Source organism: Chiloscyllium punctatum, chromosome 7 (genome assembly GCF_047496795.1).
Source record: "Chiloscyllium punctatum isolate Juve2018m chromosome 7, sChiPun1.3, whole genome shotgun sequence".
Taxonomy (NCBI): Eukaryota; Metazoa; Chordata; class Chondrichthyes; order Orectolobiformes; family Hemiscylliidae; genus Chiloscyllium; species Chiloscyllium punctatum.
Window position 1 is genome coordinate 29,574,493 of NC_092745.1, and position 72,089 is coordinate 29,646,581.

Genomic DNA, 72,089 nt, shown 5'->3' on the forward strand with positions numbered 1-72,089 from the left:
TTCCTGATGGCCACCTTTGTGCATGGCTGCACCAAGCTGTACATAGATGGTCAGTATACAAATACCAAGTGTCACTAAATACTGAGGTTCTATCTGTCCCGTGTTGCGAATGATGGGACTGGCCTCAATGCCACGAAACACTCCAAGTAGTTGAATCGTTCTACATCATCTGTCCTTCATGAAGAAATTTATAAAGTAAAACACGTTTGACTCCAAGTCTATCAGGAAGTGGTCAGCATGTAGTGTCCTTGAGACTCTTCGGGAAAAGGATAGGGTGGGTCCTGTTGTGTAGTTTCCTGAACAAATTGTCAAATTCATTTGGCGGGATGCTGCATCACCAGAACTTTCCAACAAGCACTGAGGCATCACTTGGCTGGTGACGCGAGGGGCATACCTGTGAGATCCTTCATGTATACCTGGTCAGTCTGAACGCTGCCCGTGAGGCAGCTGAGACTGTCACACATCTCCTTTCAGAATGTGCCTTTGCAAAGGATGTCTGGAGGGAGATGCAGTGGTTTTCGTCAAGGTTCATTCCGAGCAGCTTTGTGATGCAGGACTCTGTGCGCTATGTTCCCCAAGACTCAGACCAAGACAAACATTGACTGCGCCTACAGGACCATCAGTTCAGTGAACAACATTCTTTGGTCTACCCAAAACTTGTTGGTTTTCCAGAACAAGGAATTGACTTCGACCAAGTGTCCAAGGTGCGGGACTATATGCTGAGGGACACTCTAAAGGTTGGGAACTGGCACCAAGGCATAGTGGGGAAAGACCACTGTCTGGAATGGTGTTGAAGTTCAATAGGGGTCCATTCAGGAAGTGGGCCCTCCTGGTGTCACAAATGCAAGTAAATATTGCCTTGTGTAGTTTAGAGATGTCTTTGATTTGTTTGGATTGAGTGCCAATTCTCCAAATTTTTGATACGAGGCTTTACCTCTCATTGGTAGAATGGTAGAAATTGGTTGATTATCATTGGTACCAATGTGTCACTCTGTCTTATAACCTTCGTCATCCCTCTCTGCAGCCACTCAGCGATATCCCTGACCTCGGTTCCAGAGAGGAAGCTCATCATCCTGGAGCCACATCTGGCGACACTTGTCTGTTCCCATAGCTAATGAGGCCCCTAACACTATCAATCCTGCTTCCTTCTTCTTCCCCTCCTGTACAATGAGGTCAATTGTGGTGCCAGAAATCTAGCACGGAGTGCACTTCCTTGAGGTACCAGTGTTCTCAAGCATTCACTATTCTTCCATTCATTGACTCCATCTATACTTTCCACTGCCTCCGGAAAGTAACCAACATAATCAAAGACCCCACTCACACTGGTTATACTCTCTATCCATTGAGGTTATACTCTCCATCCATTGACTCCATCCATACTTTCCACTGCTTTGGGAAAGTAACCAATATAATCAAAGACCCCTCCCACACCCTTATACTGTCTTGCACCCTCTTCTGTCTGGAGAAGATGTAAAAGTTTGAATACGCGTGAAAAAAGATTCAAGAACACCTTCTTCCCTGCTGTTATCAGACTTTTTAATGGACCTCTCAAATGTTAATGTTGATCTTTCTCTCTTTGCACATTCTCTGTGGCTGTAACACTGCATGTTGCTCTCTGTCTTAGAATGTAGAAAATTACAGTGCAGTACAGGCCCTTCAGCCCTCGATGTTGCACTGATTGTGGAACCAACCTGAAGCCCAACTAACCTACACTATTTCATTCTCGCTCATATAGGAGAAAGTGAGGACTGCAGATGCTGGAGATCAGTAGCTAAAAAATGTGTTGCTGGAAAAGTGCAGCAGGTCAGGCAGCATCCAAGGAGCAGGAGAATCGACGTCTCGGGCATAAGCCCTTCTTCAGGAATGAGGAAGGTGTGCCAAGCAGGCTAAGATAAAAGGTAGGGAGGAAGGACTTGGGGGAGGGGTGTTGGGAATGCGATAGGTGGAAGGAGGTTCAGGTGAGGACAATAGGCCGGAGAGGGGGTGGGGGTGGAGAGGTCGGGAAGAAGATTGCAGGTCAAGAAGGCGGTGCTGAGTCCGAGGGTTGGGACTGAGATAAGGTGGGTGGAGGGGAAATGAGGAAGCTGGAGAAATCTGCATTCATACCTTGTGGTTGGAGGGTTCCTAGGTGGAAGATGAGGTGCTCTTCCTCCAGGCGTTGTGCTGCCTTGGTCTGGCGATGGAGGAGGCCAAGGACCTGCATGTCCTTGGCGGAGTGGGAGGGGGAGTTAAAGTGTTCTGCCACGGGGCCGTTGGGTTGGTTGGTGCGGGTGTCCCAGAGGTGTTCTCTAAAACGTTCCGCAAGTAGGCGGCCTGTCTCCCCAATGTAGAGGAGGCCACATTGAGTGCAGTGGATGCAGTAAATGATGTGTATGGAGGTGCAGGTGAATTTGTGACGGATATGGAAGGATCCCTTGGGGTCTTGGAGGGAAGTGAGGGGGGGAGGTGTGGGCGCAAGTTTTGCATTTCTTGCAATTGCAGGAGAGGTGCCGGATGTGGAGGTTGGGTTGGTGGGGGATGTGCACCTGACGAGGGAGTCGCGAAGGGAGTGGTCTTTCCGGAACGCTGATAGGGGAGGGGAGGGAAATATATCCTTGGTGGTGGGGTCTGTTTGGAGGTGGCGGAAATGACGAAGGATGATACGATGTATCTGGAGGTTGGTGGGGTGGTAGGTGAGGACCAGTGGGGTTCTGTCCTGGTGGCGGTTGGAGGGGCGGGGCTCAAGGGCAGAGGAGCGGAAAGTGGAGGAGATGCGGTGGAGGGCATCGTCAACCATGTCTGAGGGGAAATTGCAGTCTTTGAAGAAGGAGGCCATCTGGGTTGTTCGGTATTGGAATTGGTCCTCCTGGGAGCAGATGCAGTGGAGGTGAAGGAATTGGGAATATGGGATGGTGTTTTTACAGGGGTCAGGGTGGGAGGGGGTGTAGTCTAGGTAGCTGTGGGAGTCGGTCGGTTTATAGTAAATGTCCGTGTTGATTCGGTCGCCCAAGATAGAAATGGAAAGGTCTAGGAAGGGGAAGGGGAGGGAGGAGTCTGAGACGGTCTAGGTAAATTTGAGGTCGGGGTGGAAGGTGTTAGTAAAATGGATGAACTGTTCAACCTCCTCGTGGGAGCATGAGGTAGCGCCGATACAGTCATCGATGTAGTGGAGGAAAAGGTGGCGGGGGTGGTGCCAGTGTAGCTGCGGAAGATGGACTGTTCCACATATTCGATGAAGAGCCAGGCATAGCTGGGGCCCATGTAGGTGCCCATGGCTACTCCTTTGGTTTGGAGGAAGTGGGAGGATTGGAAAGAGACGTTGTTCAGAGTGAGGACCAGTTCAGTCAGTCAAAGGAGGGTGTCAGTGGAAGGGTACTAGTTGGGTCGGCGGGAAAGGAAGAAAGGGAGGGTTTTGAGGTCTTCGTGATGGGGGATGGAGGTGTACAGGGACTGGATGTCCATGGTGAAGATAAGGCGTTGGGGGCCAGGGAAGCGAAAATCATGGAGGAGGTGGAGGGCGTGGGTGGTGTCCCGAACATAGGTGGGGAGTTCTTGGACTAAGGGGATTGTGTCGAGGTATGCAGAGATGAGTTCGGTGGGGCAGGAGCAGGCTGAGACAATGGGTCGGCCGGGGCAGTCAGGTTTGTGGATTTTGGGCAGGAGGTAGAAACGGGCGGTGTGGGGTTGTGGGACTATGAGGTTGGAGGCAGTGGGTGGCAGATCCCCTGAGGTGATGAGGTTATGGATGGTCTGGGAGATGATGGTTTGGTGGTGGGAGGTGGGGTCATGGTCAAGGGGGCAGTAGGAAGAGGTGTCCGCGAGCTGGCATTTAGCCTCAGCAATGTAAAGATCGGTGCGCCAAACTACCACCGCGCCTCCCTTGTCTGCCGGTTTGATAGTGAGGTTGGGGTTGGAGCGGAGGCAGTGGAGGGCTGCACGTTCCGAGGGTGAGTGGTTGGAGTGGGTGAGAGGGGTGGAGAGGTTGAGGCGGTTAATGTCGCGGCGGCAGTTGGCTATGAAGAGATCGAGGGCAGGTAAGAGGCCAGCACGGGGTGTCCAGGTGGATGGGGTGTGTTGGAGGCGGGAGAAGGGGTCGTCAGAGGGTGGGCGAGAATCCTGGTTGAAGAAGTAGGTGCGGAGGTGAAGGCGGCGGAAGAATTGTTCGATGTCTCGCTGCATGTTGAACTCGTTAATCCGGGATCGTAGGGGGATGAAGGTGAGGCCTCTGCTGAGGACTAATCTTTCATCCTCAGAGAGGGGGAGGTCTGGAGGGATCATCCATATGCCTATCCAATGACCAATTAAATGCCCTTAAAGTTGGCGAGTCTACTACTGTTGCAGGCAGTGCGTTCCACTCCCCTACAACTCTCTGAGTAAAGAAACTCTCTGACATCTATCCTATATCTATCACCCTTCAATTTAAAGCTATGTCTTGCTACCCTGATGCAGGTTTTATGGTATGATCTGCCTGTATTGCATTAAAAAAAAACACTTTTCACTATATCTCGGTACGTGTGACAACAATAAATCAAATCAAATCAGTCCTCAGCTTCCGGAACAGAAAACTGATTTGTGAGTGGGACTCCTACCTGACCTGCCTGTTTCTCCTTGTCTACCTGATGGTAACCTCTTCACCCTCATTTCTCCAGACACTTGATCAGTTGTATGACCATCTCTCTAAATGTGCCACCCACATAACCGTCAGCCTTATAAAGTGTCTCCTGTCACATAGCTGCACTTCTTAGAACCATTCACTGAAATAATGTTGTTTGTTGTGAGCTAGGAACTATTTTCTACCATTAATTCTTTCTTACTGTGACCAAATGGTCACTACCTTTGTCTGTCTTCCTCCTTTTTAAAGTGCCATTGTTTTGATCTTTATACCCCCAAAGTTCCAAAACAATACAACAGTATATAAAATTGCTGCTCCTGGATCTCAAGGAAATCACCTCCAGTTGCTATAAAATAAAAACCTCAAAAAAAGGAGCAGCTCTTACAGCCACAAGTTTTGGTCAGGTCCTGGGGAGTGTTGCTGAACAGAGACCTTGGAGTGCAGGTTCATAATTCCTTGAAAGTGGAGTCTCAGGTAGATAGTATAGTGAAGATGGTGTTTGGTATGCTTTCCTTTATTGGACAGAGTATTGAGTACAGGAGTTGGGAGGTCATGTTGCGGCTGTACAGGACATTGGTTAGGCCACTGTTGGAATATTGTGTGCCATTCTAGTCTCCCTCTTATTAGAAGCTGTTGTGAAACTTGAAAAGGTTTCAGAAAAGAGTTACAAGGGTGTTGCCAGGGTTGGAGGATTTGAACTACAGGGAGAGGCTGAATAGGTTGGGGCTGTTTTCCCTGGAGTGTTGGAGGCTGAGGAATGACCTTATAGAGGTTTATAAAATCATGAGGGGCATGGATAGGGTAAATAGACAAAGTCTTTTCCCTGGAGTGGGGGAATCCAGAACTAGAGGGCATAGGGTTGGGTGAGAGGTGAAAAATTTAAAAGGGACCTAAGGGGCAACTTTTTCATACAGAAAGTGATGCATATATGAAATGAGTTGCCAGAGGAAGTCGTGAGGCTAGTATAATTACAACATTTAAAAGGCATTGGATGGGTATACAAATAGGAGGGGTTTAGAAGGATATGGGCCAAATGCTGGCAAATGGGACTAGATTAGGTTAGGATATCTGGTTGGCATGGATGGGTTGGACCGATTTCAGATCGTCAACATGGTTTCGTCAAGGACAGGTCGTGTCTCACAAACCTTACTGATGTAGATGAGGGTAGGGCAGTTGATGTGGTATACATGGACTTCAGTAATGCCTTTGATAAGGTTCCATGTGGTAGGCTGTTGGAGCAAGTGCAGAGGCATGGGATCAAGGGTGCTTTAGCAGTTTGGATTAGAAACTGGCTTTCTGAAAGAAGGCAGCGAGTGGTGGTTGATGGAAAACATTCAGCCTTGAGTCCGATTAATAGAGGTGTGCCACAAGGATTTGTTTTGGGACCACTGCTGTTTGTCATTTTTATAAATGACTTAGACGCTGGCATAGGTGGATGGATTAGTAAATTTGTACACGTCACTAAAGTCGGTGGAGTAGTGGACAGTTTGGAAGAATGTTACAGGTTGCAGGGCAACTTGGATGAACTGCAGAATTGGGCTGAGAGGTGGCACATGGAGTACAGTGCAGTAAATGTGAGGTGATTCACTTTGGGAAGAATAACAGGAAGGCAGAGTGCTGGGTCAATGAAATGATTCTTGGTAGTGTGGATCTGCAGAGGGAGTCCATGTGCATCGATCGCTGAAAGTTGCCACCCAGGTTGATAGTGCTGTTCAGAAGGCATACGGTGTGTTAAGTTTCATTGGTAGAGGGATTGAGTTCTGGAGCCGTAATGTCGTGCTGCAACTATACAAAACACTGGTGCGGCCACACTTGGAATATTGTGTCCAGTTCTGGTCACCATATTTTGTGAAGGATGTGGAAGCATTGGAAAAGGTGCAGAGGAGATTTACCAGGATGTTGCCTGGTCTGGAGGAAAGGTCTTATGAAGAAAGGCTGAGAGACTTGGGTCTGTTCTCATTGGAAAGAAGAAGGCTAAGAGGAGATTTGATAGAGACATACAAGATGATCAGAGGATTAGATAGGGTAGACAGTGAAAGTCTTTTTCCTCAGATGATGACATCAGCTTGTACGAGGAGGCATAACTACAAATTGAGGGGTGACAGATTTAAGACAGATGTCAGAGGCAGGTTCTTTACTCAGAGAGCAATAAGGGCATGGAATGCCCTACCTACCAACATTAGGGAGATTTAAACAATCCTTGGATAAGCACATGGATGGTGATGGGATAGTGTAGGGGACAAGCTGAGAATAGTTCACGGGTTGGCACAACATCGAGGGCCGAAGGGCCTGTTCTGTGCTGTATTGTTCTATGTTCTAAGGGTCTGTTTCTGTGCTATACATGTCTATGATTCTGACTCTAATTGGGCCACATTTGGAGTATAATTTGCAGATCTGTTCGCCAGAGTATAGGAGGGGTGTGGAGGTTCTGGAGAGAGTCAAAAAAAGAGGGTTTACCAAGATGAAAAAAGAAAGTACCACAAATGTTGAAAATCTGAAGGACAAAGAGAAATTGCTGAAAAACCCAACAGGTCTGGCGGTATCTGCAGAGAGAAAATAGAATTAATGTTTCTAGTCCGGTGACCCTTCTTTAGAACTGATTGTGGATAGGAAAAGATAGTATACATGCTAGAGGAGGAGTCGTGGGAGGAGAAGGAGAAACCAATAGTGCAATTGGAACCCAGGAAGATAGAAAAACAGTTAGTCAGACAAACGGATGGGTAAAGGTCAGCCTGGAAGAATGATTGGCTGCTAATGCGGACGATTAGTAGCTGACAATGGGTTGGTTGTGGTAGCAGTTGGAGTAAGGACGTGATATAGGTGCTCAGGCCTTCGAATTATTGAACACAATATTGAGTCCAGAAGGCTGCAGGGTCCCCAGGTGCTAAATGAGATGTTGGCCAGGGATCACGGTAGTGTGTTGAGATGGCAGGCAACTGGAAGCTTGGGGTCACTTTTATGAACAGAACGTGGGTGAACTGGTCACCCAGTCTGTGTTTCATCTCCACAGTATAGAGGAGACCACATTGTGAGCAGCGAATACAGTAGACTAGATTGAGTGAAGAGCAGGTAAATCCACTGCTTCACCTGGAAATGTGTCTCGGTCCTTGGCTAGTAAGGTGGTAAACAGGCAGGACTTACATTTTCTGCATGGGAAGGTGCAGTGGGATGTAGGGAAATATTGGGAATGAAGGAGGAGTTGACCAGGGTCTCCTGGAGGGAAGAGTCTCTGCAGAATGTTGACAAGATAGGGGAGGGGAATATGTGTCTGGGTGGTGGTGGCATCCTCCTGGAGGTGACAGAAATTGTGACTTATAATCCTTTGGATGTGGATGCTGGTAGTTTGGAAATTGAGGATCTAGGGAACCAATCACTGTTGTGGGAGGGAAGATGGTGAAGGTAGAGATGGGTTGGTCAGGATAAAGGGCCCTTACAAACACGGTGGTGGGGAATCTTTGGTTGAGGAAGAAGGTGGAAATTTCAGAGATCCCCTTGTAGAAGCTTGCATCATTGGAACAGACGTGTCGGAGGTGGAGAATTCCTCTGGGTAGACACCTCGAGCAGGACATCTTTTAACATGAGAATGCTGTCACACATCAGCAGACATGTGATCCACCACAGAGGTAGATCCAGTTCCAGTGGCAAGGAAATCTGATACTGTCCCGGAGGCAATGCCATAAGGAGTTGTCAACTCCTGGCAGGGTCAGCCATGATGAGAAAGTCCGAAGGGAGATCCTCAGTCATCAAGATTTCCTTGAACTCAATCTACCTCTGTCAAGGACTGTGCATCTGCTGATGTGTCACACCATTCTCATGTTAAATGCGTCCTGCACATGGTGTCTAATGTAGAGGAATTCAACACTGCTTCTCAAAGACATTCAATATATTGGTCTCAACCATTCCCTGTGGCAGAGAATTCCACACGCTTACCACTCTCTGGGTGAAGAAATGTCTTCTCATGTTCATCCTAAATGGTCTACTTCTGTGACTTTCCTCTGGGTACTCACGTTTCCTTCCACAGTCCAAAGTTGTGTACATTAGGTGGATTGGCCGTGCTAAATTGCCCATGGTGTCCAGGGATGCACGGGCTAGGTGGATTAGCCAGGGGAAATGTAGGGTTACAGGCAAAGGTGGGGGAGGTGAGTGTATGTGGGTTGTTCTTTGGTGTGGATTTGATGGACTGAATGGCCTGCTTCTTCCTCTAGGGATTTTAAATTCAATGATTAATATCCTTAAACCTTCACCCCTGGTTCTGGACTCCCTGGCCATTGGGAACATCTTTGCTGTTGGAATCTGAAAGGTTTCTGTGAGATCCTTTTAATCTCCAATGCATATAGTCCTAACTGACCTAATTTGGCATCATATATCAGTCCTGCCATCCCATGAATCAATCTGGTAAATTTTCGTCACACTCCCTCCATAGCCACAGTATCCTTCCTGAGATAAAAGAGGAAAACAGCATACAATGCATCAGGTGTGGTCTCACCAAGACTCTGTTCAATTGCAGCATTATATCCCCACTCTTGTACCCAAATCCTCTTCCTGTCAAGGCCGAAATACAAACATTCTTTTGAAAGTGAGAGGAGATGCCAGCCCTTGACATCAAGGCCACATTTGACTGAGTGTGGCATCAAAAAGCCTGAGCAAAAACTAGAATCAATGGGTACGAAGAACAAAGAACATTACAGTACAGGAGCAGGCCCTTCAGTCATCCAAGCCTGCGCCAATCCATATCCTCTATCTAAACCTGTCGCCTTATTTATAAGGTTCTGTATTCCTTTGCTCACTGCCCATTCATGTATCTGTCCAGATACATCTTATATGACTCTATCGTTCCCGCCCCTTCCACAGTGCAGCACTTCCTCACTAATGACCCTCCGACAGTGCAGCACTCCCTCAGCACTGACCCTCTGACAGTGCAGCACTCCCTCAGCACTGACCCTCTGACAGTGCAGCACTCCCTCAGTACTGACCCTCTGACAGTGCAGCACTCCCTCAGCACTGACCCTCTGACAGTGCAGCACTCCCTCAGTACTGACCCTCCGACAGTGCAGCACTCCCTCAGTACTGACCTTCTAAAAGTGCAGCATTCTGTCAGCACTGACCCTTATTGACAATGATGATGTTCTGACCTGGAAGAAACAGTCCCTTCACACCTTCTGAAAGGAACGCTGGGGCCCCTCACTTTCTCATAGATTGTAGCCTGGTCTTAGGAAGGTGGATAGAGTGGACAATTGCCTGTGAGAGGCCAGACTATCCCAATTTCGACCAGTCGTGTGCCTACACAGTAGAGGTAGAAAGCTCTCAGTTTCCCCTAACAGAGAGAACGAAGAACAAAAAACATTACAGCACAAGAACAGGCCCTTCGGCCCTCCAAGCCTATGCCAATCCAGATCCTCTATCTAAACCTGTCGCCTATTTTCTACGGATCTGTATCCCTTTGCTTCCTGCCCATTCATGTATCTGTCTACATGCATCTTAAATGACACCATCGTTCCCGCCCCTACAACCTCTGCTGGCAACGTATTCCCAGCCCCCACCACCCTCTGCGTAAAGAACTTTCCCCATATATCTCTCTAAAACTTTTCCCCTCTCAGTTTGAACTCGTGACCCCTAATAATTGAGTCCCCCACTCTGGGAAAAAGTTTCTTGCTATCCAACCTGTCTACACCACTCATAATTTTGTAGGCCTCAATCAGGTTCACCCTTTAACCTCTGTCTTTGTAATGAAGATAATCCTAATCTCCTCAACCTCACTTCATAGCTAGTGCCATCCATACCAGGCAACATCCTGGTGAACCTCCTCTGCTCCGTCTCCAAAGCATCCACATCCTTTTGGTAATGTGGCGACGAGAACTGTACGCAGATTTCCAAATGTGGCCGAACCAAACTCTTATGCAACTGTAACATGACCTGCCAACTCTTGTACTCAGTATCCTGTCTGATGAAGGAAAGCATGTCATTTGCCTTCTTGATCACTCTACTGACCTGCGTTGCCACCTTCAGGCAACAATGGACCTGAACACCCAGACATCAATTTTCCCCATCAATTTACTGTATGGTTCGCTCTGGAATTGCATCTTCCCAAATACATCACCTCACATTTGTCCAGATTGAACTCCATTTGCCATTTCTCTGCCAACTAGAACATTGAACAGAGAAAAGTACAGCACAGCACAAGCCCTTTGGCCCATGGTGTTGTGCCGAGGATTATTCCTAATCTAAAATAAAACAACCTAACCTACGCAGTCCATGTTCAATCAGCTCTCCAATATATCTATTTTCTGCTATATTCTCTGACAGTCTCCTTCACTATCTGCTACTCCACCAATCTGAGTGTCATCTGCAAACTTGCTAATCAGACCATCTACACCTTCCTCCAGATCATTTATGTATATCACAAACAACAGTGGTCCCAGCACGATCCCTGTGGGACACCACTGGTCACAGGTCTCCATTCTGAGAAACTCCCTTCCACTACTACTCTCTGTCTCCTGTTACCCAGCCAGTTCTCTATTCATCTAGCGAGAACACCCTGGACCCTATGCGACGTCACCTTGTTCATCAACCTACCATGGGGAACCTTATCAAACATCTTACTGAAGTCCATGTATGTCATTTACATCCCTTCCCTCATCAATCAACTTTGTCACCTCTTCATAGAATTCTATTATGTTTGTAATAGGAGCAAACTCTCCGCTGATTGGAATCATACCTGGCATATTGGAAGATGGTTGTGGTTATTGGAGGTCAGTCATCTCATCTGCCAGAGTTACTCAGAGTAGTGTCCTTGGCCAAACCCTCTTCAGCTGTTTCATCATTAGGTCAGAAGTAAGGATGTTTGTCAATGATTGCACAATGTTCAGCACCATGTGTGGCTCCTCAGATGCTAAAGCATGTTCAAATGCAACACGACCCAGACAATTTCCAGGCTTGGGCTAACAAGTGGCAAGTAACATTTGCACCACAAATGCCAGGCAATGACTATCCCCAATAAGAGACAATTTAAATACCATCTCTTGATGTTCAATGGTGTTCTTATCACTAAATTCTCCCACTATCAACTCCCAGAGGTTACCATTGACTAGAAACACAACTGAATTCACCACAAACGTCACGGTGGCACAGTGGTTAGCACTGCTGCTCACAGCGCCAGAGACATGGGTTCAATTCCCGCCTCAGGCGACTGACTGTGTGGAGTTTGCACATTCTCCCCGTGTCTGCGCGGGTTTCCTCCAGGTGCTCCGGTTTCCAAAAATGTGCAGGTTAGGTGAATTGGCCATGCTAAATTGCCCGTAGTGTTAGGTGAAGGGGTAAGTGTAGGGGTATAGGTGGGTTGCGCTTCGGCGGGTCAGTGTGGACTTGTTGGGCTGAAGGGCCTGTTTCCACACTGTAAGTAATCTAAACTTATAATCACAGTGGCTACAAGAGCAGGACAGAGTCCAGAAATGCTGCGTGAGTAACTCACCTCCTGGCTCTCCAAACATTTGTTCAACATCTACAAGGTTCAAGTCAGGAGTGTGATGGAATTTTCCCCACTTGCTGGAATGTCACAGCTCCAACAACACATGAGAAGCTTGACACCATTCAGGACAAAGCAGCCCGCTTGACTGGTACCACATCCACTAACATCCACTCTCTCCACCATTCGTTTTCATGAGCAGTGTGCACTATCTACAAGGTGCACTGCAGAAATTCAGCAAAGCCTTCCAAACCCACAATCACTTCCTTATAGAAGGACAAAAGCAGCAGATACTCTTAATGCTTAACTCAGAACGTTAATAAGGAATTAGGGCGCTAAAAGGGAGCTGTGAAATGACCTTGGCAAAGAGGGTTAAGGAAAATCTCAAGGCTTTTCATACATATATAAGGAGCAAAATTGTACCTAGGGAAAGGGTAGGTCCACTCAAGGATAAAGCAGTAAAGTGTTTGGAACATTTGGAAGTGGGGAAGGCCCTAAAGACATGGTGGTTGGTGAATCTAAAGAGGGGCGTGGTGATATCCTAGGGCCTGATGATATACAAAAGGAAGAGGCACCAGGTGTTTTGAAAAGCATTAAGGTAGACAAGCCTCCAGGACCTAATGAGATCTATCCCAGAATACTGAGAAAGGAGAGGGAGGAAATTGCTTGTGCCTTGTATTAAATCTTTATATCCTCTTTAGTCACAGGAGAGAACCAGGGGACTGGAGAATAGCCAACGTTGTTCCTTCCTTTAAGATGGATGAAAGGGATAATCCAGAAAATTAAAAGGCAATGAGCCTAACGTCAATGGTAGGGAAATTATCAGGGAAGATTCCCCAGATTTATTCATGATGGAATAATATGGACTCATTAATAGTAAGCAGCAATGCTTTGTGCAGGGGAGGTAGTTGAGTTTTTGTGGAAGTAATGATGATGATTGATGAGGGTATCGTGGTAGATATAGTCTGTATGGGCTTTAGCAAGGCCTTTGACAAGGTCTGTCATGGCAGGCTGATCCAGAAAGTGAAGTCACATGGTGCGCTGGGTACCGAACCGCCTTAGTCATAGAAGACAGAGAGTAACAGAGCAGGGTATTTTCTGTCTGGAGATGTGTGACCAGCAGTGTTCTTCAGGGATCGGTGGTGGGACACGTTTGTCTGTAATCCGATTAGTAAATTTGCTGACAGCATAAAGATTGAGAGAGCTAGCGATAGTGAGGATTGCCAGAGGATACAGCAGAATACATGAAGACTTAGGCGGAGAAATTTTAGATGGAAATTTAATCCATCCAAAATGCAAGGTTATGCAACTTTGAAGGTCTGATGCAGGAAGGAAGTACCTCTATATAGGCGGAACCCTCAATAGCATCAAGGTACAGAGGAACGTAAATGTACAGTTGGCAACAGAAGTGAGTAAGGTGATCAAGAAAACCTATGGCATGCTTGCCTTCATCAGTTGGGGCATAAAGTACAAAAAATTGGCAAGTCATGTTGCAGCCATAAAGCTCATATTAGTTAGGAGAAAGCGAGGACTGCAGATGCTGGAGATCAGAGAGAGTTGAGTGTGTGGTGCTGGAAAAGCACAGCAGGTCAGGCAGCATTCGAGGAGCAGGAGAATCAACGTTCAGGCGTAAGCCCTTCGTCATTCTCCTGCTCCTCACATTGCTTAGCCAACATTCGGAATATTGTGGACAGTTCTGGTCGCCACACCACCAGAGGGATGTGGAGGCTTTAGACAGGGTACAAAAAATGGTTCAGTACAATGTTACTTGGTTCAGAAGATATTGGCTAGGAGAAGAGTTTGGACAAATTTGATTTGTTTTCACAAAGGACGAGGAGCGACCTGATAGATTTTTACAAAACTATGAAAGGCATGGATAGAATGAATCATTGGAATCTTTTTCCCAGGTGGAAATGTCATTTACTAGGGGACATAGGTTTAAGGTAAATGGGAGAAAGAGGCAATTTTATGTTTAAAACACAGTGCCTGGAATGTGCTGCTAGAGGTGGTGGTAAAAGCAGAAACAACAGCAGGTTTTAAGAGGGATCTGGACAGATACATTAATAGGCAGGGAACAGAGGGATACAGACTACATGGAGGCAAAGTGTTTTTAATTTAGGAAGGCATCATGTGTTGGTGCAGGCTTGGTAGGTAATAGGGCCTGTTCCTGTGCTTTGCTTTGTCTTCTTTGCACATGGGAACACCATGTGCAAGTTCCCCTCCATTCTCCATCCTGACATGGAAATATATCATTGTTCCTTTTACTGTTGTTGGGTCAAAATTCTAAAATTCCCTCCCTAAGAGCATTGTGGGTCTACCTGCAGCACAGGGACTGCAGCGGTTCAAGATGGTAGTTTACAACTGCCTTCTCAAGGGTAACTAGGGACAGTCAATGAATACTGCCCTAACCAGTGATACCCATGTCTTGCGAGTGAATTGGAAAAATGCCATTTGCCTTCTTCACCACCTGCTGCACCTGCACACTTACTTTCAGTGACCTGTGTACAGGGACACCCAGGTCTTATTGCACCTCCCCCTTTCCCAACCTATTCATGCCCTATATACTCGAGTAATAGTTAAATTTTTTTGACTACTTTTTAAGGTTAAATTTATGCGCTTGACTATTTCATGGATACTACTTTTGAGGGGCTGAAGTTCATGCCTGCCAAAATTCATATACCTTATCATTAGCAGAAGCCCAATTGATGTCTAAACAAATAAAAGAAACTAAAACACGAACTACGGTAATTCTGAAAACCCAGAGTGGAATAAAACAGTCAGTGGACTGGGAGCAGAGCAGAACAACCCAACAGATTGGAAAGCTGGAGTGGGACATGACGGCCAGCACACTGACTCAGAAATGCTAATCTGTTATCTGTGAAGTTCTAGGGTCGACCTTTACATGAGATATATGGAAAATTCCAAGTTATTTGGCCAAAAAATAAGTGGTCGATCTTTACATGAGATCGACTGTTACTCGAGTATATTCGGTACTTGATAATAATCCACCGACCTGTATGTCTACTTTGCTACTAAAATGGATAATCTCACACAGATCCACATTTGCCCACTCACGCAGCCAGTTTAAAATCACACTGAAGCATCTCTGCATCGTCCTCACAGCTCACCCTCCCAACCAGCTTTGTGTCATCTGCAAACTTGGAGATATTACAGAGAGTGGTTGTAGACGGGAAATATTCTGCCTGGAGGTCAGTGTTGAGTGGGGTCCCACAGGGCTCTGTACTTGTGCCTCTGCTCTTTGTAGTTTTTATAAATGATTTGGATGAGGAGATTGAGGGGTGGGTTAGTAAATTTGCAGATGACACTAAGGTTGGAGGTGTCGTTGATAGTATAGAGGGCTACTGCAGGCTGCAGCGTGACATAGGCAGGATACAGAGCTGAGCTGAGAAATGGCAGATGGAGTTCAACCTGAATAAATGCGAAGTGATGCATTTTGGAAGGTCGACCTCAAATGCTGAATACAGGATTAAAGACAGGATTCTTGGCAGTGTGGAGGAACAGAGGGATCTGGGTGTGCAAGTACATAGATCTCTCAAAGTTGCCACCCAAGTGGATAGGGTTGTTAAGAAAGCATATGGTGTTTTGGCTTTCATTAACAGGGGGATCGAGTTTAAGAGCCACGAGGTTTTGCTGCAGCTCTACAAGTCCCTGGTGAGACCACACTTGGAATATTGTGTCCAGTTCTGGCTGCCCTACTATAGGAAAGATACCAAGGCTTTGAAGGGTGCAAAGAAGGTTTACCAGGATGCTGCTTGGACTGGAGGGCTTGCCTTATGAAGAAAGGTTGACTAAGCTCAGACTTTTCTCTCTGGAGCGAAGGAGGAAGAGGCCTGATCAAGGTGTACAAAATAATGAGAGGAATAATGTCAATCCTGTCCCCAGGGCAGGATTGACTGGTCATAGTTTGAAGATATTCGGAGGAAGGTATAAAGGAGATGTCAGAGATAGGTTCTTTACGCAGCGAGTTGTGAATGCATGGAATGTGTTGCCAGCAGTTGTGGGGGAAGCAGAGTCATTAGGGACATTTAAGTGACTGCTGGACATGCACATGGAGAGCAGTGAGTTGGGGGGTGCGTAAGTTAAATCACATTTTACATTAGGATTAAATCTCGACACAACATCGTGGGCCAAGGGCCGGTTCTGTGCTGTACTTTTCTATATTTTATGTACTTCCCTCATTCATATATTATGAATGGCTGGAATCCAAGCACAGATCCCTGCAGTACCCCACTGCCATTCAGTAGAAGAAATACACATTGGTCTAGTCAGCAAAGCCCACATCCCATGATACCCTATTCCCCCCACGTAGTTACCAGATCCAGGAACAGATGGCATGGTGGCTCAGTGGTTAGCACTTGCTGCCTCATATCACCTAGGGCCTGGGTTCGATTTCAGTTTTGGGTAACTGTATACGTGGGGTTTGCACATGGTGTCTGCATTTGGGTTTCCTCCCACAGTCCAAAGACAGTCCAAATTTGCCAAGGTAAATGCAGGGTTGCTGGTGTGGGCTCAATGGCATCTTTCTGCACTGTTAGGGGTCCTATGATTTTAAAGAGTTATAGTTCTTAAGCTGAAGAGATCAAAGGCTGTGGAGGAAGAGGGTACAGAGTTGAATGTTCAGTCATGATCGTATTGAATGGTGAAGCAGGCTAAAAAAAAAGGGTGAATGGCCTACTATTTTCTCATGAAAATTCCAAACCACAGATAGAGACAACAACAGACCCCGGACAGAGGGAGAATCCTAGACGCTGACTGGAGAGAAACCCAGACTTTAGGTATGTGGAATTCCAGACACTGGGTGTAGATAACCCTGGATAAAGGGAACCCCGAGTTCTGGAAAGAGAGAATCCCAGATCCTTGATGGAGAGAACGTCAAATTCTGGATATCAGAAACTCCAACCTTTGGATTCAGAGACCCCTCAGGCGCTGGGTATAAAGAACCCAGGATATAGTTGTTGGGGTGGGGGGGTACAGCTGGCAGTAAATGGGTGAAGGGATGGGAATGTCATTGTAGCTCAGCTCTATGGCTGGTGGAGTTCAGGTGTCTGAGGTTGGGATGTTGGAGTCCAGGGCAGGGGAGAGTGGTGTGGTTGGGTATGTCTGTCTGGGACGGTTCATGGTGAATTGGGAGGAAATGTGGACAGTTTTATATTCACCAGGAGTTGCAGACCATGTCACTCCCTGTAGTGTTCCCAGGTTAGTGACCGGAACATTTTATAAATCTCTGACTTTTAACTCTGAAAAAGATACCAAGAGGGTTTCAGGTGCCAGACAATTGGTCACTAGAAGTTTTACCATCTTAAGAAATTCCCTTTGGCAGTGCACTGGGAGTCCAAGGGTCTGGAAGCCTAGCTTTCAGGGTATGCCTGGTCTCAGAGTACCTGGAAACAGTACGAGCAGGGTCTATGTCCCATGAGTGGTGTTATATTTAATTGTGACTGTATAGAAGAATAAGATTTAGAAGACAGAGATTTCTCCTGTATTCAATTGATCCATATGCAATTTATTCAATAATATTTTTGTAGAAATGGGCTTTTTACAAAGGTGAGTTACAACTTCATTAATGTAACAGTTAATCCTATCCTTCAAAATATTTACTTTGTCATAATATTCAGTATCAATCTGAAGAAAATAGAAGATATCTTTATATATAACATCTAAACACAAAATACATTGCCTCAATATCAATACATGCAGAGTGCCAACTGCAGACACACGTTGGGGCACATGAATCAGGGAATGAATCTACATCAGCTAGATCTCACCTGAACGGTGCACCACTACCGGGTGCACGTTAAAGACCGACATGTACCAGCTCAGCGTGCCTGTTACAGACCGACACGTACCAGCTCAAAGTGCCCATTGCAGAACAGCATGTACCAGCTTGGAATGCCCATTACAGACTGGCATGTACCAGCTCAGAGAGGCCATTACAGAACCAGTGTGTACCAGCTTGGAATGCCCATTACAGACTGGCATGTACCAGCTCAGAGTGCCCATTACAGGCCAGTGTGTACCAGGTCAGTGCCCACTACAGATGGGTATATACCAGCTCAGAGTGCCCATTACAGACCTGCATATACCAGGTCAGAGTGCATGTTTCTAACCGGCATGTATAAACTTGGAGTGCATGTTACAGACCAGTGTATACCAGCTAGGAGTGCACATTACAGTCCAACGTGCACCAACTCAGATTGCACATTACAGACTGTGTGTAACAGCATAATAAGGCGATAGGATGTAGAAGTAGAAGCAGAAGCAGATGCCTGATGTGTCGGCTTGACACTGTACAGTGACAGATGCAACACACATTATTTGGTTACTATTGGATGTGACTGATAGATTATTCACACAGCCATTCCAAAATAATTCAAATAGAACTATTTGAACTTCACTGGATCTAGGCATCCAAATCAAGAACTTTTAAAATATCAAACAGTGTGACAGGTCTAAAGCTGAAAAGCACAAAATCGGAGAGCTTTCTAGCTTGTCAGTAACTTTACTGTGCATCAGTGCAATATTCAAGTGAACAGTCACAAGCCCAGTGAATGGTCGATTTGAGAAGCTGCCTGGTTCTGGAAGAACATGGATTGTTTTTGTAAGTTGACAATTTGGAGCTCAGGCACATTTCTCAGAAAGAAGCGGTGCATTTAAAAACACCTTGGAAATTGTGCCTCCCCTGCCTTCAGCACTGGCACTGTGACATATCTCATACTTTACAGCAATTGTATTATACACAATCCAGCCACACTGTAAAGGTGGCCAGTATGGATGAATTGTATATACTGACTAGGTTGTATGCTTGATCACTGTACTGTACATTACAGACACACAGTCACATTTCCATATATGTACTGGTCACAGTATATATAACATGACAGCAAACATCATATGTAATTGTACAAACTGCAGTCAGAGTATGACTGACATTCCGGTGTAATTGCAAGCAGACAGTGTACACTGACACAAAACCATCTATCTTTAAATTGATAGCAGAGGACTAACCACAGTAGGTAGACACGAAGAGAAGGGCTGGGCTGAGACAGGGACAGCAGAATGGGACCGTTTTGGGATCCAGTGCAGTTGTGGTGATGGGTGGGAGCTTGGATGCTATTGCGAAGTGACCCACTTGCGCCAACAGTCAGACAATAACCAGCAGCTCAGGCTGGAAGACGGCAAACTCAATAAGCAACTTCATCCTTCAGCAATCAGCACAGCAGAGGTCAATATTCGGAAAAGTGTCCGTGCTGTCAGCTGCCAGGTCTCCAGATGATGCAGCGGTGCCTACTCTACGTTGCTCTGAACTCCTACTTTGATTTGAGGGGAGGAGCTGGGAGGAGCTGAGCGACAGCATAGAGTGTTACACTGGCACTGAGAGATTGTCCATCATGATGGGCTGTGGCTGCCTTTGGATCCAGAGGTCATCAGGGTTTTTCTTCTTGGTCGGGCCTTTTTGCCGCCGACAGCACTTGCAGCAAGTGTCCCGCCCACAACAACAGCCATAGCAGCAGAGACACACAATGAGAATCAAGAGCAGGATGGGCAGAAGCAGCAGAACCACCAGGCAGATCGAGTTATACAGCCCCTCATTGTGCTTTGCACAGATCAGCTCCCACACCGACTCAAAGAACATGCGCACATCCTCCAGCATTGCTACGCTGGCTTGCTCTGTCAGTCGCAGAGGTGGAGAGAATACTTACATACACACACACAGCGCACAGAGTGAATGTCCACACTCTCACACTATACAAGCAGAGAGAATGCTCAATATTTACAAGCTGGATATAAGCATGGAGGCTCCTGACACACAGAGTATAGGCAGATGGAGTGGGCTGGCCGATTGAACCGTTAGGCTGGAGAGAGGTCTTCAGGAGTTTATGCTTTACCTCACCTTCTTTACCACATGGACACTGAGAGAAGGAAAGAGAAAAAAACAATGAGAGACAAAAGGGAAATGGTCACATCTGACCCCAACCCAAAGAACACCAGAAACACCCTCCCCACTCCTTCCCATCCCACATCACCCCTCTTCTCATACATTCCTCTCCCAACATCCCCCTAGTCTCATCGATCCCCTCCCTACGTTCTGCACTCTGAAAGACTCAAGTTTGCCCAAGCTTCCTCAAACCCATCTGTCATAATTTTCACCCAACACAGGACCAAGTCAAACCCTACAGATAAAATAACCACAAAGCTGAACAGTGAGGGACAATGGTTCACATCTCCAACTCTGTACAGGAAGTCCAATTTCCAACCCTGATCAAAAAAAAAACATGTTTCGCTTCCTGAAAATCTCTGGGTGATCTTCTGACACCAGACTCGCCTGATAACCGACACATGGAGGTATTCTCAGAGGGCACAATGGGGAGGGTCAGCACAGATAATTCAGTTTAAAAAAAAAAGTATGAGCTGCTGTATTCGATAGATAATTTTTTTTTTTAAAAGATTACCTACAGTGTGGAAACAGGCCCTTCGGCCCAACAAGTCCACACCGCCCCGCCGAAGCGTAACCCACCCATACCCCTACATCTACGTCGAGATCTACATCTACCCCTTACCTAACACTACGGGCAATTTAGCATGATAAAGAGGTTAAATGCCCCAAAGCTGCGTTGAAAAGCTGACGAGAACTATCTGGGTTAGAATTAGTAGCCACATAGTAAAAGTAGAGTTGATTCGAAAGAGTCAGCATGGGTTTCTGAATGGGGAAAACCATGTCTAAATAACTTGGAGTGTTTCAAAGAGGTAATGCAAAGGGTTGGTGAAGGTGATGCCTCTGACATGATACACATAGGTTTCCAGAAGGCACTGATACAATGCCACATAAACTGAAGGAAAGTTATAGGCCATGGTATAAAAAAGGGACTGCAGCAATGTGGATACACATTGGCTGAGTGATAGGAAACAGAGTAACAGTCAGTGGAGATTTTTTAGGCTAGGGGTTGGTTCGTAGTGGAGTTCCCCAGGGGTCAGCACTGGGACCCTTGCTTTTCCTGATAAATATCAAATGTACTAGAACTTGCTGTGCAGGGGACAATTTCAAAGTCTGCAGGTGACACTAACTTCGGAATTGTAAACGGTAAGGAGGACAGCGTGGAAAGGACATTGACAAGTTGGTCAAGGTTCATTGCAGAGATGTGAGAGATTCTTTGTTCAGAAGAATGTTGAAAGAGGATATAAAATGAGGTACTATTCCACAGGGGTGGAGGAGCAGAGAGACCTGGGTATACCAGCTTGGGACACATGGAGAACACAGTTAATAAAATAGACAGTGTCCTTGGCTTTATTAGTAGGGGCATAGTGTACAAGAGCAATAAGTGAATGTTGAACATGTACAAAACACTTATTCGACCTCAGCTGGAGTTTTCTGTCTAGTTGTAGGTGTGCCACATTAATCAGAAAGATGCAAATGGACTGGTGAGATTGCAGAAGGAATTGGGAAGTTATGTTGAGGTTGTGCTGGGAATCGGTGAAGCCTCCTCTGGAGTATTTTGTTCAGTTCTGGTCACCCTGTTACAGGAAGGACATTAATCTAGAGAGGGTTCAGAAGAGGTTTACCAAGATGCTGCTGGGTATGGAAAGTTTGAATTATAAAGAAAGGCTGGGACATTTTCACTGGAGCATAGGAGGCTGAGAGGTGACCTTGTAGAGGTTTTTAATAGGGAAAAAGACACGTGCCATTTGCCCTTGTATGGGATTTCAAGACTAGGAGCATATTTTTAAGGTGAGAGGAGAGAGATTTAAAAAAGACATGAGGGGTAAATATTTTTACACAGACGGTGGTTCGTGTGTGGAATGAACTTCCTGAGGAAGTGGTGGTGTAGACACAGTTACATCGTTTAAAAGAAAGATACTTAGATTAGATTCCCTACAGTATGGAAACAGGCCATTTGGCCCAACACATCCACATCGACTCTCCAAGGAGTAACCCACCCAGACCGACTCCCCTACCCCTGACTAATGCACCTATCACTATGGGCAATTTAGCACGGCCAATTCACCTGACCTGCACAGGTTTGGACTGTGGGAGGAAACCAGAGCACCCGGAGGAAACTCACGCAGAAACGGGGAGAATGGGCAACGCCACACAGACAATCGCCGAGGTGGGAATTGAACCTGGGTCCCTGGTGCTGAGAGGCAGCAGTGCTAACCACTGAGCCACCATGCTGCCCCTTAGATAAGTACATGAATAGGAAATGCTTGGAGAGATATGAACTAGGAGCAGGTAGGTGGGACTGGTTAGCTTGGAACGAAAACTGAAAGAAGTGCAGATCCGGCAATTCAGAAAAAAAAAAACAAAATTGCTGGAAAAACTCAGCAGGTCTGGCAGCATCTGCAGAAAGAAATCACAGTTAACGTTTTGGGTTATGTTTGGGTTATCTGCTTTCTCTCCACAGATGCTGCCAGACCTACTGAGCATGTCCCAACAATTTCTGTTTTTGTTCCTCGTGCAGTTTGGGATTATGTTCGGCATGGAGACTGGTTGGACCAAAGGGTCTGTTTCCATGCTGTGTGACTCTACGCAATTTACATGAATGGTTCCAGGAATGAGAAACTTCAGTGATAAGGAGAGATTGAAGAAGTTGAGACTGTTCTTCCTGGAGAGAAGGTGGTGGCTGAAGGGAGATTTGACAGGCATTTTCAAAATCAGGAGTGGACTAGTTCAAGTAAATAGGGAGTAGCTGTTCCCACTCAGAAAGGATGAGGGGCATAAATTTAAAAATATGCACAGAAGCAGCCAGGGTAATGTGAGAAAAAGGTTTTAGCATTTAGCAAGACTATAGAGTATACAATGAGTCCTGCTAACTCTGCTTTATCTCCACAGATGCTGCCAGACTTGCTGAGTTTCTCCAGCTATCCGGTCTTTATTTCTGATTTCCAGTTCTTTGTGGAGTTTTTTTTTGCTGATGGAGTGCACAGCCTGGAAATATGGTGGAGGCAGATTCAACTGAGACATTCAAGAGGGGTGTCGGATAGTTATTTGGATGGTAATGGTGTGCAGGGATATGGAGAAAGGCAGAGGAGATGCGCGTCATTGCTATATGCCAGTTTGAACAGCTGGTATAAGTACAATGGACTGAATGTCCTCCTCCAGAGTTGGAATAATTCTGTGATTCTGAGAAACGGTGAGTGTGTAAGATGGTAGCTGGGTGAAACAGGTAAATGGGTGAGTCAGGTCAGAAGGAAGGTTGGGTCTAGACAAGTCAGATCAGAAAAGAGTTGGGTTATGGGATAGAGTTGGGGGCTGAGGCTCAATGTGAATGACTGGGAGTTCTAGTTATATTGTTACTCAGCCTACCATTTCCCCAGTAATTATCCAGGTAAGCTAATTGGAAACTGTGAGATCTCAGAGACAGACAGTTTCAAAGGTCCCAGGGAGCAGGGAAAATGTCTTAAGTTCATAATTCTAATATTTGTTTCTAATTTGTTCACAGGAGGACAGTGTCAAAATTTAACCCACATCTCTAATTGCCAGAGGGCAGTAAAAATCCAACTTTATTATTGTGGGGTCTGGAGTTACATGTGGGAAAGACAGGATAAGGATGGCAGATTTCCTTCCCTGAAGGGCATTAGTGAACCAGAATGATTCTTAAAAAGATGACAATTGACAGTTGGTATCCATTAGGATGGATTTCTATTCTAGACTTTCATTGAAAAACTTTTACTTAAAATGGTCGGATCAATACAGAGACTGCTGGAGGACTTCCAACGTGATTGGCAGAGTGCTTAACTGGACTCACGAAGAAGAGTCTTATCAGATTTGAATCAATAACTCTTGTTTCTCTCTCCACAGACACTGCCAGATCTGACGAGTTTCTCCAGTATTATCTGTGTGGACTTCAGATTTCTAACACCTACAGTATTTTCCCTTGCCCCAGAAACACTGGCCTGAAGATCTGCACGGTTAGTTCAGTGACATTACCACTCCATCACTGTCCTCCTCCCATAGCCAAGCTCTGGGGCAACTTAAAATGAAAGGAAAGTGTACACAGAAACGCAAAGAATCATGTAAATCCAGAGGAGTATGAATAACAAAGAAAGACAGAGCTGCAAAAGGGAAACTTCAAAATCATTTTTAGCAATATCATGATTAACACAGATTGGTGGAATACTTTGTTTCACAATGGAGAAAAGGGATAATGAAACTGACAACACTGGGAAATTAGCCATGAACTGAAGATCAGAATTAACTAAAATTAAATGCAAATCAGTAAAGTAGTATGAGATAAATAAGACCTCAAGACTGAGAAACTCCAAGGCTTTGATCAATTCCAACCCAGGGTTTTGAAGGACGTGAGGAACCTGCAGATACTTGAACCATCTTAGATTGGAAAACTGCTGATGGAATTCCATTCATTAAGGAAGATGTGAGAGAAATTACAAATTTATTGAATGAACATCTCCTGTGGAGTGTCTAGTTAAAAATGTAGTGAGAGGGCACTTAAAGACACTTCAACTAATCTGACAGACTTCACATGGATTTATAAAGGTGAAGAGATCTTTTAATGACGTGAGCGTCCTCAAGTGTTTGGGAGAGATTTACCAGAATGGGTCCAGTGATAAGGGGTTTTAGTGACAGAGTTTAGTTGGAGAAGCTGAGGTTGCACTCCATGGATCAAGCAGTGTAATGAACTGGAACTCACTGCCCACAAGAGTTGGTTTCGATGAATAATTTCAAAAAGGCAAGTGGACAGATTCTGGCAGGAGATAATCTTGCAGAGTAACGGGGGGAGTATGGGGAAATGGGACTGACTGATTGCTCCACAGGGGACCATCATGGGCGTGAGTGAACTCTTTCTGTGCTATAAAGTGATTAGGAGACAGAAGAATTTCTGAGGTAAACTACTCGGACTGCCAGAAGGCATTCAAGGATGTCTGACATAAAACAAAGACTATTAGCTAAAACTATTGAATGAATGGATAATTATTGACAGAGTTAGGAGGTTGGTTAGGTGACAGAGTACAGGGGTAATGGGATTGCACTTATTCAGGAAGGGCATGATGAAGGTCAGTGCATCAAAATCTATTTTAAATGTTTCACTATATTTAACATTCTAACAACTTTAATAACACATTAGAGAGGCACATGTAAAAACAGTCAAATTCCTCAACTCCAAAGTCAGTGATAGACAAAATGATTGCACCAAGCGGCTCAACATGGTGAGTGCAACACCACCAACTGAGGACACAGGAGTGAACGGTTCCTGCAAACTGTGACTGCCCAGAGAGAGAGTTGGTGTTTGCCAGACACAGATACCTTAAATGGTGCGTGTATGGAATGAACTGCCAGCGGAAGAGGAGGAGGTTGATACACTACAACATTTAAAAGGCATCTGGATGGGAATATGAATAGGAAGGGTTTAGAGGGATATGGGCCGGGTGCTGGCAGGTGGGACTAGATTAGTTTAGAATATTTGTTCAGCACTATTATGGACTAGGCCAGACCACTCAAAACATCCTTAAGCAGGCAGCCCAGACCATACTTTGCAATTTGTTTCAGTAAGTGTACAGTGAAAATTACCCAGATTAAGTTAGCGAGGTTGACCATCAGGTTTTAAAACAGACAAAAAGTTTATTCACAAAATTACACAATGAAACACGAAGAACAAAAAGTGGAGTCACAGATAGATAGGATAGTGAAGAAGGTGTTTGGTACGCTTTCCTTTATTGGTCAGAGTATTCAATACAGGAGTTGGGAGGTCATGTTGCAGCTGTACAGGACATTAGTTAGGCCACTGTTGGAATATTGCATGCAATTCTGGTCTCCTACGATTCAGAAAAGATTTCCAAGGATGTTGCCAGGGTTGGAGGATTTGAGCTATAGGGAGAGGCTGAACAGGCTGGGGCTGTTTTCCCTGGAGCTTCAGAGGCTGATTGGTGACCTTGTAGAGGTTTATAAAATCATGAGGGGCATGGATAGGATAAATAGACAAGGCCTTTTCCCTGGGGTGGGGGAGTCCAGAACTAGAGGACATAGGTTTAGGGTGAGAGGGGAAAAGATATAAAAACAGACCTGAGTGGCAACCTTTTCACAGAGAGGGTGATGCGTACGTGGAATGAGCTGCCAGAGGAAGTGGTAGAAAGTGGTACAATGACAACATTTAAAATACATCTGGATGGGTATATGAATAGGAAGGGTTTGGATGGATATGGGCTGGGTGCTGGCAGGTGGGACTAGATTGGGTTGGGATATCTGGTCGGTATGGACCAGAGTTGGACCCAAGGGTCTGCTTCTGCGCTGTGTCTATGACTGAATAAAGAACCCCTACAGAACACAGTCTGTCCAAAGTAGACTTAAGTATGGTGTTCCGAATACACGCAACAATCCCAATAAGCAAACCCCCTTTAAAGCACACTACAAAAAGGGCCAGATACTTACAGGTTGAAGTCAGAAGGGCAGAACAAACAGTTTCCACACAGCTCACTGTTGAACTCCCAACTAGACAGCTGACCACTCCCTTTTCATTCTACAGGTCACTTCTAAAACATGACCACTTTGGCCTGAAGTCTCCTCTGTTTACAAATGAACAAAAAGGCTGCTCAAAATCCTTTTCATCTCTGTACCAAACCAGACTGATCGGAGCCCGGCCTGGTTTGTTACCCCTCTGAAAAAAAGTCAAGGATGGAGTCTCCTTGAGTCAACGTACAGCTTTTGGGGGGGGGGGGGGGGGGGGGCGGGAAGGGACTAGCTATGTGATAGCGTGGACGAGTTGAACCAAAGGATCTGTTTCAATGCTGTGTGACTCTATACATTGATCACCAAAACAATTAGAAAGGCATTGGAAATTTTGCCTGTATGATTTTGGGGCTAGAATAAAAAAGGGAAAATTTTCTCTGGCTGTACATTCTCCTAGTTCAAGCACATCTGGAACACAGATCAGTTTTGTCAGCCACACCTTAGCAATATATTAAATAGGATGTAGTTTAGGCACAACAGATATCACTTGGATGATCAAAAGAGATTCAATAAACAAGGCTTCATTCTCTGCAGTACAAAAGGTTTCCAGTGATTTGATCAAGGCTGTTAGGATTTTGAAAGGAAGAGAAGACATCTATACTGAAGAGGGGACCACAGGAATCTGCCCATTCAGGAGTGAAACTAAGAAACACCCTATCACAAACGGTAATGGGGAGTCGGAAACTCTTGCTCACAACAAAGTCCAAGCAATAATTTGAAAGCTGAACTTGCTCATATTCAACAGCATTAAGAGGTTTGGAAACCTGGCAATGAGGATACAGGTCAACCATGTTCTCACCAATTGGCAGACCATACTCGAGGGACTGAATTATTTCCTTTTGTTGCCATTATCTTAAACCCCTCATTCCCACCTGCTCCCTCGTGGAGGTGGTGGACTGGGGTGGACAAAGTTTTAAAAAATAAAATCACAGGGGTGACCTTTTAGAGGTATACAAAATTATGAGGGGCATGGATAGGATAAATGAACAAAGTCTTTTCCCTAGGGTTGGGGAGTCCAGAACAGGTTTAGGGTGAGAGGGGAAAGCTATAAAAGAGACCCTAAGGGGCAACTTTTTCACACAGAGGGTGGTACGTGTATGGAATGAGCTGCCAGAGGAAGTGGTGGAGGCTGGTACAATTGCAACATTTAAGAGGCATTTGGATGGGTATATGAATAGGAAGGGTTTGGAGGGATATGGGCTGGGTGCTGGCAGGTGGGACTAGATTGGGTTGGGATATCTGGTCGGCATGGATAGGTTGGACCGAAGGGTCTGTTTCCATGCTATGACTCTATGGAGGAGAAAGTGAGGACTACAGATGCTGGAGATCAGAGATAAAAATATTGTTGCTGGAAAAGCGCAGCAGGTCAGGCAGCATCCAAGGAACAGGAGAATCGACGTTTCGGGCATAAGCCCTTCTTCAGGAATGAGGAAAATGTGTCTCCAGTTTCCTCATTTCCTCTCCCCCCACCTTGTTTCGGTCAAATCCCTCGAACTCAGCACCGCCTTCCTAACCTGCAATCTTCTTCGTGACCTCTCCGCCCCCCACCCCCACTCTGGCCTATCACCCTCACCTTAACCTCCTTCCACCTATCGCATTCCCAACACCCCTCCCCCAAGTCCCTCCTCCCTACCTTTTATCTTGGCCAGCTGGACACACTTTCCTCATTCCTGAAGAAGGGCTCATGCCCGAAACATCGATTCTCCTGTTCCTTGGATGCTGCCTGACCTGCTGCGCTTTTCCAGCAACACAGTTTCATCTATGACTCTATGATCAGGTTATAGTCCAACAGGTTTATTTGAAAACACTAGCTTTCGGAGCGCCACTCCTGATGAAGGAGCAGCACTCCAAAAGCTAGTGCTTCCAAATAAACCTTGCATCCCTCATCATAGTTACAGTTCATATTCAACCACCCTCCCCCCAATCCTCTTCCGCAAATCCACTCAGCATGTCTCTCATTCAGCCTTACCCCGCCATGTCCCTCAACCACATCGACTCGTCATGTCCATCAAACCCCTGCAGCCCTCATCCCTACCTACCTTACATATCCCAGAACCCCACTTGTACTTCATATTGCTGAAACCTACCTCTCTCTCATACCCTTCAGCCTGGCCTGGACTCCCCATAACATACAGGCTCGCCTAAATCCCCATAACCTTTAGCCTCAGATATACCCCATCACCTCGCTTAGACCACCGTCACCCTCTGCCTCACATAGCCCCTCATTATCCTCACCTACCCTGTCACCCTCAGTCTCACCCCTATCTCCATCACCTTCAGCCTTACCTAACCTCCTCAATCATCCTCAGCCTCACCTATCCCTTGATCATCAGCTACACTGATGCCTCATATCCCTCAAGCCTCCAAACCCCAATTTATTCAAATCCACCTCCTCCACATACCCCACAAACTGACCAACCCTGCATATCCCTCAATCCTTCCTACCCCAGCTGCCTCCCATATTGCACAATCCTCCCAGCACTTCGTATCCTTCAAACCTCTTTCATATCCCTCAGCCTCACCCCCAAAATCACCCTCAGCTACACCTCAACTAACCAAATCAGCCTTATCTCTTCACCCACAATTATCCTCAGCCTCACCTAGCCACGACCACCCTCACCTAACCTCCATTATCCTCAGCCACACCTAAACTCATTACCCCCACCTACCCCCCCCCCCCCCCAAATCACCCTCAGCCCACCTCATGGCCCCATTACAGTCAGCCGCACCACACCACTCACTCACCTCCCTGCCCCCCCCCCCAATCTCCCTCAGCCTCAGCTACCTCATCCCTCCACCTCCCTCGGCCTCACCTACAATCGCCCCCAATCACACTCGGCTGCATCTACCCGCATCACCCTCGAGCTCCCCTACCTCCACCAATCACCCTCGACCTCCCCTACCTCCCACAATCCCCCTCAACCTCAGCCCCCATAATCCCCAATCTCACTGAGCCCAGAATCACTCTCAGCATTAACCATCCTCCCCCGTCACTCTCAGCCCCCAATCACCTTGAGCCTGACCCACTCCCACCAATCACCCTCAACTTCACTGACCCCTGCCAGTCACCCTCAGCTTCCCCTCCATCCCATCACCCTCAGCATCACCTCCATCCCCAAATCACTCCAAGCTTCGGCCGCCATGATCCTCAGGCTCACCTATATCCCAATCAGTCTTGGCCTCACCTACCTCCCCAATCCCGCTCAGCCTCTATAATCCTCAATCTCACTGAGCCCCCAATCACCCTGGCCTCACCCAACTCCCCCGCCTCCCAAAACACCCTCAGCTCATCTTCCCCCAATCATCCTCGGCCTCAGTCCCCACAATCCTCAGTCTTACCTACCCCCTCATCACTTGCGTCCTCACCTACCAACCACCCTTCCCCCCCCCACCAAAAATCACTCACGGCCTCACTCCCCCATCAAAATCACTCACTGCCTCCTCCACCCCACAAAAATCGCTCGCTGCCTCACCTACCCCATTCACTCCCAGCCTCAGCCTACATAATCCTCAGTCTCATCCCCTCCCCCAATTATCCTCAGCCTCATGTACCCCCATCACCCTCAACTACCCCATCACTCTTAGCCTCACCTGCCCCCCACAATCACCCTCAGCCTCACTTGCCCCTAACTGTCAACTAAACCAATGCCTCATATCCCCCATTTACTCAACTCCACCTCCTCCACATACCCCGCCAATGCACCAACCTTCCATTTCCCTCAATCCTTCCTACCCCAGCTACCTCTCACATCTCGCAATCCCACCTGCACCTCACATCCTGGAGACCTCTCTCTCATATCCCTCAGCCTCACCTTATCCCTCATATCACCACACCCCCCATCACCTTCAGCCACCCCCATCACTCTTAGCCTCACCTATCCAGCATCCACCCACACGAACATATAGAAGTAGACCATTCACTCCTTGAGCTTGCACCCCAACCCAATTGGATCATGGCTGATTTGTTGTGTTTCCATCCCCACAATGCCGTCTGCCTCGGATAACCCATAATTCCCTGACCTGAGAAGAATCTATCACTCTCATCACCCTCACCTACTCCCCCCAAAATCACCCTCAGCCCACCTCATGGCCCCATTACAGTCAGCCACACCACACCACTCAATGATGCCACTTCCACTGCTGTCTTGAGGCAGAGACTTGCAAGCTGCACAATCCCCTGAGAAAAGGAAAAGAAAATCTCATCTCAATCCTAATCTTCAAACAGCAGCTCCCTGTTTAAGAGGAAGCATCTGCTCCCCATCCATCTGGTCGAGACCATGCAAGATCTTACAGACTTCAGTCAAATTACTATCCTAAACTCCAATGAAAACAAGTCCAGTGTGTACAACATCTTTTCATAAGGAAATTTATATATACAGCAACCTTTTGATTATCTAGCACCTAAGGAGTGCTAAGGAGTGTGGGCTAAGGAGTGTGCCAGTTGATCAAATATTCTGATTGGTCCAGAGGTCCACACAATCAATGTAAAAACACATATCAAGTCATAGAGATATAATACTGGCGGTGTACACATCAACTGTTACACTTTATTTGCAGTATAAATTACTAAAATAACGCAACTGTGTTTCAAATAAAACATTGTCAGAGACAAAACAAAACTGCAGATGCTGGAATCCAGACAGGCAGGAGGCTGGAAGAACACGGAGTATCAGGAGGTGGGAAGTCAACATTTTGGGTGTAACCTGTCTTCAAATAAAGCACCTGCAAAAAGCCTTCTCACTCGCACTCAACTGACTACTCAGACATCATGGAGATCACGAGAATATGGCAAACGTCTGGTATTTCAGGGATATAATTTTTTCCAGTTCATCGAGAATGCTGGCTCAGAAGGTGCCAGTTAAAACAAAATGTGATGTAAATGCATATTTAAGGCTGAGATACGTCGGTTCTTGATTAGTAGAGAAAATCACAGGTTATGGAGAAAGGGCAGGAATGTGAATGTAAGGAATATTGCATCAGCCACAACAACAGCTCGGGGTCAATGGGCCGAATAGCCTACTCCTGTTCTTATTTCTTATCCAAGCCACTCATTCCAGATATCAATCCAGTAAAACTCCTCTAAACTGCTTCCAATGTATTGACATCATTCCTCAACTAAGGAGAACCAGAATAGTATTTGAGATATGGTCTCACCAATGCTCTGTGTAACTGAACAGAACATCCTTACTTTCATGTTCAATTCCTCGTAACAATGGCTAACATCCCACTAACCCTCTTGAATTGTGCTGTCCCTGCATACTAATGTATGACTTGTACACTCAGAAGCTGCATCTCAGAATGCTGCAGTTGTTTTCCGCTTAAAATTCTGCTTTTGAAATTTCTGCTGGTGAATATCACATTTTTTTCACATTAAATTCTATCTGGCAGACATTTGCCTCCTCACTCGACCTGTCTGTACCTGTCTGCACCATTTTCATTCTTTTTTTTCCCCACAGCATCCTTTCACACCTATCTTTATACTGACTGCAAATTTCAGTCCCATGCCATCATTCCCCTTGTCTAAGTCACCTATATAAATTATTAAAAGCTCAGGGCCCAGAGGAGATGTCAATGGGAAATAATGATCAACTTGCCACGTTGCGCTAACCAGAAAAAGACCTATTTCTGCATACTCTGTTCCTGCCAGCCAGCCAGCCAACTCCCTATCCATCCCCTATATCATGAGATCCTACTTTGCACAATAAGCTTCTATATGAAACCTAGTCACAGAGTCACACAACGTAGAAACAGATCTTTCGGCCCAGCTCGTCCATGCCAACTAAGTTTCACAAACTAAACAAGCCCCACTTAGAGTCATACAGCACAGAAACAGACCCCTTGGTCTAACCAATCTATGTGGACCATGTTCACAAATTAAGCTAGTCCCACCTGCATGTTTTTGGCCCATATACCTCCTATTCATGAACTTATCCATATGTTGTTTAAGCACTGTAACTGTACCTGCATCCAACACTTTCTCTGGCAGTTCATTCCACACACAAACTGCTCTCTGTGTAAAAATGTTCCAACCCCGCCCCCAACACTGTCCTTTCTAAAACCCTTCTCATTTCACCTTAAAAATTCATCTCTTCATTTTGCGCTCTTCCAGCGTAAGGGGGAGAAAGACTTTCGTCATTCACCTTATGATTTTATAAACCTCAATAAAGGTCATCCCTCAACCTTCTACACTTCAATGGAAAAAAAAAAGTCCCGGCTTTTTCAGCCTACTGTACCTCAAACCACCCATTCCCGGAAACATCACGGTAAATCTTTTGTGAACCCCTCCTGTTTAATAATATTCTTCCTAAAGACTGGGCAACAAGAACTGCACAGTCAAGTTCCCCATACTCTCCAGCAAGATCATTTACATATTGATAAAGAAAACCTTCTTGAGAATGTTTAACAAGTTCTTCATAATCCAAACCTTAACACTATGGCAGTCCCAGCCAATGTTTGGAAAGTTAAAATACCATACCCTACCATGACAACATTCTTAACATATATTTGAGATCTCTCTACATATTTGCTTCTCAGTTTCCTTCTCACGATTGAGGCAGCACGGTGGCACAGTGGTTAGCACTGCTGCCTCACAGCGCCAGAGACCCGGGTTCAATTCCTGCCTCAGACGACTGTCTGTGTGGACTTTGCACATTCTCCCCGTGTCTGCGTGGGTTTGCTCCGGGTGCTCCGGTTTCCTCCCACAGTCACAAAGATGTGCAGGTCAGGTGAAGGGGTAAATGTATGGGTGGGTTGCTCTTGGGAGGGTCAGTGTGGACTCGTTGGGCCGAAGGGCCTGTTTCCACACTGTAACTACTCTAACCCAATTGTGAGGCCTACAGTACAATCCCATCAAATTGCTATCTGGAAATCTAAATCCATGGCAAAGTATTCCCCCCCCCCCCATCTCCCTAATCCATGATGCTTCTTCAGAGACATCTTCTAAATTGGTGAACCGTGATTTCCATTCCCCAAAGCCCTTCAGCTTTCCCCCATAAAGAACTGAACTCTAACAACCTCTAACGAGAGTCTCCCCCCGTTAACCCTCAACCCCATCTTCCCCCCTCAGTGACCTGCCTTCTCTCTCACATTGACACCAGCTGGAGGAGGAGCAGCAGCAGACGGGAGGGAATCATTCCCCCCTCTCCCCCACCCCCCAGACTTGAACACAGCCAGTTGGGGAAAGTTCGGTGATGAGCTACACTCGAAGCTCAGGGGAGTGTAGTGTTGTGTCCCCACCCCCTTACCAGGACAGGCCTGGACCTACCTGTGGAAGGCCGCAATCTGGAACACGTTGTCGGAACCCCCAGCACAAGACTCTCCGCTGACTGACCCGGGAAAGAGAGACTCAGCCCAGCGTGTGGGGGGCAGGTCCGCAGACAGGTCCGAAAGCACTTGCCTTGCCGCTTGCTCACTCCCCCGTGCTCTCAGGTAGTTATCATTTGAGCACTGGCTGGAGGAGCGGGTCTCTCTCTCTCTTTCCGACTTGCTCCCTCGCTGAGTGTCAGTGCTCCCACTGTGGTCAGTAAGTTTGATGCCTTCACAACTGACGTCAAAGATCACATAGTGACTAAAACTTCCTGTTTATTTAAGCAATTGCTCGTTAAAGCCAGGCTTGTTGCGAGAGAGAGAGAGAGAAAAAAAGCTTTGTTCAACTCCCTGGACCCAATAAGAAAGTGACTCTCACTCTGCTTGTAATTTCTGACATGGAGGACTATTTTTAGCCAGTCTGTGCTAACTTTAGATACCAAGGGGCTCAGCTTAAACTCACAACACACTCCCAAGAGGCACTGAGTATTTTGAAGACAAGCCAGAATGTCGGTGGTGCTGAGATGACTGCAGTGTGTTGGAATTTACCTCCTGGCTGGATAGGACCTGGGTAGAACTGTAAAAGATCTGGTTGAGTGAGTGCAGGCGCGTACTTGTCTCATACCAGCAGCCGAGTGATTGGAACAATCTCCCTTTCACACAGCCTGATGGGTGGGTGGAAGGAGGTGTCCACAAAGGGAGGGGCGAGGTACACGCTGAACACACACCTCAGGGGGGAAGTTAAAAAAAACAAGCAGGAAGGGAACAGAGGGATTGGACAAGAGGGGAGAGGCTGCAATACCAGGGACACAGCGCAGAGCTAGGAGCAGAGACGTGGGAGGGAGAGGCACACACAGAAAGGATAGGGGGAAGAGAGAGAGGCACACACAGCAGGGATAAGGGGAGAGAGGCACACACAGCAGGTATAGGGGGAGAGAGGCACACACAGCAGGTATAGGGGGAGAGAGGCACACACAGCAGGTATAGGGGGAGAGAGGCACACACAGCAGGTATAGGGGGAGAGAGGCACACACAGCAGAGATGGGGGAAAGAGAGAGGCACACAGCAGGGATAGGGGGAGAGACACACACAGCAGAGATGGGGGGGGGAAAGAGAGGCACACACAGCAGAGATGGGGGGAGAGACACACACAGCAGAGATTGGGGGGGGGGGGGAAGAGAGGCACACACAGCAGAGCTGGGGGGAAAGAGAGACAGACACACCAGAGATGGGGGAGAGAGACACACACAGCAAAGGTGGGGGGAGAGAGGCACACACAGCAGGGATGGGGGAGAGAGGTACACACTGCAGAGATGGGGGGAGAGAGGCACAAACAGCAGAGATGTGGGGGGGGGGGGGAGAGAGACACACACACAGCAGAGATGGGGGAGAGAGACACACACAGCAGAGATGGGGGAGAGACACACACAGCAGAGATGGGGGAGAGAGACACACACAGCAGAGATGGGGGAGAGAGACACACACAGCAGAGATGGGGGAGAGAGACACACACAGCAGAGATGGGGGAGAGAGACACACACAGCAGAGATGGGGGAGAGAGACACACACAGCAGAGATGGGGCAGAGAGACACACACAGCAGAGATGGGGGAGAGAGGCACACACAGCAGAGATGGGGGAGAGAGACACACACAGCAGAGATGGGGCAGAGAGACACACACAGCAGAGATGGGGGAGAGAGGCACACACAGCAGAGATAGGGAGAGAGACACACAGCAGAGATGGGGGAGAGAGACACACAGCAGAGATGGGGGAGAGAGACACACACAGCAGAGATGGGGGAGAGAGACACACACAGCAGAGATGGGGGAGAGAGACACACACAGCAGAGATGGGGGAGAGAGACACACACAGCAGAGATGGGGGAGAGAGACACACACAGCAGAGATGGGGGAGAGAGGCACACACAGCAGAGATGGGGGAGAGAGACACACACAGCAGAGATGGGGGAGAGAGGCACACACAGCAGAGATGGGGGAGAGGCACACACAGCAGAGATGGGGGAGAGACACACACAGCAGAGATGGGGGAGAGAGACACACACAGCAGAGATGGGGGAGAGAGACACACAGCAGAGATGGGGGAGAGAGAGACACACAGCAGAGATGGGGGAGAGAGGCACACACAGCAGAGATGAGGGAGAGAGGCGCACACAGCAGAGATGGGGGAGAGACACACACAGCAGAGATGGGGAGAGAGAGACACACACAGCAGAGATAGGGAGAGAGGCGCACACAGCAGAGATAGGGGGAAAGAGAGAGGCACACAGCAGAGATGGGGGGAGAGACACACACAGCAGAGATGGGGGGAGAGAGAGAGACACACACAGCAGAGATAGGGGGAAAGAGAGGCACGCACAGCAGAAATGGGGGGGGAGAGAGGCACAGACAGCAGAGATGGGGGGGGAGAGAGGCACAGACACCAGAGATGGGGGGGGGAAGAGAGGCACAGACAGCAGAGATGGGGGTGAAAGAGAGAGGCACACAGCAGAGATGGGGGGAGAGACACACACAGCAGAGATGGGGGGGAGAGAGAGACACACACAGAGCAGAGATGGGGGAGAGAGACACACACAGCAGAGATGGGGGAGAGAGACACACACAGCAGAGATGGGGGAGAGAGACACACACAGCAGAGATGGGGGAGAGAGACACACACAGCAGAGATGGGGGAGAGAGGCACACACAGCAGGTATAGGGGGAGAGAGACACACACAGCAGATATAGGGGGAGAGAGACACACACAGCAGATATAGGGGGAGAGAGGCACACACAGCAGAGATGGGGAGGGAGGCACACACAGCAGGGATGGGGGAAAGAGAGAGGCACACACAGCAGGGATGGGGGAAAGAGAGAGGCACACACAGCAGAGATGGGGGAGAGACACACACAGCAGAGATGGGGGGGGGAAAGAGAGGCACACAGAAGAGATGGGGTGGGGGGGAAGAGAGGCACACACAGCAGAGCTGGGGGGAAAGAGAGACAGACACACCAGAGATGGGGGAGAGAGACACACACAGCAAAGGTGGGGGGAGAGAGGCACACACACAGCAGAGATGGGGGAGAGAGACACACACAGCAGAGATAGGGGAGAGAGACACACACAGCAGAGATGGGGGAGAGAGGCGCACACAGCAGAGATAGGGAGAGAGGCGCACACAGCAGAGATAGGGGGAGAGACACACACAGCAGAGATGGGGGAAAGAGAGGCACACAGCAGAGATGGGGGAGAGAGGCGCACACAGCAGAGATAGGGAGAGAGGCGCACACAGCAGAGATAGGGGGGAAAGAGAGAGGCACACAGCAGAGATGGGGGGAGAGACACACACAGCAGAGATGGGGGGGAGAGAGAGAGAGACACACAGCAGAGATAGGGGGAAAGAGAGGCACACACAGCAGAAATGGGGGGGAGAGAGGCACAGACAGCAGAAATGGGGGGGAAGAGAGGCACAGACAGCAGAGATGGGGGTGAAAGAGAGAGGCACACAGCAGAGATGGGGGGAGAGACACACACAGCAGAGATGGGGGGGAGAGAGAGAGAGACACACAGCAGAGATGGGGGAGAGAGACACACACAGCAGAGATGGGGGGAGAGACACACACAGCAGAGATGGGGAGGAGAGAGAGAGAGACACACAGCAGAGATAGGGAGAGAGGCACACACAGCAGAGATAGGGGGAAAGACAGGCACACACAGCAGAGATGGGGAGAGAGAGAGGTACACACAGCAGAGATGGCGGGGGGGAGAGACACACACAGCAGAGATGGGGAGAGAGGCACACACAGCAGAGATGGGGAGAGAGGCACACACAGCAGAGATGGGGGAAAGAGAGGCACACACAGGAGAGATGGCGGGGGGGAGAGAGACACACACAGCAGAGATGGGGAGAGAGGCACACACAGCAGAGATGGGGGAGAGGGGCACACACAGCAGAGATGGGGGGGAGAGAGAGGCACACACAGTAGGGATGGGGGAAAGAGGTACACACAGCAGAGGTGGGGGGAGAGAGACACACAGCAGGGATGTGGGGAGAGAGGCACACACAGCAGGGATGTGGGGAGAGAGGTACACACAGCAGAGATGGGGGGGAGAGAGGCACACACAGCACCGATGGGGGAGAGAGGCACACATAGCAGAGATGGGGGGAGAGAGGTACACACAGCAGAGTTGGGGGGAGAGAGGTACACACAGCAGAGATGGGGGAGAGAGGTACACACAGCAGAGATGGGGGAGAGAGGCACACACAGCAGAGATGGGGGGAGTGAGGTACACACAGCAGAGATGGGGGGAGAGAGGTACACACAGCAGAGATGGGGGGGGAGAGGTACCCACAGCAGAGATGGGGTGAGAGCGACACACAGCAGAGATGGGGGGAGAGAGAGGCACACACAGCAGGGATGGGGGGAGAGAGAGGCACACACAGCAGGGATGGGGGGAGAGAGAGGCACACACAGCAGAGATGGGGGGAGAGAGAGGCACACACAGCAGAGAAGGGGGGAGAGAGAGGCACACACAGCAGAGATGGGGAAGGAGAGGCACACACAGCAGAGATGGGGGAAAGAGAGGCACACACAGCAGAGATGGAGGGGAGAGAGGCACACACAGCAGAGATGGGGGAAAGAGAGGCACACACAGCAGAGATGGAGGGGAGAGAGGCACACACAGCAGAGATGGGGGGGGAGAGGTACCCACAGCAGAGATGGGGAGAGAGAGAGGCACACACAGCAGAGATGGGGGGAGAGAGAGGCACACACAGCAGGGATGGGGGGGAGAGAGAGGCACACACAGCAGAGAAGGGGGGAGAGAGAGGCACAGACAGCAGAGATGGGGGGAGAGAGAGGCACACACAGCAGGGATGGGGGGAGAGAGAGAGGCACACACAGCAGAGATGGGGGGAAAGAGAGGCACACACAGCAGAGATGGGGGGAGAGAGAGGCACACACAGCAGAGATGGGGGGAGAGAGAGGCACACACAGCAGAGAAGGGGGGAGAGAGAGGCACACACAGCAGAGATGGGGAGAGTGAGGCACACACAGCAGAGATGGGGGGAGAGAGAGGCACACACAGCAGAGAAGGGGGGAGAGAGAGGCACACACAGCAGAGATGGGGGGAGAGAGAGGCACACACAGCAGAGATGGGGAGAGTGAGGCACACACAGCAGAGATGGGGGGAGAGAGAGGCACAGACAGCAGAGATGGGGGGAGAGAGAGGCACACACAGCAGAGATGGGGGGAGAGAGAGGCACACACAGCAGAGAAGGGGGGAGAGAGAGGCACACACAGCAGAGATGGGGGGAGAGAGAGGCACACACAGCAGAGAAGGGGGGAGAGAGAGGCACACACAGCAGAGATGGGGAGAGTGAGGCACACACAGCAGAGATGGGGGGGAGAGGTACCCACAGCAGAGATGGGGAGAGAGAGAGGCACACACAGCAGAGATGGGGGGAGAGAGAGGCACACACAGCAGAGATGGAGGGGAGAGAGGCACACACAGCAGAGATGGAGGGGAGAGAGAGGCACACACAGCAGAGATGGGGGTGGAGAGAGGTACTCACAGAAGAGATGGGGGGAGAGAGAGGTACTCACAGAAGAGATGGCGGGGGAGAAAGACACACACACAGCAGAGTTGTGGGAGAGAGAGAGGAACACAGTAGAGATGGGGAGAGTGAGGCACACACAGCAGAGATGGAGGGGGAGAGAGAGAGAGAGACACACAGCAGAGATGGGGGGAGAGAGAGGCACACACAGCAGAGATGCGGGGGGGGGCGAGAGAGAGGCATGCACAGCAGAGATGCGGGGGAGAGAGAGACACACAGCAGAAATGGGGGGGAGAGAGAGACACACAGCAGAGATGGGGGGGAGAGAGAGACACACAGCAGAGATGGGGGGGAGAGAGAGACACACAGCAGAGATGGGGGGGAGAGAGAGACACACAGCAGAGATGGGGGGGAGAGAGAGACACACAGCAGAGATGGGGGGGAGAGAGAGACACACAGCAGAGATGGGGGGGAGAGAGAGACACACAGCAGAGATGGGGGGGAGAGAGAGACACACAGCAGAGATGGGGGGGAGAGAGAGACACACAGCAGAGATGGGGGGGAGAGAGAGACACACAGCAGAAATGGGGGGGAGAGAGAGACACACAGCAGAGATGGGGGGGAGAGAGAGACACACAGCAGAGATGGGGGGGAGAGAGAGACACACAGCAGAGATGGGGGGGAGAGAGAGACACACAGCAGAGATGTGTGGATAGAGGCACGCACAGCAGAAATGGGGGGGAGGTGGGGAGAGAGAGACACACAGCAAGGAAAACAGAGAGAGAGACTGCATAGAGGAGAGATAGAGACAGGAAGAAGACAGATATCAAGACAGCAGAGATGAGGGGGAGAAAGAGAGAGAGAGAGAGCGCACTAGGGAGAGAAAAAGAAGAGAGATATAGAGACAGCAGACATGAGAGTGAAAGAGAGCAGAAAAGAGGGAGAGAGACAAAAAAAAGACAGGAAGAGTCAGATACAAAAACAGCAGAGATGAGGGGCAGAGAGATAGTTGAGATGGGGCAAGAAAGAAAGATAGCAAAGTGGTGCAGAAATTGCAGGGAGAAAGCTGGGTGGGAGGGTGAGGTGTAAGGAGGATGCAGAGATGGCTCAGTGTGTTTTAGACAGGCTGAGTGAATGGGAAAATGCATGTCATCTCCTGGAGATTGTCAACAGTACTAAAATAGGTTAACAGCGGTGCACATTTATAAAGAAACAAGTCCCAGATTCAAGGTAGCACATTGTACTTTCCCTACTGTCTCCAGCTGTTTTAGGGCTTTTTCCAGATGGGAATATACCAATCTTTTAAAGGCTACAGCAGCTCTGGGAACAGACTTTGAGACCTTCAGGTACATTGACAATATTCTGCTTTGTCCCTGGCCATCCTGATGAACTGCCTGTATGTCCATCTGGATTAGTGGTGCTGGAAGAGCACAGCAGTTCAGGCAGCATCCAAGTAGCTTCGAAATCGACGTTTCGGGCAAAAGCCCTTCATCAGGATTAAAATGTCCATCTGTACATTCACATCAGGCATTGGAAAGCCTGAGGTATTGGGGATGCACTGGTGCAGTGGAAATGTCATAATCCAAAACACCAGAATATTATTCTGAGGACATGGCTTCAAATCCCAGCATAGCAGATGATGAAACTTGAATTTGATTAAAAGCTAGCCTAATGGTGATTGACTGTCATAACGCCCCATTTGGTTCACTCATTCCTTTTGTGGGGGCAATATGTTTGACTCCTCACTCACAGCAATGTGATTGATTCTAGGGACAGGCAATAAATGCTGGTTTAGCCATTAACACCCACATCCCGTTAATGAAACTTTTTTTTTAAATAAACTTGAGTGCAAAGGGTTAAATGTTAATATGCAGGATGCCTTCAATATCAATTAAAGGCAAAATCCCAGCCTGTTTCGCCTCAGGATATGTCAGCATTTGTCTGTCTCCCTCCATCTGTCCCGGAGGTCCTTTATCTGAATTATTTCAATCTGTTTACTACTGTTTTTTTCTATCTCTCTCCCCTTCTCTCTCTTTCCCCAGTCTTTCTCCTTGTAGTCTCCAGCTTTCTCTCTCTACCTCTCCCTCCTCTTCTTCTCTCTCTCTGTCTCTCCATGTCTTTCTGTCTCTCTGTGTTTCTGTCTCTCTTTCTCTCTCCCTTTTTCTCTATCTGTCTCTCTCCGTCTCTGTTTTTCTCTCTCAATGAAAAGTTGGTTTCTCGCATTATTTGCATCGACCAGCAGTCAAAACACAGTGTGTTTGCTTCAGATTCTTGCTATTCCCCAAATCAGGTCGTGAGCTGTGATTGGAGGCTGATTGATCGGTGAGAGATCAGTCTGGTTTAACCACTCTCCAAGAAAGTTTGTTTTGGCGAACAGCTGCAGCAAGTCAGGGTCAAGGAATGTACTGAATAAATTCTACAAATATGGAAAAGAATAGTGTGTATTGCAATTCACAGTCCTCTGCCTCGAGTTGTCAGATGCAGGGTGACCACTGACAAAATTGTTGCGGTACAGGCTGACATGATACAGGTTAACGACTGAGACAATACAGGCGAGACAAGATGCAAGCTGATCACTGACAGGATACGGACCCTGAAAAGACTCCCACAACCTGGCTTTGTCTGTCAGATTACAGGCTGACAACCCAAACCCACAGCCTGAGTCTGCCTGACAAGATACAGGCTTATACTCTCCATCATACCCACTCTCCTTCACAGTCAGTCATGCTGTCTCTCTCTCTCTCTCTCTCTCTCACTCTCCCGCACTCTCTTTATCTCTCACTCTCTTTTCTCACTCACTCATGCACTCTCTCATAAAAGGCTCTTTAGCTCACACTCTGACATTCTCCATTATATTCTCATTCTTTTACACACACTGTTGCACAAAGTTACTCTCTCATACACTTCCACACACACACACACACACATAATTTACACACACTCTGTCATATAAACAGATTCCCTCTCACACAACACTCTTCTCTCACACTCACTCACACCCCCCCCCACCCAATAACTGATGTGCAATGGTTTTCTCAAAATCTCTCCCTCAGATTCTATCTCATGAGCACTCATAAACACTCTGTATCAGATGCTCTCCTTGTAAGCTCAAACACTTGCACAACCTCCTGCTCTCTCTGACACACTCACACCCACATCTTCACCATTATGTTTACTCTCTTTCACACATGCTTCCCCACTCACCCTCTCTCAGGCACAAATCCTCTCTCACATGTTTTGACAGTGCAACTCTCCCTGAGTGCTGACCCAACGACAGTGCAGCGCTCCCTCAGTACTGACCCTTTGACAGTGCAGCACTCCCTCAGTACTGACCCTCTGACAGTGCAGCACTCCCTCAGTACTGACCCATCAACAGTGCAGCACTCCCTCAGTACTGACCCTCTGACAGTGCTACACTCCCTCAGTACTGACTCTCTGAAAGTGAGGCACTCCCTTAGCACTGACCCTTTGACAGTGCAGCACTCCCTCAGTACTGACCCTCTGACAGTGCAGCACTCCCTCAGTACTGACCCTCTGACAGTGCAGCACTCGCTCAGTACTGACCCTCTGACAGTGCAGCGCTTCCTCAGTACTGACCCTCTGACAGTGCAGCACTCCCTCAGTACTGACCCTCTGACAGTGCAGTGCTTCCTCAGTACTGATCCTCTGACAGTGCAGCACTCCCTCAGTACTGACCCATCAACAGTGCAGCACTCCCTCAGTACTGACCCTCTGACAGTGCAGCACTCCCTCAGTACTGACCCTCTGACAGTTCAGCACTCCCTCAGTACTGACCCTCTGACAGTGCAGCGCTCCCTCAGTACTGCCCCTCTGACCGTGCAGCACTCCCTCCATACTGAACCTCCAATAGTACAGCACGCTCTCAGCACTGACCCTCCAATGGTTCAGTGTTCCCTCTGTACTAACCCTGGACTTTGACAGTTGCAGTGATGAAGAGCGATTGGACATGGGCATGTCTTCCTCAGAGCAGAGGAGATTGAGGGGGGACTTGATTGAGATGTACAAAACTATGAAGGATGGAGGATATATATGAAGAAACTTTTCCCTTTGATTACAGTGATAATGTCCAGGCTGCCCAATGTATTGAGGATCTCTTCCCCTCAGTCCCAGTCTCTCTCAGTGTTTGTTGTATCTCTGTCTCACTGACCACGACCACCTGAGCTGGTTTCACAAACCAGATCTCAACACTTTCGTCAAATTACCCCATCACCAGTGATCCTGCCTCAGTGATCCTCCATTTCCTGTACCTGTGTCTCCACGTGGAGAGGGACTTATTCAATCTGCACGTAATGCCCCAACTTAGCTCTTACAGGCCCCAACCACCCTCAGGTTCATGTCACATCCCCACCCTCATGGTTCAGTCACTCTTCCCACCCTGGGATTCAGTCACCCTCTCACCATCCCAGGTTCAGTCACTCTCCCCTACCCCCTCTCCCCCACCCCAGGTACAGTTACTTTCCCCCTCTCCCCAGGTCCAGTTATCTCATTCCTGACCACCCCTCTCCTCAAATCATCGCTGCTTTCAAAAATCACCTTCCCTTCACTGGAATGTCCACCCAGCTCCAAATGCCAGTCAATGCGTTGTCATCTCCCACATCACGGTTAGCCATAGGTACATTGATTGTAACGAGATCAGCCTCATAAAGTATGAGTCCCCTGATTGGGGCTGTGAGCCTAGTCCAAACAGAGCCCTGGCTGACATCCTGTTCACTCTGAGAGCTGGGTCAATGTCGAGGAACTCTCCATGTTTAAATAAAGTGTGACTTGGTGACAGGATACCAGTTTCTGTGGAGTTATTTCAATCGTCCTCTCTCCAGTGTGTCTTTCCCTCAACCCTCCCATCCTCTCTCCTCCTTTAGACCATCCTCACCTTTTCTCCGTTGAAGTCTGAATATTGCTTCTATCATTTCTCTGGCTCCAGTGTCAGTACTTGTCTGACTTACCTTCCCTCGATCTCTTCAGATGACTTTTCTTTACTATCTGCAAAGAAACGTGGGTAAAGTTAGCTGTTGCTGCTTAGCTTGCAGTTTTGTCCTGTTTCTAAAATCCCTGTAGATTTCCATCCCTTTCATAACTCTGGAATCTCCTCCCACCCCGTAGGCTTCGGGATTTCTGCCCCTTTCATTCTGGCCTCTCGGGCCTGTCCAGTGTAACCCTTTCAGCAGGTTGGTCACTCAGAGCCTCCGAAGCACCCTCCTCTGTCATTTCCTCCCTCCTCCTGATCCCCTCTTTACCTCAATGTGCTTCTTTAAGGTGTACCAACCTATTTCAACTAGCGTATGCTCATCGCTTTGATGGTGTCAAATTTAAATATGCTCCCATGAGGCACTTTGTGATATTACACTGGAAAGGCGCCACATGAATGCAAGTTGCCTCACTCTGCCATCCTGTTGCTATTTTCTTCAGTATGTGAGAAACAAAGCTCACACACTTCAATAATTTCAGTCCGAGACAAGATCTGAATCAATAGTGTCATTTATTTTACACTTGCAAGTGGGTGTGATGTCCCGTGTCTAAGAGGCAGAAGACATACACACACTAGGTTCAATTCATACATAATATTTATATGATTTAATGTCCATTGTTTTACATTGCTCCCTCCCCTGCTTACATCGTCCACTTCCCTAAGACCGGCCCCCATTACCCCTGTTTGCCTCTTGCCTTATCCGGCCTTGTCTGTGATAAAATGCTTATTTCTGGTCTCACAAGGCTGTTTGACCTTACCCTGCTATAGGTCATTGTTAGGCCTATCCTTTCTTCATCATTATCTACCCCCTTCATCTGTGCCTTTCCCGAGGCCGTTCTGATCCCTATGACCCTTTTAATTGGGGTTTGTTCCTGTGTTTTTGTAAAAGTGGGAAGCACATGTTTATACCTACTGTTTGTACAGGCGTATCTAGCTTAACTTCATCCCCTCACAATATCTTATCTACTTGCCCATAATGTCTACCTTCTGACATACAGTTTTAGCTAATACAAAAACAATTATATATTTCCTCCACATTGTTTCCATTCTTGTTGACTCAGCTCTTGGCTAAAACAATTACCCACTGGTGTGAGTTCACCTCCTTTGTAAAATGGAATTGCAGAAGTAACACTAATCCACCGATATCCCACAAGTATGTAATCCTTAAAGCTATTTCTCACTATTCCTGGCCTCACCAACTGTCTGGAAACAATTTAAAACATTTCCCTCATTTACTTGGCAATTATTGTAAATATCTATTTAGGAACACAGTGATCAGTGGGAGTATTGTCTTCATTTACCTCTCAGAATGTCTCATATCTTGCAACGTTTTGGCTTTGTAGCTTATCTTGATGTCTCCTATTAGTTCTCTCTCTGTCTCTTTCTCTTTGTCTCTCGGTATAGGGTGCAGGAAATCCCCTGCTTTCTGTAGAGTCCCTTGTGACTCACTGCAATGGGCCCTCAGCCAGAAACTCCATCTGGGTTCATTGCCAGGAATTAACTCCACTGACACACCCCAAAACCCTGTACACACCTCGTGATGTGACATTGCACACAGTTTAAGAACAGCATGCAGGCACCTTCTGAGTGGGAACAGGGAGCAATCGAAAGAGAGAGAGATGAACAGTACGGAAGGACACTGTGATGGGGAGAATAGAAAGTTCCGATTATTCCTGAGGTCAATAACTGTGGTCACTACTGAGAATTCGGAAGTGTGTGTTGCCTACAAGGTACCAGGAATATCCCTGCTATTGTGTTTGGGTGGAGAAATCTCATTGACATGCTGAAACCAATGAAATAAACACAAGGAAAGGCAAGTGTCCTTAGTGAGGGACATCAGGACAGATAGGTGCAGTTCCGGACACACTCAAAAAGTCTCACCCCTCACCATCTGATTGGCGTTCCATCAATCACCTTCACCGTGGTCTCCTTCTGTAGCAGCAGTGTGTATTATCGATAAGGTGCACTGTAGAAATTCACCAAGGCTCCTTAGACAGCACCCTCCAAACTTGCAATCACTTCCATTTCGAAGGACAAGGGCAGCAGATGCATGGGAACACCAACCTCTGCAGGTTCCCCACCAAGCCACTCCCCATCCTGACTTGGAAATATATTGCCATTCCTTCACTGTCGCTGGGTCAACGTTCTGGAATTCTCTCCTTGAATGGCCTTATGGATCAACCCACAGTGGTTCAGAAAGGTAGCTCACCATCACCCTCTCTCGAGGGCAACAAATGCTGGTCCACATCAGCAATCTTAGAAATGACTAATTCTCTGATCGTGAGATTAAATTCCCTCCAGTATGGAAACAGGCCCTTTGGCCCAACAAGTCCACACTGACCCTCCGAAGAGTAACCCACCCAGACTTGTTCCCCTACCCTATATTTATCCCCGACTAATGCACCTAACACTGTGGGCGATTTAGCATGACCAATTCACCTGACCTGCACATCTTTGGACTGTGGGAGGAAACCCGCACAGACACGGGGAGAATGTACAAACTTCACACAGATGCTCATCTGAGGCCAGAATTGAACCCAGGTCCCTGGTGCTGTGAGGCAGCAGTGCCAACCACTGGGTGCGAGGAGGTAAATTTGAGGGGGAGTGAGAGTGATGCTTGGAAAGCAAAGGCAGGTAAAGATAATGCAGATATTCCAGGAACGGAAACTGTTTGATCTGTAATAGCAAAATTCAATATACTGTACATACAATGGGCGTAGAGCAAATTTGAATGATGTTACACTGGTAACATTGGTAACATTAGCAGTTTTGTGAGCGACAGTTTTGAGTGAAAGATGGACCTAGAGGGTGGGCTTTACATTAACATAGTGAGCAATGGAAATTCACCCATCTGAGAAGAGCAGGTTCAGATGAAAGGATGGATTGAAAGAAACCTGGCTCTGGACAGGAATGGAAAATAAATATTCCAGGTTTCAGGAAACTGGGAAAAGGGCTGGATTAATGATATTGATAGAATTGAAGGAGCGTTGGAACAGATAGTGGAAAGAAGATGACTCAGAAGTTTGAATAGTAATGACTGTTCAACTGGAGGAGTCAGTCTGCACATCTCTTGGCAGTAGTGTAAAGGGATGTGTCTGCTCAGACATCAAAGGAACTGCTTAAACGCCCACAAAAACAACTTCCTGGCCAATTTCACAGTACCCCATCAATGTAGCCTCTGTCTTTGGAAATAAAAACCCCATTGTTTAATCTCTCCTCGTTGTTTTACCCCACAATCCAGGAGTCTTTCTGGTAAATCGACATTGTATTTTGCACAGTCCGTCTCAGTGGAGCCGAGAGAAGGCAACAGGGCGCATTTGTTTGAAGTTTCAGGAGATTCAGGATTAGAAGGGATGGGATGGATCAGGAGGTACCTGTTCACATCCTGTTAGGGTCAAAGGATGCAGGTGGACTAACTCAGTTTAGTTCAATGTTTACTCAGGAAAAGTTAGAGGATTCAGAACATACATTAGATGCTGGGGAACTCAAACCCTGACACACCCTGACCTCCCACACTACATTCATGCCCCCAAACCCTGATCCTCCACTACGCCCCACAGTCTAACCCTCCCCCAAGCCCCACCCTGACCATCTCCCACTTTCCCCACACCCTGACCCTCCCCTACCTCCCCCACACCCAGCCTGTTCCCCTCCATCCCCCCAAAAACCTGACCCTCCCCTAACTTCACACACTGACCTCTCACACACCACATTCAACACCTCCACACACCGAGCCTCTCCCACCCTCACCTCCACCACCTGACCCGCCCCCACACTCAGTGCCCGCCCCCGACACTCCCCCTCCCTTGCTGCCCCACCCGACCCTCTCTCTCCCGCACCCTTGACCTTGCCCGTCCACCAAACCCCTACAATCCGACCCTCTCCCACCCTCACATCCTCACTCCCTGATACTCACCCGAATTCCCCCACACAGCACCTGACCTAAACGCTCATCCACTTAATTGGCACCCTAATGCCTCACTGAACTGGCACCTTTACTCCCTCATTCATTGATACCTCACCCAACTTCCACCTCACCCATGTGGCATTCTATCTCTCACTCACCAGCACCCAAACTCCATACTTAGAGTCATAGAGATGTACAGCATGAAACAGACCCTTCAGTCCAACCTGTCCATGCCGACCAGATATCCCAACCCAACCTAGTCCCACCTGCCAGCACCCGGCCCATATCCCTCCAAACCCTTCCTATTCATATACCCATCCAGATGCCTCTTAAATTTTGCAATTGTACCAGCCTCCACCACTTCCTCTGACAGCTCATTCCATACCCATACCACCGTCTGCGTGAAAATTTTGCCCCTTAGGTCTCTTTTAGATCTTTCCCCTCTCACCCTAAACCTGTGCCCTCTAGTTCTGGACTCCTGGAACCCAGGGAAAAGACTTTGTCTATTTATCCTACCCATGCCCCCCATAATTTTGTAAACCTCTATAAGGTCACCCCTCAGCCTCCGACACTCCAGGAAAAAAAGCACCAGTCTACTCAACCTCTCCCTATAGGTCAAATCCTCCAAGCCGGGCAACATCCTTGTAAATCTTTTCTGAACCCTTTCAAGTTTCTCAACATCCTTGGATACAAAGGAAACCAAAATTGCATGTAATATTCCAACAGTGCCAATGTCCTGTTCAGCTGCAACATGACCTCCCAACTCCTGTATTCAATACTCTGACCAATAAAAGAAAGCATACCAAATGACTTCTTTACTATCCTATATACCTGCAACTCCACTTTCAAGGAGCTATGAGCCTACACTCCAAGGTCTCTTTGTTCAGCAACACTCCCTAGGCCCTTACCATTAAGTGTATAAGTCCTGCTAAGATTTGCTTTCCCAAAATGCAGCACCTCGCATTTATCTGAATTAAACTCCATCTGCCACTTCTCAGCCCATTGGCCCATCTGGTCTAGATCCTGTTGTAATCTGAGGTAACTCTCTTCGCTGTCCACTACACCTCCAATTTTGGCGTCATCTGCAAATTTACTAACTGTACCTCTTATGCTCACATCCAAATCATTTATATAAATGACAAAAGGTAGAGAGCCCAGCACCAATTCTTGTGGCACTCCACTGGTCACAGGCCTCCAGTCTGAAAAGCAACCCTCCACCACCACCCTCTGTCTTCTACCTTTGAGCCAGTTCTGTATCCAAATGGCTAGTTCTCCCTGTATTCTGTGAGATCTAACCTTGCTAACCAGCCTCCCATAGGGAACCTTGTCGAACGCCTTACTGAAGTCCATGTTGATCACATCTACTGCTCTGCCCTCATCAATCCTCTTTGTTACATCTTCAAAAAAGTCAATCAAGTTTGTGAGACATGATTTCCCATGCACAAAGCCACGTTGACTATCCCTAATCAGTGTTTGCCTTTCCAAATACATGTACATCCTGTCCCTCAGGATTCCCTCCAACAACTTGCCCACCACCGAGGTCAGGCTCACTGGTCTATAGTTCCCTGGCTTGTCTTTACTACCCTTCTTAAACAGTGGCACCACTTTTGCCAACCTCCAGTCTTCCGGCACCTCACCTGTGACAAGCGATGATACAAATATCTCAGCAAGAGGCCCAGCAATCACTTCCCTAGCTTCCCACAGAGTTCGAGGATACATCTGATCAGGTCCTTGGGATTTATACCATTAAGGGTAGCACGGTGGCACAGTGGTTAGCACTGCTGCCAGAGACCCGGGTTCAATTCCCGCCTCAGGCAACTGTCTGTATGAAGTTTGCACATTCTCCCCGTGTCTGCGTGGGTTTCCTCCGGGTGCTCTGGCTTCCTCCCACAGTCCAAAGATGTAGAGGTCAGGTGAATTGGCCATGCTAAATTGCCCATAGTGTTAGGTGAAGGGGTAAATTTAGGGGAATGGGTCTGGGTGGGTTGCGCTTCGGAGGGTGGGTGTGGACTTGTTGGGCCGAAGGGCTGGTTTCCTCACTGTAAGTAATCTGATCATCTACCGAGGAGCTGTCTGTGCTGGTCAATGTGTAAATCGTAGAACTGAGCTACTGACTGAGGTTAAAGGTGGCATGATTCCAACAATGATACTCTCCGGATGGCAGAGAAGGCTACTGTCCAGGAAAATGCCCAGAATTTTGTCTGTAAACAATGAGCACAGTTGATTCCCACTGAACACAAACAAGGAACCTGGACATTTGGTGGAAAGTCAAAATATTTAACTTGACACAAATTACTTATCTTAATAATATTCCAAAACTGTACCCTTGAAAGGATGATAATACTTCCTTTTCTTTCAGAGTGAGATGTCAGCAGTGGGGGATACAAAGCAGCTGAAACTCTTACTCAGTCTGCACCTTCCTGAGGTCCTTTGAAGTTTGGAGCTGGTGAGAGACGGTGCAAATACATGCCACCTTCACCTGTACAGGGTCAGACTGCACTATCAGAAAATAAAACTATTTCAGGTGGTGAGGTGAAAACAGGTGAGAAGTGGAATTGCAATGAGCAAAATTTGCATTTTCATATCTGCAGGAACATTTAGAACATGACAGCACAGTACAGGCCCTTCGGCCCTCGATGTTGCACTGACCTGTGGAACCAATCTGAAGCCCATCTAACCTACACTATTCCATTCTCATCCATATGCCTATCCAATGACCATTTAAATGCGCTTAAAGTTGGCGAATCCACTACTGTTGCAGGCAGTGCGTTCCATGCCCCTACTACTCTCTGAGTAAAGAAACTACCTCTGGCATCTGTCCTAGATTTATTACCCCTCAATTTCAAACTACATCCCCTCATTCTAGCTATCACCATCCAGGGAAAAAAGCTCTCACTGTCCATCCTATCTAACCTTCTGATTATGTTATATGTCCCAATTAAGTCATCTCTCAATCTTCTTCCCTCTAACGAAAACAGCCTCAAGTCCCTCAGCCTTTCCCCAGAGGACCTTTGCTCCATGCCAGGTAACATCCTGGTAAATCTCCTCTGCACCCTTTCTAAAGCTTCCACATCCTTCCTATAATGCAGTGACCAGACTGTGCGCCAAATGGGGCCGCACCAGAGTTTTGATCTGGAAAACTTACAGTATGAGTGGTTTCCTTAAAACGTTTATGGCATCTTGAAAAATACTTGAAAAGGACTTCTAAGATTTTGCGTCAATTGTAAATGGATCAGCTATAAATTTCTGGTACAGTAATATTTACTTGTCCATGTCAGGTGGTCTCCCTTGACCTGGCTGTAGTACCAACTGATGGAAGTTAAGATGAATAAGTGTATGGCTGGAGGCAGAAGGAAATTAATACACAGAAGTAGAGGATTACAAGACAATTCAACTCTTACAAGGCTTAGCAGCTGGTAGAGGTCTCCATAAAATATTCAATGGATGTCAGTGAGAGGAAACACAGAATTCTAGAAGCTCTGGGGGAGCTGATATATGATCGAACAAAAAGACACTGAACCAGAATGTTGCCTGGTTTGGAGGATGTTAGCGATGAGGAGAAATAGAACAAACTTGGTTTGAATGTTGAAGGATGATTTTGTGGGGGGGGGGGGGGGGGTGGGTGGGTGGCTGCGGTGGGGTGTTGGCGACCTATAAGAAGTTTACAAAGTTATGATGTGCATGGGTAGAATGGATAGTCAAAGTCTTTTCACCCTAGGGTAGAAAGGACAATTACTGTAGGACATAGATTCAAGGTGAAAGGGGGTAAACTTCAAGGAGATGTGAGAGGCATGTTTTTACATACAGGGTGGTAAATGCCTGGAATGAGCTGCCAGAGGAGGTGGTAGCAGCTTATGCAATAGCAACGCTTAAGAGGCATCTTGACAGATATATGAATATGCAGACAGTATATGGATACAGACTGCATCGAGACCAAAGGTTTTTAGTTGAGAAAGATATCATTTGTCAACCAGGCTTTGTGGGTCTGTTACTGTACTGTTGTTTGTTCTTTGAATCCGAAACATGGTGAATAGCTGATGCATGTTGAAGAGCTACGAGTTGATATGAGAGGAGCAGCTGGCTGGCTGGGTATAGTTGGTCAGTTAATTATAGAGGCGTTGGAAAGAGGGGAGGGGGAGTTGCATTTTTGATTAAGGTGAGTATCACAGCAGAAATCAGAGATGAAATAACCGGAGGGTCATCCAATGAGGCTTTGCAGGTGGAGCTAAGAAATAAAAAGGGGATGGTGATGTCAGTGGGGTTGTCCTATAGGCCCCTAAATAGTCAACAGGAATTAGAGGAACAAATGTTTAGGGAGATTGGGGAGACTTGCAGGTGGGAATTTTAATTTTCCTCACATAGGCTGGGACTGCCATAATATTAAGGGCTTAAATTTGTTAAGTGTATCCAGGTAAGTTTCCTCAACCTCATAAAGGGGCCTACTCAGGAAGGGGCAAAACTCAACCTACTCTTGGGAAATAGTGCAGGCCAGGTGACTGAGGTGAGAGCGAGGGTGCACTTTGGGATCAATGACCATAGTTATATTAATTTTAAAATAGTTATGGGTAGGGACAAAACTGGTCCACAGGTTCAAGTTCTAAACTAGGGCAAAACGAATTTTGATGGATTTGAACAGGTGCTGGCAGGAGTTGTTTGGAGTAGTTTGTTTGCAGGCAAAGGGATCTCTGGCAAGTGGGAGGCCTTTAAAATTGAGTTATCTAGATTTCAAGTGTAAGGGTGAGGGTGAAGGGGAAGGTTAGCAGGAATAGGGAATATATCTAACATTCCCTCAAAAGATATTGAGGCTTTGATCAGAGAAAAGAAGGAGGCATGGCTCAGGTACAGGCAGCTGGGATCAAGGGAATCCCTGGAGGTAGAGAGGGGGATACAGGAGTTTACTGAAGAAGGAAATCAGGAGGGCGAAAAGTGGCAATGAGACAGCTTTAGCTGAGAAGGCTAGGGTGAATCCAAAGAGGTTTTTTAAGTATATTAAAGGAAAAAGAATAACGAGAGAGAGAACAGTACCCTCAAGGACCAAAGTGGAGACGTATGTGTGGAACTGCAGGAGATGGGCGAGATCCTCAATGAATATTTCTCCTCTTTTAAAAAGACATGAAAAACTTGGGGACTTGGGGAAGTCAGTGATGATATCTTGTGGACAGTCCATGTCAGAGTAGAGGAGGTGTTGGATGTATTAGAATGTATGAAGGTGGAGAAATCTCCTGGTCCTGACCAGATATATCCAAGAACACTGCAAGAGGCTAGAGAAGAAATCACAGGGGCCCTGGCTAATACTTTTGCATTATTGTTAGCCATGGCTGAGGGTAGCAAATGTTGTGGCCTTATTCAAGAAGGGTTGCAAAGAAAAACCAGGGAACTGCAGACCAGTAAACATAACATCTGTGGTAGGCAAGTTACTTGAGAAGATTCTGAGATAAGATACACATGCATTTGGAAAGACAGGGTTTGATTAGGAGTAGTCAGCATAGCTTTGTGAGTGGGAGATCATGCCTCACAAATTTGTTAGAGTTCTTTGATGAAGTGACCAGGAAGATTGCTGAGAGCAGGAATGTATGGATTATACGGATTTCAGTAAGACATTTGACAAGGTTCCCCATGGTAGGCTGCTGTGGAAGGTTAGATCACATGGAATCCAGACAGAGCTGGCAAATTGGATACATAATTGGCTTTATGGTAGGAAACAGAGGGAGGATGTTTGTCAGACTGGAGGCCTGTGACTAGTGGTGTACCTCAGGGGTCGGTGCTGGGCCTAATGCTGTTTGTTACCTATATCGATGATTTGGATGAGATTGTACAAGGCATGATTAGTCAGTTTGCAGATGACACTAAAATAGGTGGTATCGTGACCGTGAGGAAGGTTATCAGAAATTGCAACAGGACCTTGATTAGCTGGGGAAGTGGGCCGAGCAATGGCAAATGGAAGTTAATATAGATAAGTGTGAGGTCTTGCATTTTGGAAAGTCAAATCAAAGTGAGGTGAATGGTAAGGCCTTAAGGAGTGTAGTGGAACAGAGGGACCTTGGTGTTCAGGTGCACGATTCTCTGAAAGTGGAGTCACAGATAGACAGGGCAGTGAAGAAAGCTTTTGGCACACTGGCCTTCATCAGTCAGGGCATTGAGTGTAGAAGTTGGGAAGTTATGTTGCAGTTATGCAGCATATTGGTGAGGCTGCGCTTGGAGTATTGTGTTCAGTTTTGGTCACCTTGCTATAGAAAGGATGTTATTAAACTGGAAAGAGTGCTGAAGGAATATGAGTTAGAGGAAGAGATTGGCCGAACTAAGATTTTTTTCTTTAGAGCGTAGGAGACTGAGGGGGGGATGTTATAAAAGTGTATAAGATCATAAGAGAAATGGATAGGGTGAATGCACTCAGTCTTTTCTCCCAGAGTTGGGGAATCGAGGACTAGAGGGCATCAAGTTAAGATTACAAGGGAAAGAATAAAAGGGAACCTGAGGGGCAATGTTTTTATGCAGAGGGTGGTACGTGTATGAAATGAGCTGCCAGTGGACGTAGTTGAGGAGGGTGTATTAACAACATTTAAAAGGCATTTGGACAAATACATGGATAGAAAAGGTATAGAAGGTTGATGAAAGGTTCCAACGTAAGGTCATGTTGCGGCTGTACAGGACATGGGTTAGGCCACTTTTGGAACATTGCGTGCAATTCTGGTCTCCTTCCTATCTGAAGGATGTTCTGAAACTTGAAAGGGTTCAGAAAAGATTTACAAGGATGTTGCCAGGGTTGGAAGATTTAAGCCAAAGGGAGAGGCTGAACAGGCTGGGGCTGTTTTCCCTGGAGCATTGGAGGCTGAGGGGTGACCTTATAGAGGTTTACAAAATTATGAGGGGCATGGATAGGGTAAAAAGGCAAAGTCCTGGGGTAGGGGAATCCAGAACTAGAGGGCATAGGTTTAGGGTGAGAGGGGAAAGATATAAAAGAGACCTCAGGGCAATATTTTCACACAGAGGGTGGTACATGTATGGAATGAACTGCCAGAGGAAGTGGTGGAGGCTGGTACAATTGCAACATTTAAAAGGCAGTTGGATGGGTATATGAATAGGAAGGGTTTGGAGGGATATGGGCCAGGTGCTGGGTTGGGATATCTGGTCAGTATGGACAGGTTGGTCTGAAGAGTCTATTTCCATGGTGTAAATCTCTGTGACTCTATGACTCTATGAAACGTTAACTCCCCCTTTCCTCTGATGCTGTTTGACTCGCTGTATTTTCCAGCTCCACTCTTTATTGAGTGACTCTCCAGCATTTGCAGTGCTCACTATCTCCTTTGAAGGATGTGGGCCGTGTCTAGGGAATTGGGGATGGCGTGCATCTACGTTTTGGTCAATTCTTGGAATGGCGGGATTACCTTATACTGAAAGACTGGAGCGACTGGGCTTGTATACCCTTGAGTTTAGAAGACTGAGAGGGGATCTGATTGAGACATATAAGATTATGAAAGGATTGGACACTCTGGAGGCAGGAAACATGTTTCCGCTGATGGGTGAGTGCCGAACCAGAGGACACAGCTTAAAAATACGGGGTAGACCATTTAGGACAGAGATGAGGAGAAACTTCTTCACCCAGACAGAGGTGGCTGTGTGGAATGCTCTGCCCCAGAGGGCAGTGGAGACCCAGTCTCTGGATTCATTTAAGAAAGATAGAGCTCTCAAGGATAGTGGAATCAAGGGTTATGGAGATAAGGCAGGAACAGGATACTGATTAAGGATGATCAGCCATGATCATATTGAATGGTGGTGCAGGCTCGAAGGACAGAATGGCCTACTCCTGCACCTATTGTCTATTGTCTATTGTCTATTGTCTCTGTGCTGTAGGACAATATGATTGTATAAAGGAAATCCAGACAGCAAAGCTGTCAGAACTGATGGGATCCAAATGTTCAATCTGTGTTTTGCCGTTTTGAACTGTGTCCAATAATTACAGCTGCTAAACAAACAGGGCCCAAGGTTGTATCATCTGAGTGGGCAAGAGTGTGGAGAAGAGTGTTTGTGTGTATGTGTATGTGTGTGTGTGTGTGTATGTCTGTGTGTCTGCTTGTGTGTGTTTGCTTGTGTGTGTGTCTGTGTGTGTGCGGTCAACATTTGTTTCTTCAATTACAAGAGGTTTTCTAGGTTTAGTTGCTTTAGTTTAACAGAGGAAGTACTCCCTCTTTCAGCACGGTGCTCTGGGCTGATCTACGAGAGACACTTTCCAAACGGACAGACCACTCCCTGCAACTGTGAGGTCTCTGCTTCCTCAGTGGAGGGTCCACGATGCTTGGGGCTGAAACTTCCAGACTGCAGAGATTGAAGAAGTTGAGGAGGATGTGGCGGTGAAGACAGAGAGTGAGGATGGGGTGCTTCACTGCAACAACAACTCTCCTGACCTCGTTACATCAGTAAACCACTTCCTGCACTCAGGATCCCAGAACTCACTTGCACTGACACACGACTTGCAGCAGTTTCTAGCCATTGCTGTTCCCAGTAGCTATCTACGGCAAACCCTGAGCACGGTCTTTGAAGCCAGCCCGTCAAGACCTCTTCATGCACTCCACCCAAAACCACGCAGTCAGCCTCCTCTTGCATTTCCCCCCACCCCACCCTGTTCAGTCACCCTCGGCAACAGCAGTAGAAGTCTTCAGGCACCAGAATAAAGAGACAAAATACTGAGGAGACCCAGCACAGAGGGAGATGCAGTTAATAGTACAGGTTTGTGGATCGAGCTGTTCCTAATTCATTTAAACAAGAGGTAAATAGCAAGTCAAGCTCCCTTGACAATGTCCCCATCAAACACACCCAGAACCTTGCAAGCACGAGGTTAGATACAGAGTAAAGCTCTCTTTCCACTGTCCCCCATAAAACACTCCCAGGACAGGGACACCACGGGGTTAGATGCAGAGTAAAGCTTCCTCTACACTATCCCCATCAAACACTCCCAGGACAAGGGCAACAAGGTGTTAAAATATAGAGTTCGATCTCTTCCCATCATGTTGGGAAATGTTCTCTCTCGTTCCTCTCTGCACCCATACAGTATCAAGTAACTGCAGCCTGGCCTCTTCTTCGAGACGCACAGCTTCACGGTCACGATGGGGACAGTAAACAGAACCAGCTGAAACTGGCCACTCCCAGTTATTCCACAATCTCTATCCAGGTTGTTGCGGCTTTCCCCTCCCCACGATGAAGGAGCAGCACTCCGAAAGCTTGTAATTTCAAATAAACCTATTGGACTATGACCTGGTGTTGTGCGACTTTCTGACATTGCATGCCTTGACATCACAAGTGTACATCCAAATCTGCTCCTCCTACCATTACAGGCAGCGAGTTCTAGGCTCCCACAAGCCTCTGGGTGAAAACATTTTTCTTTACATCCCCTCTAAATGTCCTGCCTTTTACCTTAAATCCATGCCCCCCCATCCCTCCATCCCTCCACTCGTTGACTTGAATCGATGCCCCCTGGTCAAAGGTAGAAGACAGAGGGTGGTGGCGGAGGGTTGTTTTTCAGACTGGAGGCCTGTGACCAGTGGAGTGCCACAAGGATCAGTGCTGGGTCCTCTACTTTTTTGTCATTTACATAAATGATTTGGATGCGAGCATAACAGGTACAGTTAATAAGTTTGCAGGTGACACCAAAACTGGAGGTGTAGTGGACAACGAAGAGGGTTACCTCAGATTAGAACAGGATCTGGACCAGATGGGCCAATGGGCTGAGAAGTGACAGATGGAGTTCAATTCAGATAAATGCGAGATGCTGCATTTTGGGAAAGCAAATCTTAGCAGGACTTATACACTTAATGGTAAGGTCCTAGGGAGTGTTGTTGAACAAAGAGACCATGGAGTGCGGGTTCATAGCTCCTTGAAAGTGGAGTCGCAGGTAGATAGGATAATGAAAAAGGCATTTGCTATGCTTTCCTTTATTGGTCAGTGTATTGAGTACAGGAGTGGGGAGGTCATGTTGCAGCTGTACAGGATATTGGTTTGACCACTGTTGGAATATTGCATGCAATTCTGGTCTCCTTCCTATCGTAAAGATGTTGTGAAACTTGAAAGGGTTTAGGAAAGATTTACAAGGATGTTGCCAGGGTTGGAGGGTTTGAGCTATAGGGAGAGGCTGAACAGGCTGGGGCTGTTTTCCCCAGAGCGTCGGAGGCTGAGTGTTGACCTTATAGAGGTTTACAAAATTATGAGGTGCATGGATAGGATAAATAGACAAAGTCTTTTCCCTGGGATCGGGGAGTCCAGAACTAGAGGGCATAGGTTTAGGGTGAGAGGGGAAAGATATAAAAGAGACCTAAGGAGCAACTTTTTCACGCAGAGGATGGTACGTGTATGGAATGAGCTGCCAGAGGATGTGGTGGAGGCTGGTACAAATGCAACATTTATGAGGCATTTGGATGGGTATATGAATAGGAAGGGTTTGGAGGGATATGGGCCGGGGGCTGGCAGGTGGGACTGGACTGGGTTGGGATATCTGGTCGGCATGGACAGGTTGGACTGAAGGGTCTGTTTCCGTGCTGTACATCCCTATGACTCTATGGTCATTGATGGAGGGAAAAAGTTTCTTCCCCTCATAATTTTATACATTGTTTATGAAGGGAATTGATAGGATGGGCAGGAAGATACTTTTTCCCTCGATCAATGACCAGGGGGCATTGATTTAAGTTTAAAGGTGGAGGTTTAAAGGAGATGTGAGGAAAAATGCATCTTTTGCACATCGATAACATATATATCTGCCTGTCAGCACCAGGCAACGTGGTTCCCAACCAATGAGAGAGCAGGCTGCACTGGATCCAATGGTGGATGGCGAATCAGAATGCGTTAAACGTTTGACAGCACCAATGATCCGAGGCTTGAGGGATGAAGAACCATGATTTCAGTCAGCAAGGCTTAGAGGCAGGGAGAACCACTGTGACCACCAACTCCCCCACCCCCAACTCCCCACCTCCTCCACACCACAGTCAATGAGAATGGTTTGGAAGCTTTTGAACTTGTGCATACTGTGAGCAGGGATGACCTCTACTCAGAGAGCTCAGGAGCTGCGGTTTGCAACGAAACTAAGAGAGAGCGACAACCTGACAGGAAGTGTTTACAAAATGCAAAGCTCAGGTGGAAACGTAAAGGCTTCTCGCTGCAGATGTGTCGAGACTTGGTTAAAATCTCATCTCGAGAGTTTGCACTGGTTTGGTTTGCTTATCTCAGGCAAGATCTGTTTGCCGTAGAAGGAGAGAAATGGCAATTCACCAGATCAATCCCTGGGACTGCTCTGTGGAGAGAGATTGGGCCTGTATTCTGCAGGCAGTTTCCAAGAATGAGAGGTGATCTCATTGAAACTCACCAAATAACCTAAAGGGATAGGCAAGGGAAATGAAGGCAGGATTTGGGGGCTTGGAGGAATGGGATCTGGAATCAGGCAATATAATCTCGGGGCAAAGGGACTTGATGAGCAGGAATTCTTTTCACATAGGGGGTGGGGAATCTTGAGAAATCTCTCTCCCAGAGGGATTTAGAGGCTCAAACATTGAGCAAGCTTAAAAGAGAACTCAGGAGGTTTCACAATCATACTGACAGCAGGGGATATGTGCATAGCACAGGAAAGCGGTGTTCAGAGTCGAGACTGTGGTGCTGGGAAAGCACAGCAGGTCAGGCAGCATTCAAGGAGCAGGAGAATTGATGTTTCAGGCATAAGCCCTTCATCACGAATATAGAGAGAGAGAGAGAGAGAGGAGGCTGTCTTCAAGTTGAGTGGCAGGGTGGGTCAGTGGTTAGTACTGCTGTCTCACAGTGCCAGGGACCCAGGTTCGATTCCGGCCTCAGGCGACTGTCTGTGGGGAGTTTGTACATTCTCGCCGTATCTGTGTGGGTTTCCTCTGGGTGCTCCGGTTTCCTCCCACCGTCACAAAGATGTGCAGGTCAGGTGAATTGGCCGTGCTAAATTGCACATAGTGTTCAGGGATGTGTTAGTTAGGGGTAAATATAGAGTAATTGGTTAGGGGAATGGGTTTGGCTGGGATACTCTTCAGAGTATCTCCAGTGTGGAGTTGTTGGGCCGAAGGGCCTGTTCCAACACTGTCGGGATTCTACATTTCAAGGTAGGTGTCCTTGGAAGAGGCTTCGCAATGGGTTGAAATCAACTTGGAGAAAGTAAGGACTGGAGATCAGAGTTGAGAGCTTATCTGGTCTGGCCTACATGTAACTTCAGACATACAGCAATGTGCTCTGTTCAATTAGGGATGGGCAGTAAATGCTGGCCGAGTCAACAACACTCTCACCCTATGAATAAAAAGAAATCCCAGGATGAATAATGAACAATTGACATAAACTTGTTCAACAAGGTGGTGCTCACATCCCACTGGTGAATGGAAGATGGCAGACATGAATATGTTATTAAGCTCCATCAGGCCTACCCCACTATTCAATATGAAAATGGCTGATAGAGTCACAGCTCAATAGGATAGTGAAGAAGGCGTTTGGTATGCTTTCCTTTATTAGTCAGAGCATTGAGTACAGGAGTTGGGAGGTCATGTTGCGACTGTACAGGACATTAGTTAGACCATTTGGAATCTTGGGTGCAGCTCTGGTCTCCTTCCTATTGGAAAGATGTTGTGAAACTTGAAAAGGTTCAGAAAAGATTTACAAGGATGTTGCCAGGGTTGGAGGATTTGAGCTATAGGGAGAGGCTGAACAGGCTGGGGCTGTTTTCCCTGGAGCGTCAGAGGCTGAGGGTTGACCTGATAGAGGTTTATACAATCATGAGGAGTGTGGATAGGATACATAGACAAGGCCTTTTCTCTGGGGTGGGGGAATCCAGAACTAGAGGGCATAGGTTTAGGGTGAGAGGGGAAAGAGTTAAAAGGGTCCTAAGTGGCAACTTTTTACACAGAGGGTGGTGCGTGTGTGGAATGAGCTGCCAGAGGAAGTGGTGGAGGTTGGTACAATTGCAACATTTAAAAGGCATCTGGATGGCTTTATGAATAGAAAGGGTTTGGAGGGATATGAGCCAAGCCATTTGGATACAGAATTGGCTCAAAGGTAGAAGACAGAGGATGGTGGTGGAGGGTTGTTTTTCAGACTGGAGGCCTGTGACCAGTGGAGTGCCACAAGGATCGGTACTGGGCCCTCTACTTTTTTGTCATTTATATAAATGATTTGGATGCGAGCATAAGAGGGACAGTTAGTAAGTTTGCAGATGACACCAAAATTGGAGGTGTAGTTGGCAACAAAGAGGGTTACCTCAGATTACAACAGGATCTGGACCAGATAGGCCAATGAGCTGAGAAGTGGCAAATGAAGTCTAATTCAGATAAATGCGAGGTGCTGCATTTTGGGAAAGCAAATCTTAGCAAGACTTATACAGTTAATGGTAAGGTCCTGGGGAGTGTTGCTGAACAAAGAGACCTTGGAGTGCAGGTTCATAGCTCCTTGAACGTGGAGTAGATAGGATAGTGAAGAAGGCGTTTGGTATGCTTTCCTTTATTGGTCAGAGTATTGAGTACAGGAGTTGGGAGGTCATGTTGCGGCTGTATAGGATATTGGTTAGGCCATTGTTGGAATATTGTGTGCAATTCTGGTCTCCTTCCTATCGGAAAGATGTTGTGAAACTTGAAATGGTTCAGAAAAGATTTACAAGGATGTTGCCAGGGTTGGAAGATTTGAGCTATAGGGAGAGGCTGAACAGGCTGGGCCTGTTTTCCCTGGAGCGTTAGAGGCTGAGGGGTGACCTTATAGAGGTTTACAAAATTATGAGGGGCATGGATAGGATAAATAGACAAAGTATTTTCCCTGGAGTCGGGGAGTCCAGAACTAGAGGGCATAGGTTTAGGGTGAGAGGGGAAAAATAGAAAAGAAACCTAAGGGGCAACATTTTCACGCAGAGGATGAAACGTGTATGGAATGAGCTGCCAGAGGATGGAGGCTGGTACAATTACAACATTTAAGAGGCATTTGGATGGGTATATGAATAGGAAGGGTTTGGAGGGATATGGGCCAGGTGCTGGCAGGTGGGACTAGATTGTGTTGGGATATCTGGTCAGCGTGGACAGTTTGGACCAAAGGGCCTGTTTTCATGCTTTTACATCTCTATGACTCTATAAAACAAAGACGTGAGGATGCTGGAGATCTGAAGCAAAAATTGAAATTTCTGGAGAAACACAGCAGGACTAACAGCATTTGAGGAGAGAAAAACAGAGTTAACATTTCGAGTCCAGTGACCCTTCTTCAGAACTGAAAGCAGCTTGGACAAGGTATTATTTATGCTGAAGACAGGTTTGGGTGGTGAGATGGGAAAAGGTGTGGGTGTTGGGTGGACAGAGAACCCAGAGAGTGAGATAGTTAGACAGACAAAAGGCTGGTGGATAATAAGCCAAGGAGAAAGAAAAGCTGATATTGGGGACAAAAAGTGAGTGAATCTAGATTGGCTGTTCTGAAAGTAACCCATGTGATGACAGAGCCTGGGGTTTACGGATGAGTAATAGATATGGAAGGAGGAGTTCAGGCCCTCAAATTATTGAACACGATACTGAGTCCTGAAGGCTGCAGGGTCCCCAAGTGGAAAATGAGGTGTTGTTCTTCCAGCTTACACTGAGTTTCACTGAAGCACTGCACGAGCCTGAGACAGAGATTGTCAGCCAGGGAGCAGGGTGGTGTGTGGAAGTAGCAGGTAACCGGAAGCTCAGGGTCATTTTTACAGGCAGAATGTAGGTGTTCCACAAAGCAGTCATCCAGGCTGCGTTTCCTCTCCCCAGTGTAGAGGAGGCCACATTGTGAGCAGTCATACAGTACACTAGATTGAGTGAAGTGCAGGTAAATCACTTCACCTAGAAAGTATGCCTGCAACCTTGGATAGTGAGGAGGTAAACAGGCAGGAGATCCATGTTCTGCTCTTGCATGGCAAAGTGCCATGGAAGCGTGCGCTGAAGTGTTGGGAGAGAAAGAGGAATGGACCAGGGTGTCCCAGAGGGAATGATCTGGGTGGTGGTGGAAACGGCTCCTTTTGATGTGGAGGCTGGTGAGTTGGAAGTTGATGACCAGGCTGAACTGGTCATCAGGGCTGAACAGACAACCCTGACTGGGTTGTGGGAGGAGGAGAGAGGGTGAGTCCAGGAATGCAGGAAATGGGTCAAACATGGCTGAAAGTCCTGTCACCTATGGGCATGGGGAATACTCCGGTGAGGAAAAAGGTGGACATTTCTGAGGCCCCACTTCTAAAGAACAGAGATGGAGAAACTGGGAGAAGGGGATGGAGTCTTTCCAGGAAGCAGGGTATAAGACGTAAAGTCCAGGGAATTGTGGGAGTCAGGGGTTTGTACTTAACTTGCCTAAACCTGTATTCCCTTGTGTTTGGAAAGTTGAGGATATACCTGGAAGGAAGTAAGAAAGAATGACTGGCATTTATAAAGATCTTTCAGGGGACCTCAAGAAAATCCCAAAGACCAAGGATGTGAAATGTAGTCACTGACATAATGTGGGGTACAGAATTTAATCAAGTGCTTAAAATAGAGGCTGTGTGGAGAGGCTGAGGGACATTTGAAATTTTCATGACTGAGAATAATAGACATTGGGTCAATAAATATTATCAGGGGAGTGGGAGCTGGAAAAATGTAATTGACACGTAGTTGGGTCAAACTAAATTGTGGGAACAGGCTCAAGGGATTAATGTCAGTCAGGTTGCACTGGATGAGGTTATGACTGACCCACTCTGGATTTCACATTCCCAGAATATCACTGGAATATTGGAAGAGGAAAAGCAAATAGAAGCTTGGCCTTTATCTCCCAGGCTAGAATCGACAAGGAATGGAATGGGAGTTATTGTGTGGCCATAACGAGAATTTGTCCAAATTCAACAGGGGGGCCACTTTAACAGTCAAGCCCATGTTAGCTGAGGTTCTCAAGAGTTCCAGATTGGGGGGTAAATGAGGACCAGATTAACCAAGATTTTATCAAATGGCAGGTTCGTCCTGAGAGGCTGGGGATGGGCTGTTGACATCACTCCAGGAGAAAGAGCTGACTTCCTTGAATTTGGGAAGCAGTTTGGAAAAACCAGGGGAAGAATCATTGAATCCGTAGAGTGTGGGAGTAGGCCACTTGGCCCATCGGGGCCACACTGACCTTCCAAAGAGAGCCCACCCAGACCCACTCCACCACTCCCTCCTCATCACACTCCCCCCGCCCCCCCACCCCACACTAGAGGCTATCCCTGTAACCCATGGCTAAACCACCTAGCCAGTACATCCCTGGTCACCACGATGAAGGGCTTTTGCCCGAAACGTCGATTTCGAAGCTACTTGGATGCTGCCTGAACTGCTGTGCTCTTCCAGCACCACTAATCCAGAATCTGGTTTCCAGCATCTGCAGTCATTGTTTTTACCTGGTCACCACGGCCAATCCACCTAACCTGCATATCTTTGGACTATGGGAGTCCATAGATATTGACTTTGGAATCCAGAGCACCCAGAGGAAACCCTTACAGACATGGGGAGAACGTGCAAACTCCACACGGACAGTTGCCTGAGAGTGGAATCGAACCCTGACGCTGAGGCAGCAGTATTAACCACTGAGCTACCAGGTGACTCTTCAAGGTGGAGGTCTCGATCTTAACTTGTGAGTTAGTAAACCCTCTGAAGGGATTTAGTCAGCAGTGTTTGTCATTGGCTCTAGCCTATGGGTCATTGGTGATCCAACTCAAAGGATCGAACATTTTTCAATTTGGAAGCTCTATTTCTCTGAGTCAGTGACAACAGGTGCCAGAGAGAGTCACTGAGGCATGTCCATGTGGTGAACGAGGTGCACCCAAAATATAAGAAAGGGAGTGACCCTGGGGAATGGTAACAAGATGTTTTTTGAAGATAGTGGGGGAATCGGTTCAGTGAGCTTAGTTCGGTTTCCATGGTGACAGAACCGCTGTGAGCGGTCTGGGCAGGATGTTAAAACTCTGGGATCAGGCTGGGCTCCAGGAATCCGGTTCTAAGTCCCATCCTGCGTTCCTCGGGCAGCCGATGCGCAGTTTGGGATGGTGTCCAGCCAGCTTAGCTTAGTGCAGGGAGTTCAGGGTTGTCGGCTCCAAGGGGATAAGATAAAAAAGATAAAGATGGAGAAGGAGGGATCTGAGCATGATGAATCCGAGGGGCTGCTTGATTCTGAGACACTGTGTGGAGTTACCGAGCGCAGGGGACAGGCCAACATAACTTGCTGTGAGTTAGCGTACGTAACAGTGTTTGTGGTTGGATCCTCGAGAGTGAAGTGGAGTGTATGGGATGAAGGTGTCAGGCTGACCAAGGTAACAATAGCACGCCCAAACTGTCAATGGCACAAGAGTGGGAGTCACAGGCAGATCAATGGGGTTAGGCATCAGCTTCTCCTGTTTCACTTGATGTTGAACTGGTACGAGACACTTGTTAGACTTCAGCTGGAGTATTGGGTTCAGTTGTGGGCACCACCTTATTGGAAAGACGTGAATGTATTGGGGTGAGTGCAGAGTGATTGGCTCTAGGAGAGAGCAACGTCAGTGATGAAGATAGGTTGAAGAATTTGAAATTGTTCTCCTTGGAGAGAAGAAGGCTGAGAGGAGATTTGATAGAGGTTTTCAAAATCATAAGTGCACTCAGGGAGATAAGATTAGAATCTCTATGGTATGGAGACAGGCCCTTTGGACCAACAAATCCACATCGACCCTCCAAAGAGTAACCCACCCAGACCCATTCCCCTACCCTGCAGCACGGTGGCTCAGTGGTTAGCACTGCTGCCTCACAGCACCAGGGTCCCAGGCTCGATTCCAGCCTCGGGTGATTATCTGTGCGGAGTTTGCACATTCTCCCCGTGTCTGCGTGGGTTTCCTCCGGGTGCGCCGGTTTCCTCCCACTGTCCAAAGCTGTGCAGGTCAGGTGAATTGGCCATAGTGTTAGGTGCATTAGTCGGAGGGAAATGGGTCTGGGTGGGTTACTCTTCGGAGGGTCAGTGTAGACTGGTTGGGCCGAAGGGCCTATTTCCACACTATAGGGAATCTAATCGAATGCACCCAACACTACGGGCAATTTAGCCTGGCCATTCACCTGACCTGCACACCTTTGGATTGTGGGAGGAAACCCACGCAGACACGGGGAGAACGTGCAAACTCCACACAGACAGTCACCCGAGGGGGGAGTCCCTGGTGCTGTGAGGCACTGTGCCACCTGGTCCCACTCACAACAAAACGGTATAGATTTAAGGTGAAGTGCAAAAGAAGCAAAAGGAATGTGAGAAAAAACTTGCACACAACAAGTAATTAATGCCTGGAGCAGAATAGATGCACCACAGAGAGCATCTATCCAGATGGATCACAGTTTGGTATGGCAACTGCTCTGCCCAGGACCACAAGAGATTACAGGGTAAAAACAATGACTGCAGATGCTGGAAACCAGATTCTAGAGTACGTGGTGCTGGAAAAGCACAGCAGTTCAGCCAGCATCTGAGAAGCAAGAAAATTGACGTTTCGGGCAAAAGCTCTTCATCAGGAATAGAGGCAGGGTGCCTGCAGGGTGGAGAAATTACAGAGTGTTGAGAATGCAGCTCAGTCCATCACAAAACCAGCCTTCCTTCCAGAGACTCTGACTGTGCTTCCCACTGCCTCAGGATAATCAAAGACCTCTCCCACCCCAATTATACTCTCTTCCACCCTCTTCAACCGGGCAGACGGGACAAACTTTTAAAAACATACACCAAAAGATTCAAGAACAGCTTCTTCCCCACTGCTATCAGACTTAAGATCTCTCATATATTGATTGGAGTTCATCTTTCTCTGCACCTTCTCTGTAGTTGTATCACTATATTCTGCATTCTGTTCTATTACCCTGATGTACTTATGTTAAGGTATGAGTTACCCGGATAGCATACAAAACAGCACCTTTCCCTGTATCGCAGTACATGTCACAATAATACAATCAAAGTAAATAAATTCAATTGAAGCATTTGAGGGGACAAAGGGATATCAGGATTATCACTGGAGTATTTAACCAGCTCAGTCACTTTAAATCCTCTAAGAAGATTAGTTAGCTCAGCTGGCTGAATGGCTGTTAGCACAGCACGGTGACACGAACAGCGTGGACACTGCCGAGGTCACTATGGATGTCCCATCTTCACAACCCAACCTCTCGCCTGAGGAGCGGTCCCCCTCAGGTTTAACTCCCTGAGAGTCAGCTGAAATGTGAAGCAACAGGAACACACACACACGTTGGTGCAGCTGTATTCAGAAAGCATTGAGAGCTCAAAATGCTCAAACCCCTGCAAACGGGCTGCCAACAAGTGCTTTCGTGTTGTGGTTTCATCAACGAGCTCTCATTACAGACTGAATATCTGACAGGTGTGTGTGCACCGGACTCAATCCACGTCTGATGTCAGCCAAACTGGAACGTCGTTGGCATTAGCTGCTTCTTACTCTCATGTTCTTGAGGGAGAAACAAGGATGTGGAATTCCAAACTCAAACAGATCAGCCCTGGTCTGTTGGGAAAGTTACTTCACGCTGTTCCATCAGAAATAATTCCATGCCTGAGGTTTAGAGACACACACACAGCATGCAGATAATCTCATGACAGACAGGACACAATGAACAACATGCACTGTCACATTGTGATAGACAGCAACACACTCACTGAGATATACACCACCAGTCTCACTGTGATGTACAACACCACTCTCACTGTGATATAAAACACCACCCTCACTGAGATTTACAACACCACACTCACTGTGATATACAACTCCAGTAACACCGTGACGTACAACACCACTCTCACTGTGATATACAAGCCCACTCTCACTGTGATATACACCACTCTCACTGAGATATACAACACCACACTCACAGTGATATACAACACCAGTAACACCGTGACGTACACCACTCTCACTGTGATATACAAGCCCACTCTCACTGTGATATACAACACCAGTCACACTGTGATATAAAACATCATTCTCACTGAGATATACAAGCCCACTCTCACTGAGATATACAACACCACTCTCACTGTGATATACAAGCCCACTCTCACTGTGATATACAACACCAGTCACACCGTGACATACAACGCCACTCTCACTGTGATATAAAACACCAGTCACACTGTGATATACAACACCACACTCACTGTGATATACAACACCAGTCACACCGTGACATACAATGCCACTCTCACTGAGATATACAAGCACACTCTCACTGTGATATACATGCCCACTCTCACTGAGATATACAAGCCCACTCTCACTGTGATATACAACACCTCTCTCACTGAGATATAAAACACCATTCTCACTGTGATATACACCACTTTCACTGTGATATACAACACCACACTCACTGAGATATACAACACCACCCTCACTGAGATATACAAGCACACTCTCACTGAGATATACAAGCACACTCTCACTGTGATATACAAGCACACTCTCACTGTGATATACAATACCACTCTCACTGAGATATACAACACCACCCTCACTGAGATATACAAGCACACTCTCACTGTGATATACAAGCCCACTCTCACTGTGATATACAACACCACTCTCACTGAGATATACAACACCACCCTCACTGAGATATACAAGCACACTCTCACTGTGATATACAAGCCCACCCTCACTGTGATGTACAACACCTCGCTCACTGAGATATACAAGCCCACACTCACTGAGATATACAACACCATTCTCACTGTCATATACAACAACACTCTCATGGAGATATACAAGCCCACTCTCACTGTGGTATACAACACCACACTCACTGTGATATACAACACCACTTTCACTGCGATATACAACACCACTCTCACTGAGATATACAACACCATCCTCACTGTGATATACAAGCCCACTCTCACTGTGATATACAACACCACACTCACTGTGATATACACCACTCTCACTGTGATATACAACACCACTCTCACTGAGATATACAACACCATCCTCACTGTGATATACAAGCCCACTCTCACTGAGATATACAACGCCACTCTCACTGTGATATACAACGCCACTCTCACTGAGATATACAACACCACTCTCACTGAGATATACAACACCATCCTCACTATGATATACAAGCCCACTCTCACTGAGATATACAATACCACTTTAACTGAGATATACAACACCTCTCTCACTGAGATATAAAACACCACCCTCACTGAGATATTCAACACCACTCTCACTGTGATATACAACAGCAGTCACACCATGATACACAACACCAGTCACACCATGATATACAACACCACTCTCACTGCGATATACAACACCAGTCACACCGTGATATACAACACCACTCTCACTGTGATATACAATAACAGTCACACCGTGATATACAACACCACTCTCACTGTGATATACAACACCATCCTCACTGAGATATACAAGCCCACTCTCACTGCAATATACAATCCCATTCTCACTGAGATATACAAGCCAACCATCACTGAGATATACAAGCTCACTCTCACTGTGATATACGACACCTCGCTCACTGAGATATACAAGCCCACTCTCACTGAGATATCCAAGCCCACTCTCACTGAGATATACAACACCACTCTCACTGTGATACACAACAACACTCTCACAGAGATATACAAGCCCACTCTCACTGTGATATACAAGTCCACTCTCACTGAGATATATAAGCCCACCCTCACTGAGATATACAACACCACTCTCACTGTGATATACAACAACACTCTCACGGAGATATACAGGCCCACACTCACTGTGATATACAACAACACTCTCACTGCGATATGCAACACCACTCTCACTGTGATATACAACACCATCCTCACTGAGATATACAATACCACTTTCACTGAGATATACAACACCTCTCTCACTGAGATATAAAACACCACCCTCACTGAGATATACAACACCACACTCACTGTGATATACAACACCACACTCACTGTGATATACAACGCCAGTCACACCATGCCATATAACACCACTCTCATTGTGATATAAAACACCACTCTCACTGTGATATACAACACCACTCTCACTGCGATATACAACAGCAGTCACACCGTGATACACAACACCAGTCACACCATGATATACAACACCACTTTCACTATGATATACAACACCAGTCACACCGTGATATACAACACTACTCTCACTGTGATATACAACACCAGTCACACTGTGATATACAACACCACTCTCACTGAGATATACAAGCCCACTCTCACTGTGATATACAAGCCCACTCTCACTGAGATATACAATACAAACCCCCACTGAGATATACAACACTACTCTCACTGAGATATACAACACCATCCTCACTGTGATATACAAGCCCACTCTCACTGTGATATACAACACCACTCTCACTGTGATATACAACACCAGTCACACTGTGATATACAACACCAGTCACACCATGATATACAACACCACTCTCACTGTGATATACAACACCACCCTCTCTGTGATATACAACACCACTCTCACTAAGATATACAATACCACCCTCACTGAGATATACAACACTACTCTCACTGAGATATACAACACCATCCTCACTGTGATATACAAGCCCACTCTCACTGTGATATACAACACCACTCTCACTGTGATCTACAACACCACCCTCTCTGTGATATACATCACCACTCTCACTGAGATATACAACACTCTCACTGTGATATAAAACACCACTCTCACTGTGATAATCCACTCCCCTCTATTTGCGATATTCACCAGCCCTCCTCACTGGGAAATATCACACACCTGTCTCTAGGACATACCTCACCACTCTCTCTGAGATATACAACACCCCTCTTTCTGAGATATACCACACACTTCTCTCTCTAGTATACCACCATTCTCACTCTGTGATGTCCGATGCTGCTCTTTCTGTGATATACAATACCCTCTGATACACAACATCGATATTACACTGATATGCCACACTGTGATATAAAACACCCCTCCATCTATGATTTAGAACTCCCCTATGACTGGCTCACTGGAGGGCATTGGTGAGGCCACACTGGGAACATTGTGTGCGGTTTTGGTTTCTTATCAGAGAGGATGGATGGTCTTGCTACCGAGGGAATGAAGCAATGGTTGACCAAATTGAAACCCGCGATGGCCGGACTGAGGTGTGGGGAGAGATTGGATTGGTTAGAATTGCGTTCACTGGAGGTTAGAAGAATATGGGGGGAATATCACAGAAAAGTGTAAAATTCTAGCAGGAGCAGACAGGTTAGATGCAGGAATATATTCCCGATGGTGGGGAATCCATGGTCATAATTTAGGGATAAGGTGTAAAACTTTCAGGATTGAGATGAGAAATTTCTTCACTCAAAAGAGTGATTAACTTGTGGAATTCACTGCCAGTGAAAGTGGTTGAGATTATTTGTTTTCTAAAAGGGGGTGTCATAGAATCCCTACAGCGCGGGAACAGGCCATTTGGCCCAACAAGTCCACACTAACCCTCCGAAGAGTAACCCACCCAGACCCATTCCCCTACCCTAATACGCTACATTTACCTCTAATTAATGCACCCAACTAACACATCCCTGAGCAGTATGGGTAACTTAGCATGGCCAATTCACATAACTTGCACATCTTTGGATTGTGGGAGAAAACTGGAGCACCAGGAGGAAACCCACGCAGACACAGGGAGAACATGCAAACTCCACACAGTCAGTCACCTGAGGCTGGAATCGAACTTGGGTCCCTGGTGCTGTGAGGCAGCAGTGCTAACCACTGAGCTACTGTTCCGCCCTAAGCCAACATTAGATGTT

General features: G+C 47.2%; 1 protein-coding gene across 2 annotated transcripts; it reads right to left on the reverse strand.

Annotated features, from left to right (window-relative positions):
- Positions 1 to 17,545: 17,545 nt before the first annotated feature.
- LOC140479556 (uncharacterized protein KIAA0040 homolog) lies at positions 17,546 to 34,480 on the reverse strand. Of its 2 annotated transcripts, none has more exons than XM_072573375.1 (2): positions 33,797 to 34,480; positions 17,546 to 19,984 (listed from the first exon to the last, which is right to left on the reverse strand). In XM_072573375.1, the coding sequence occupies exon 2, from the start codon at positions 19,723 to 19,725 to the stop codon at positions 19,435 to 19,437; it is 291 nt and encodes a 96-aa protein (XP_072429476.1). In that variant the 5' UTR covers positions 19,726 to 19,984; positions 33,797 to 34,480; the 3' UTR covers positions 17,546 to 19,434. The 2 variants fall into 2 exon arrangements, with proteins under 2 accessions (XP_072429476.1, XP_072429477.1); XM_072573376.1 differs by lacking the exon at positions 33,797 to 34,480 and adding an exon at positions 26,455 to 26,585.
- Between the last annotated feature and the right edge of the window lie 37,609 nt (positions 34,481 to 72,089).

Bases quoted from the DNA above. Each gene is read 5' to 3' on its own strand.
- LOC140479556 (XM_072573375.1), bottom strand. From the start codon at position 19,725: ATGCTGGAGGATGTGCGCATGTTCTTTGAGTCGGTGTGGGAGCTGATC.